We start from the raw sequence: 72,089 nt of genomic DNA on the forward strand, positions 1-72,089 counted from the left end.
GAAGTAATTAGTTCAAACGAACAAAGTGCCTCCTCCAATACAATATTGCTGGAGACGACGCTTTGTGTTGTAAGGGGAGAAATCATAAAGTACGTTGCAACCAAGAAACGTATTTGTTTGAACGAACTCAAAGAAATCGAAATGAAAATAAATGAAAAGCAAGGTGATAATGCGTTGAATGGCGAGTGTGACGAACTGCGAAGGAAGAGAGATGAAATTATTTCTGATCAAACAGAAAAAGGAATATTTTGGAATAAAGTGCGCTGGAGGGCATTCGCAGAGAAGGGTTCAAAATATTTCCACGGCATAACTAAGCGAAATTTCCCCAAAAACATTACGAGAGAAATGTATATAAATGAGGGCAACCAGAGTACCATTACTAACAAAACCGAGGAAATGTTGGAGGAAGGAAAAAGGTACTTCGAAACGCTATTTGAACGCCGTATTAGGAATGAGTCACGAATTGACTTTACAGAAGGGTTAAGTCAAGTAACACAACATGATAGACAAACATGCGATGCAGACATTACGATGGAAGAGCTGACCCGAACAGTTTTTTCATTAAAAAATAATACCTCTCCTGGGCCATCAGGATACACTGGAGAATTTTACAAAGTATTTTGGTCAGAGCTGAAAACATTAGTATTCGCTACATGTAAAGAAATTTTCAGTTCCGGAGTAATGCCGTCAAATCTTAAGAAGAGTGTCACAGTTTTGATACCCAAAAAGAACAAAGATCCAAGAAGAATCGAAAACTTAAGGCCTATTAGTCTCCTGAATACATTTTACAAAATCATAACAAAGTTGCTAGCCACAAGACTAGCGAATGCTGCACCGAACATAATAAATGTAGATCAGACTGGATTCCTTAAAGGGAGATACATAGGTGAAAACATTCGATTAATACTTGACGTCATGCAGGCATGTAAAAACAAAAATATTCCTGCAATCCTACTAGCATGTGACCAAGAAAAGGCTTACGATAGCGTTGATTGGTCTTACATGAAAAAGACATTGAAACGATTTGGGTTTGGAAGAGACTTTTGTAGATGGATTGATATTATTTACAATGGTGGGCAGGATACATCATGTCAGGCAAATGTGCAAATAAACGGTAAATTGTCAAGCCCGTATAAAATTGAGCGAGGCCTTAGACAGGGATGCCCTTTGAGTTGTCTCTTATTTATCATATGCTTTGAACCACTTCTAGAGAGAATTCGTAAAGAAAATGCAATTAAAGGACTGACAATTAACGGAGCAAATGTTAAAGTATCTAGCTACGCTGACGACTTAACGATTATCATGGATGGATCTGAGCTATCTCTAAATAAATGTATGGATACCTTTGAGGACTTCGAAACAGCATCTGGGCTGAAATTGAACCGGCATAAGTCACAAGCTCTATGGTTGGGTAGGAACGGGCATTTAAGAAAGCCGATTTGCACGCAATTTAATATCCAGTGGCCAACGACACCCATTAATGTATTGGGCGTGAAGGTATCTAACAACCCGAATATTAACATTTCAGAAATAAATTATAATGAGAAATTTGTCATAATGAAGGATAAACTAGCGCCATGGATAGGTCGCGGTCTTACTCCATACGGGCGCGTTCACCTTTTGAAAACCGAATTGATATCTCAGCTGGTGTATGTTATGACAGTGCTTCCAGCTCCTCCAAAACCATTTATAAAAGAAGTAGAAAAGCTCATGTTCAAATTCATATGGGGCGGAAAGAAAGATAAAGTCAAACGTATGACATTAAAAAGTAAATATAAAGGTGGCGGCCTAAAGGTGCCAGACTTAGCACTTCAGGCACAGAGTTTAAAGGTTACCTGGATAAAAAGACTCCTAGATAAAAGCCACGATGCTAAGTGGAAGGGCCTGGTGACCCCAATGCTTTTTCTAAATGACGACATAACGCTGTTTCACTGCAATACAAATGCAAAGTACATAAAAAACACGGTAAAGAATACTTTTTGGGAGGAAACGTGCATTGCATGGAATAACATTAACGGAGCTAATCTTAGTGCCACAGATCAATTGCAAAATAGCATATTATGGGCGAACAAAGATTTGAACATAGAAAGCAATGCCAATATCAACAGGAAACATCTAATAGAAAAAGGTATCATTAGACTAGCAGATATATGTAACTTACGAAAGAAAGAATTAATGACAGTCAATGAAATTTCACAAAAATTTGGTGTGCACCCAATGGTTTCAGCGGCAATAAAAAACGCAGTGCCAACCGCTTGGAGCAATAAAATACGAAACCTTCAGAGAAGTGTCAATGCAACATCTATAGAACAGTTGCAAAATTTATCTAAACCAGCAAGATGGGCATACTCCAAGTTATTAGAACAAGTATTAGATACTACTCGGGGTGAAAAATCGCACACAAAGTGGGAAGCAGAGCTTGAAGGTGGAAGGCGGCTGAATTGGCCTGCTATTTACGCACGATTGCATTACGCTGTTGAAGATGTTAATCTAAAATGGTTGAATTACAGATGCATAAAAAGAATTTTACCAACAAACAAACTTCTTTTTACTTGTAACATCAAAGATACGGATCGATGTACGTACTGTCACCAGGTGGAAACAATTGGACATTTATTCTGGCATTGCCACCGAGTAAGGGCTTTTTGGAGCAGTATTGGTGAGTTATTTAACGGGCGCAATATTACATACAAAGTCGTAGTCACCGGTTTTGAGCACAACGATTCCGCGGTCTGCAAGCGCATCAATACTATTCTTTCATTGGGAAAACAGTTTATATGGTATAAGAGGGAATGCAATAGTCACTTATCTGAGCCCATATTCGTCACTTACCTGTACAACTATCTTAAAGTAGAAAGGTATGCTTATAAAATAAATGATCGAGAAACGAAATTCAACGATACCTGGGGCTCGTTGTTTTGCGCTTTAGCGGAGCGTGTAGAAAGGTAACCGCCTTAGAATATGAAACAAGCACTTTGTGACTAATTATTGTTGTGTGTCACGATGTTTGCGTAGTGCAACATGATGTGTACAGTTTTTTTTCTACGATGGGAAGGGGGGATGGGGCAAATGTCAGGTGTCGATGATACACAATGTTAAAATGACTGTCCTTTGTATGTATGTATGCATATGGTGTTTGTTATATAAAGTGTTAGTGGAAAACGATGTGCGCGCTACAAGCCCCCGCCCCCATGACCCATCCGGGCCAACCCGGGACTGGCCCCTCCTGTGAGGGGCCGGTCGGCCGGCCGGGCGTGCGGAGCGCCGACCTAGACGGGTCGGCGCTTCGCTCGCCCGGTCGGTGGTTAGGGGGCACCGCCCGGGGCTGCTTGCCGGGCGGTGCGGGCGGGGGCTGGCGGCCCGCCTGGAGCGCCGGGGAGGTAGCCATCAGATCTCCCCGGCTGGGGAGGTATCCCACAGCTCTCCCCGGGGCCGGGACGGCATATGTCACGAATTGACACCGTCCCGGCCTGGCCAGGCGGGTCGCCGATGGGAGCACAAAAATGTTTTTATGCTTATTTTTGCTTGTGTTTTATGTGAATTGTGTTAATAAAATGTATGAAAAAAAAAGGATTATTTGTGCTTGTTTTAGGCTTAATTTACTTGATTCTTAAAAGTTTTGTATGTAGAATTGGAAATAATCATGGCACAAGCCATTATTTTACTGGTGTGCTGTAAAAGAAGTGTGATTAACTGTCAGAAAGCAAGTAACCAATTGAGGTCTTGGACAACATTGAAGAGCACATCTACTATTGAAAGTCTTTTTGGTTTCAGAAAAAGGCTAAGACAGCTCATAATAGTCATAGCTCACATGATGGACCTCCAGTAAGTTGACAAAATGAAAATGCATGGAAGGATGTGCAGGATGGTGCCACACTTCAGAAAACATTGGTATGAAAGTGGGTGATGCGGGATTGTGTATACATCTTTGGTTGAAACACTTGAAGCACTTGAATATTCCAGCATTTTATTTTCATTTGTGCTTTTAGCTGCTCAGTTCTTCAAAGGCAGGGGTCAGATCAGTTCTAGGTGAATTGTGTAGATGTGACCTGTGGGTGCATTGCCTGACTGTCGGGTGAAACACAGTAGGTATCCATCACTTCCATGTGTTTTAGTCATAACAGAAATTACATCTACTCACCACCAAACTTTAAGACACTATCAGTGCCATTTTTCAAAATGCATAGAATAATCCACTCTCAATCACACCCGGTAAGATGTGAAGGCTGAAGGCTGAAGGCTGAGTGGTGTGTGGTTTGGTAGGTTGGTTGACCTTGTAGATTGGTAGGAAGTAGTTTGGTATAATAGGTTGTAGGCATGTAGGTGTGTTTGTAGGATGGTAGGTTGAAAGTTAGGCTGGTAGGTAAGGTTAGGTCAGGTATTATTCTACAAATTCCACAAAACCTTGCCAGTTGCCTGCTTCCACCATCCGAGATTGAACCAAACATTCAGAGACCTTCACACCACCGAAGAATCTACTTCTTGGGAACAATAAGGTGAACATTTAAATATTGGTGGGGGGGGGGGGGGCAGATGGCAGTATCACTGAGTAAATTTGACTGTGTGTCTTGTGTATATTTTGGCATGCAGCCAAGTTACTGTCCCCAACCAGCCTGTGTGCCCTGCCGTCTGGTGGCTGTTCGCTGAAGCATAAGCTATCTGAATCACCGCTAGGAAGTTTGAAGCACCTGGGTAGAGAAAATTGTTTGGGAGGGGAGCATGTAAAAGCAAAATAAATCAAGCACCATATCCAGTGTACCAAGCACTAAATGGCACTAGCATGCTGTTCCAAGTGGCTATAGGGAGCGACTGGCTGGGAAGGCTATGTTGGTTGCCCTGGAATTGAACCCTGATTGTTGAATCTAAGAAATAAGGAAATTACCCCTAAACTAGAATGCTTCCCTTTTGAAGCATAGGACGTTCCTCTCAACACTTATGTAGGTACTTTATGAATCTGCCACAATGGCGCGAAATCAGGGGCAAAAAGTGGGTCTCATTGTCATTACACCTACCATTCAAGATAAATATGTATTTTGAAGTGTAAACTAAAAAATTTCATCGATAAAACATGCATATTCATGTCATTGTCTGCTAGATGCGCAAAAATGGGCCTGACGTCCTAAACGGATATTTCCCATTAATTCATCGGATATTTCCGTTGGCGTTATCGTCATTTTTACGCGCGCTAACCAGTTTACATGAGTCGAAATATACGCACTTTTCGCTAAACGGAAATATCCGTTCTAATCGTCATTTTCGCTGAATCATGTAAACGGGGTAAGTGTGGTTACAGGCGTCGGCTGCTGTCCTCGGTTCTGATCGATGGAACTGAAGAGGCTTCTCGCGGGTGACCCCGGACTGACGGCGGCCTCCAGATGGCGTCTCCGGCTCCGGCTGCAGACTGTGACTCCGGGGTGAATCGTGCACCTTTTATAGCTCGAGGGGCTGCCACGCCCTGAGCCGGCCTCCGAGTCATTGCACCCAGGGTTTCTTTGTTACTCCTGTGCGTTTGAACTTGGCCGTTCACCATCTTCATATGGGGGGGGGGGGGTTGTACCAGTTGGTTAATCAATGTGTAGGATATAAGAACATTGATAAAAGTGTGAATCAACTCTGTCGTGCCTTTTCTTTATCCTCCATTTTTATTCTTATATCGCCTGCGTATCTGACCGCAGCAGCCTGTCAGCCTTCTTTTCCTCTGGTTATCCCAATACCTCGGTAGCTAAACGTCTTATCATACTCCATATAGCTCGTCGTTGTTTGTTTGAATTGAGGCTGAATTCCATAACAGCTTTAGTTAGCATCAAGAGCGTTTCTTTGCTCCAGCCAATTACAATGTACTTAGTAGACGACACTGCGTATCTTCGCCTTCGAATTCGAGCCTGCATTTGCCACAAGCCTCAGGTTTGACAGTCAATTCTCCCGCGGCTACTATATGGGCTGATTACTTCAGAAGCTACTCCTCCGTCCGATCTTCCGTCATAATGGTTTTATCTCCAAGAATCATACATCCTTTGTTGTCATCCTTTCTCGCGTCTGTATAGTGCTGCCCCCTCCCCCTTCGGTTAGCGGTGGCTCTGGCAACTAGTGTAGTGTCTTGGGCGTGTCCGCATCGTCAGCTGGCTAACACACCCGCTTCGCTGCTGACCTCTGCCCGCTACGTCTTGTGGTTGTGGGGTGTGGCTGTAGAGTGCTGCCTCTTCTATTCAGTGGCGAAATCTGTAACTACAGGTGCTTGCGGCTGTTGTGCAGGTCACCTTCAAGTCGTTCTGCCGGGTCACTCACCCTGGGTTGCTGTGCACCGACAAAGGAGGCTGTGTGCTCCAGCCGGCATCCATCCTTTACACTGCTCCATGATCTGTTGACATATCTTGCTGATCCAGCGTTATTTGACTGAGGTTCGAATCGCTCATCCTGCGGTAGCTGTCTCCATAGGCGGGCTTCGTAATGAGATTTTAACGGCTGCCCATTGCGGAGACCTCTGGAACTACAGCGTTTTTGCTTGCCGTAGGATCTTCCTGGCTGTGTCATTCCCACCGTGTGACTCAGCGCGGCGCAGCTGTTGTGGTACCTGACAGAGTAGGTACGTGACAAACTACTTATCAGGTATGCGGCATGTAGGAAAAATCTTACTGACCTCAGCCGTACGAAATTATTTGGAAACTCGGTTTGCAAAATTTGACTCCGGCCCTCGTGCTTCGCACTCGGGCCTACGTCAATTTTGCAAACCTCGTTTCCAAATAATTTCGTCGGCCCGGTCAGTAATATATATTCTTGCCTCGTCTTTGTTATCGACTGCAAAATATTCCGCACGTTTTTTGGAACAACAAGAACGTGACGTTGTTCTGCAAGATCTACCAGTTGAACCAGATAGATTCTGCTCAGGCTTGTTGACTCCAGTCAATGAGTGGCGATGACGCCTATAATCAATGAGTTGTTATGCTATGTTATGAATAAGATTGACTTCCTACCTCAAGATGCGTTGGTTCGTTTAATTTCTGAAACGTTCAACGAGGAGGCTATCGAGGCTGCCAAGAGCCTGTTGAACTCGCACGTATCGGATTCTGTTAAGGCTGGAAATCGACGAGGACAAAACAAAAAACAATTAAACATCCAGGACATCTACAAGATGGCTCTTGAGTGTGACAGAGCGGAGCTGCCACATTTTGTCGCGCTGGATCTGAACAAGCTGCCACCAGTGTCAGTTGATTGTATTGACATTAGTGCGCTGCTGCGAAAGCAGCAGCTAATGGAGATGGAGATGTCTCAAATGAAGACGACGATGGATGGTCTAATGCAAGTAAGCGTTGAAATGACAAAGAAGGTCGAAACTGTGATGTCCCGTGCGCCGGTCAGCCCAGCTGCTTCTACAAGTGCTGCGACTGCTGCGGGACAGGGAGCCGACCCGGCTGCCGCTGCGCGCCGGCCGTTGCCGGCTGCTGTAGCTCCACCAGCAGACGGCCAGGTGGCAGGTGGGGTGGCAGGTGCAGGGGCGCGGCTGGACAGCCGTGTAGCAGCGGCCGCGACGCGGCTGGTCCGCAACAGCCCCGGCGTGATGATGACGGTGCCGGGGCTGCCTCATATGCGGCAGTGGCTGCGGAGCCTGCTGTTGCTGACGGTTGGAGTGTGGCTAACAGGGCCAAACGAGGTAAGCCTCCTGCTGTAAAATCGTCGGCCAAGGCTAGCCCAGTGCCGAAAAGCGTCGTTGGGCAACAAAAGTCCTCCTTGATCAAGTCTGTTAAGAGCGTTAAACGCCTGTCGCTCTTTGTATCTCGTCTTCCCCCTGGCACTGACGCTAAAGTGGTGGAAGAGTACGCTAAGGAGCAGGTTGGGGCAGAAGAGGTTGTAGTGTCTAAGCTGAAGACAAAGTTTGACTCGTATGAATCGTACAGGCTTGATGTAACTGACCCGTCAGTTGACAACGTTCTTGATCCTGATATTTGGGCACAAGGGCTCTTAGTTCGGCGATTCTTTACAAAGAAAGCCAATGCCGTGATCCCTGAGGGTTCAGCGATTTCTGCGGCATGATGAGGTGTGTAGGGTGCTCCGGGGCGGTCTTGTGTGTGATTTTGTCGTTACTGTCTCTTTTATCTACAAATTATATGAAGGTTAGCACGTACAATTGTCAGTCATCTAAGCGAAACATAGGCAGTATACAATTGCTTTGTGACAATTCCGATATTATCTTTCTGCAAGAGCACTGGCTTTTTCCAGCTGATCTTCCTAGTTTAAATAGCATACTTTCTGATTTCATGGCCTATGGCATTTCTTCAATGAACACTAAAGATAGCATTATAATTGGGAGGCCTTATGGAGGGGTGGCTGTTATGTGGAAGAGAAAATATGCACCTTTTATGAAGGTAGCCACTTTCAGTGACGACAGAATAATTGGTCTAGAATATTGTTCCGACAACACTAAAGGTGGCCGTCCACTGGTTAGGCGCGCATCTTTACGCGATGAATTTAACATTGGAGTATATGGGCTGCGCGCCGACTGCGGTTCAGCGCCGAACGCGCGATGAAGCGCAGTCAGCTGATTATTCGTCGGCTGGTCGGCGCCGAATCACGCGCTGACGAGTTGAAATAATTGAACTTTTCAGCGCGCGCTAGGCGCTGAACGATTGCGCGCTGAATACACGCCTAACCAGTGGACGGCCACCTTAAGGTGTTGTTCCTTGGAATTTACTTGCCTTATAATGCCAGCCATAATTTTGAGGAGTTTGTTTTCTGTTTAGGGAAGATAAGAGCAATCATTGAAGAGTTTGATTCTCCATTCGTCTACATCCTTGGCGATTTTAATGCTGATCTGGTTCGAGATACTAATTTTGGTAGAGAGCTAAAATATTTCTGTGAAGAATCCCACTTAGTGGTAGCAGATGATGTGCTTCTTGATCGAGAAAGTGTTACTCATGTAAATGATGGCCATGGTACAGAGTCGTGGCTTGACCATATTGTCAGTACCACAGGCGCTTATAATCTTATTCAGCGTATTGATATTTGTAATTCTATTATCGGGTCTGACCATTTACCGTATGGTGGAGTATGTCTTAAGTATTGGCACGGGCGTTCGGAAAACTCTGGTATATGCTTTCGGCCCGCTCAGACTCAGACTCAGACTGCTTTTAAGTATCTGGGAAACGTTTTCGGACCGTGGTCATTTTTCATATACCAGCATGAGATTGTTCTGGGGTCATCGACCCTTTGCTCTGCTCGGAAGATGATATTACTTTGGTGGGCCATGTGGCGATAGCTATCGGAACGAAACGCAAAAGAACGCAAATAATTGAACATTTTTTTTATTCATCTGCGAGTCATTTTGGAACAGTCGACAGCTTAGTCAGCCAGCTCCGGGGGTCCCCGTGCCGTGCTCATTACGACTTTGTGTTGATGTTGAATGTCCCGCAGTTGCTGATGTTGAACACCACAGTCGATCCTGACATCACGGACTGAGTTTCCGTCACTGTGCTGGTGCTTGCCGAACTGGAGCTGGTGGCATAGGTGCCAGATGCGATCCTAAACGGCTCGCCAAGCATTACACTTGTGCACATGGCCTTTTGTACAGGCACGTCGGCCTCAGCGTAGTTTTCTAGGCTGGTTACGCTTTTGTGATCTGTCAATTGCGCTACGTACTCCCTGGGACAACCAGCGTCCAGGGCACGCTTGACGCAGGTTCTTCGTGCCGAATGATTGGTCTTCCTGCCTAGGATTCCGGCTCTCTGACAAGCCTTCTTGAGAAACTGGGCGATCGTGTTCTTTCCCAGTGCAGCATTTTGGTACCAGATTTGGTCACCATCCTTCCTTTTATGGTTTACCGCTAGATAGAACGGAGCGTCACTTTTCTTCATGTTTTCCGGACGATGGCTGGAAAACGTCTTGTATGTTTCCACAGGGCAGCGCCTGGGATCATCCTTGTTTGAAAAGGCCTTCGGAGCCAGGGTATATAGAACAACGGGTACACCAACGACGCGGAAAGCGCCCATTTTACCTGGATGAGTTACATGGTAGGTGATATATTTTTTGAATATGGAAAAATAGAGTATTCTATTCTGACGAGTAAAGCCAAATTCATAAAGCAGTTATTTTTAAATTATATGTACCAGAAATAACATACTGACCATAGTTTAAAACTTAGTCTAAAGTTAGTTGAAAAGCGTATAGTTGATACTAAGATGGCAGGAATCACTGGAAGGCGGAAATGGCGCAGCTGTTTCATTCTTAAAATGTGTTCGCAAGCAGGATTTACGTGATGCTAGCGACATCTATTTATGTAATCGGGAACGCTGATTGGCTGACCGAGTCCGTGAGCAGTATCACTAATGTACGCCAGTACAGGGTTGAGGCGATGTGCGCATGCGCAGGAACTTGTGCTCTCATGGAGGGGCTTTTGGTACCTCGGGCAGCGCCTAATGCTTTTTGGACCTCTTATGGCCTCCGCATCGAAAAATGCTAGATAAAAAGGTTGTAGAGGAAGCTTGAGAGGAAGCTAGAGGAAAAGGTTGTAGACCAGCCACCTCGCGTCCAGGACGAGAGGTGGCTGGTCGGACCCCAGTTCTTGACACTGGGAGAAGACGACTGGCCAAAGACACCGCCAGCTATGGACAAGCTGACATTGTTACTCATAATAACAATCTGAATCCCAATGTCCGCTTCTATAGGTATGGAGTTTGTACCGTAACGATGTAGGCAGTAGGAATATCAACTACCCCCCCCCCCCCATGACTCACCACATCCGAGATGAAGACGCCTGGACTGTTTTTTCTGCCGACGATGCTCAGACCCAGCCCCTTGCCAGGCCTTTTCACCATCTGAACGTCCATCTTCTCGAACACGTCCTCCTCTTTGGCGGCGCCCTCTTCCCGGTACACCAGCATCCGCACCTGACCATGGCCCAGTCTGGTCAATGGTACAGCCGCAGGACGTATTTAACTGGGTCGGCACTTGCCGACGGAGAACGGGGGTCTACGCCAACTTAGAACCAACGGGGGGAGGAGGCAGTTGACCGCCCCCCCCCCCTGAGATCTCAAAAACGAAGCAAGATAGCGACAAGCGGTTAACAGCATGGGGGATCTGCGTAGGATGTCCCTACGCAGGGACAAGATCTACAATTTGTACTAAGGTCATTTTCAGGTCAGGTCAAAGATGACGTCACAGGGGTCAAAAAAGTCAAAATGGTAGCTAGAAATGAAGTTTTTTTTTCGAATAACTTTCGAAGTAGCAGGCTAGGAAAAACCTAATGACACCATCGTGATCCCCTCATCAATCCGCATCGAACCATATATGTGTTAACCTCGAAAGGTCTAGGTCGAAGGTTGACCTCAGGTCACGTGACCTCAAGGTTATCATGCATACCATTCGATGCGCCTTGACGAGCTGAACACAAAGAGACCACCCGCTCGGCTGTATCTTGTTCCTGTAAAGAGTTATTAGCAAAAAACCTTTGGTGACCCTTGATGACGTCACATGACCTTACAGCTGCCCAAGGGCAGAAAAAAGCCTCAAGGTACTCAAGGTTGGTCGTATATGAAGTCATTCATGGCATAATGGGCCATTTTGACGCGTTTTAGGGGGAAACATTTTTCCCCATATGATGGGAAATCTTATAGGATCCGCGTTGATTTTTCCCCCATTGACTTATAAAGGGAAGGTCAAGAAATTGACCTGACCTTAGGTCATCGATATCAAAATTCCGAGATAAACAAATTGCAGCCATCCATGACTTCATTACATCCTGCGACTTTCAAAGGCCTCCGCCATCTACTGCAGCTCTGACACGGTGACAGTGCAAAAAGTGATTTAAGGTTGGGTCATTCGAAGTGACCTGGTGACCTGACCTAGAGAGGTAAAAGGTTCAAATTGGCACACCATGTGTAAAATTGATAAGGGAAAGGTCATGTCAAATTTCGCTGCGCTACGCGCCGCGGTTTTCCCGCTATTCGCGAAAAGCTCAGGGCGGGGAGCGGTTAACCGCCCCCTCCCGTCAGTGCGCGGGGCTGGGGGGGTAAATTTTACCCACCCTCGCGAATTTTTGCAATAACTCAAAAACGGCGGCACGCAGCACCGCCAAACTTTCAGTACCTTTTCTTACATCAATTTGACACGTTCCCTGAAAATTTGGGCGAAATCCGTCGCAATATTTTTGAGAAATTGACGTTTTAGTGACGTCATGTTCGCCATTTTCGCCTCAAAAACGGCAAAATTTTAAACGCCGCTAACATCTTCATTTTTAAAGGAATCAAGACGTAACAAAAAAGGTTATACGTAATTCTACTTTGTCTATCAAATGGCTATCTCGGTTTTTTGAAAATTTTGGATTTTGGCCAATTTAAAAAAACTGACTTTTTTGGGAAAATAATTATAAAATCCAAAATTTTGAGTGTATCGAAAAAACCGGAATATATGTCAGAGATGTGGTCTATGTGCACCTACATACCAATTTTTAGAAGAATCGGTTCAAAAATGTGGGAGTTATTAAAAATTTCATGACGTCACGACACACAAAAATTTTGAAAAGTGAATTTTTTGGAAGTTCTAGACCTCGTACGGAAACAAAAATAGCACCATTCGATTCGCCGTGAAAAACTGCATCAGATAGACACCTTTTTAGGCCTTAACAGCCAACTTTAAAATTTGACCTCACTTGACCTGACCTGGACCTGACCTCGACCTGAAATTCATCCAGATGTGGTCCATATCACCTATTGAGTGTGCCTATTGAATTCTATGAATAAAATGACCCATAAAACATGTGTCGCACATGTCCTTTTCTATATTTTGTTTTTGGTGACCTGACTTGACCTGACCTGACCTTGACCTTGACCTCTGAATGATATTGTATGCAGCAAATATTGTCTTGGTAGCCTAAGAACATGTTTTGGGCAATCAGTCTCAGTCCATTCTTCGGCAACTACGGTGCAAGGCCGATACTGTAGAAACTTGCAATTTGTACCCTTGACCTGACCTTGACCTTGACATCAAGGCTCAAACTTTAAATTAAGTACATGTTTTTAGTTGTTCGTGATGAGGTCTTTCGATTGGTGTTTGAATTTTCCACATCGGACCATTAGTTCGGGAGATAACAGGGGGGGGGGGGTAAAATTTACCCACCCGCAGCCCCGCGCGTTCGGCTGGAGACCCCAGCCCCGCGCGGGTTAATGTGAAGCAGCCGTCCATTAATTAATCCCCGCCCCGTTGGGGGGCCAATATGCCCCTCCCCCTGTGGGTTTTCCTGAATAGCAAGAAAACGGCGCCGCGAAGCGCCGCCAAATTTCTAGTACCTTTCCAGGCATCAATTTGACAACACACAAAATTTCCAGTCTTAGGTCACCTTAGGTGAGGAGTTATTGAGGTCATGTTCGAGCGAAAATGAGCAAAAAACATGAAATCTTGAAACGCTCACAAAAGCTAGAGTTAACAAGCTATTCCAGAGTTCTTTATGTGGTGGTGTGGGAAAAAGACGGCGCTACAAAATTGCTATCTCAGGCTTTCAAAATGTCGTGATTTTGATCCCCCAAAATAAGAATAAATCGATCTTTTTCATAAAATAGCAAAAATAAAATAACCGAATTTCGAAAAAAAACAATATTTATGATAATATCTACGCTCGTCTATCTACATGCCTAATTTCATATCGATACCTCCTTTTTGGCCAAGTTAGAGCGAAAAAACTTTAAAATTGAGGCCGTCAAATTTTTGAACTCCATTTTTAGCAATTCTAGAACACGTAGAGCAAAACAAAGAACATCATTAGACTCCCCGTCACGAGCTGCATCGAATCGATGCCCATTTTATCCAAAAACATCAAGTTTCAAAGTTAACCTCATTTGACCTGACCTTGACCTGACCTTCACCAGAACATAACCTAAATTGGTCCCAAAGGCTGCCTGACCGACATAATCGCATTTGTCATGTAAAATGGACCATAGAATATGCATTACATATTTTCTTTTGACCCTCAGTGACCTGAACACTATGACCTGACCTGGTATCAGTGACCTCAAATAGAAAAATATGTGCTTAATCCGCGCCCTGCTGGGAAGGGGGTGTTTGAACACCCCCTTATGGTTTTTCGCGATCGCCGCTGTTTTTGGTACACCTTATCATACATCAATTCTACACATGTTGTGAAAATTTCAGACCAAGGTCATTCAAGGTCAGGTCACCAGGCCACTTGAAGTGACCTCACCTCAAAAAAAAAGTTTCAATGTCTGTCATAGCTACACCGAGTGACCGATTGCTTTGAAACTTTCAACGATTGCTAAGAGTAATAGCACGTACAAAATTTATATCTCAGAATTTTGATATCGATGACCTAAGGTCAGATCAATTTTGCGACCTCCCCATTATAAGTCAATGGGAGAAAATTGAAATGCGCCTCTTTTGGACGAAAGGCATTATAAACACTCCCAAACACTGAATTACAAGTGGTTTCGACATACTGAACATGAAAATGGTGTCCGTGACCCCTGTTTATGCCCTGAGGTCATCTTAGGTCACGAATGGTTTCTAACAGTTTTTCGCAAATAACTTTTGATTGAGGCATGCTAGAGCGATGAAAACGCATTAGATGTGTTCAGCTCGACGATACGGATCGACTGATATGCAACATGACCCTTTCAGGTCAGGTCATGACCTTGACCTGAGGTCAAATTTTCAAGTTGACCTTTCAAGGTCAAGTTATAGTTCATTTGATGCGTCTTGACGAGAGGAACACGATGCCGGCAAAAGTAAGCTCGTGCAAGGCTTGGGTCAAAAGTTATTGCAGAAAAACTTTCCGAAAAAATCGGCTATTTTTGCAGTTTTTGCCCCCTGCAGGCAAAACCGTTGACGTTAGGTCAAATCTGAGAGAATTAATCAGTAAGAACGTTAATAGGGCTATCGAATGCGCTTTTCCGCGGCGCTGTAGCTCTATTGGTTCCCGAGTAATGCGTTGGCATCTTGGAAATTGTCGACATTCGACCTGGAAATCGGCGAAATTTTGCCTTCAATGACCTCTGGTGACCTGACCTTTGACCTGACCAAAAAATTGACTGAAGTGATTTCGTCATTATTTTTGACGCTCTTTCGAACGCCGCCTTCGGCGTATCGCTACGTGGCCCAGGAGCCGAGTTAGAAGGGGGGCTGTTCAGACCCCCCCCCCAGCAGGGCGTGGAAATCCAGGACCCCCAGCCGGGCGCGGGTTAATGAACAAGTCTCCATCGATGATTTTCAATGAAATGAATTTTACAGTCTTGAATATGTTTCAACGCTAACTTGAGAGACATTGTAACAAATAGTAAGAAAATTAACCTCACTCTCATTCTATCTAAAAGTAAATTCCATCATCGAGAGCTGATGATGGCGCAATGCCGAAAGCTTCTCAAAAAGTTTGTTTTATTTCGAATCCGGAATTTACTTTTAGATAGAATGAGAGTGAGGTTAATTTTCTTACTATTTGATACGAAATGAATTTTACTCTATTTTACAACACATTTCTTGAAATGCCTGTAAACGGTGAAAAGTCGACGTTTAACCTGAACTGTGACATCATCAGTTTGACCGAACTCAATGAAATTGGCTAACAAGGTATTCCCCGTTGGGGATATCCAACACCGTTTGCTGCTTGTCCTTATGCTGCGTGGTTCTCGAGCTCTTAGGGTGCCAAAGTCCCCCCCCCCCCCCAACGGGGCGTGTCACTCGGCAGACCACAACGAGGCGCGGGTTAAAAGTGATGATACGGCAACTCAGTGTGATAGTGCCGCCGTTGACCCTCGCCCGCACATGGAGGGGGGGGGGGTGTCATCCCCCTAGGTAGTTTTTCTGCTCTGAGGCCAGTTTTACCAACAGAAAAATAGCAGCCCGGCGCAATTTTTCTGTCAAAAACCAGCCGACGAGTTTCACCAACCAGGCGAAAAAATATCCGCCGGCGTGAAAAAATATCAGCCAGAAAAATAGCCAATGAGTTTCACCAACGGCAAATGCGGCATTAATGGAGTGTTATTTTGCGCCATTATTTGTAGAAAAACAGCCCAAAAAATAGACGGGGGACCCCGTCTATTTTTTTGATGTCGTGTTGGAACAATTGGCCTCATTTGTTACTAATTATCGTGATTTGCGCTTCTCAGTTGATATAATAATTTAATATCATTCATAGCCAATTTGTAAAGCATCTGGGCTTCAAGATTAGAAGAGGAATACTGATGATATTGCGTAAAGAAAGAGCCTTTGTCACCAGGCAGGACCAAAAGAAACCAACAAGACGGGTGTTTGGTGTTGTGGTGTTAGTTTTTTCGTTTAAATTATCTTTTTGCTACAAGCACCCAACAACAAGATGATAGAGCATTAACTAGTAATCAGCTTACAAGTTCATTGCTCGGACGGAAGTGGAAAATAATGATGGAAGGTCATTTTCGAAAATTGAAGGTGCTTGAAGAAATGCTGGAAGGAGAGGCAGAGAGGGTAGGCTCATTGGACTCAAGATTTTAAATAAATATGTCACTGTTTTCACATATTCAGCTACATTTGACATGGCAAGGCGCCAGGTACTGATACCACTACTACTTTTGGCCTTTGGGTGGAACTTGCTTGAGCTGTGCGGAATAGGGAAGGTGCATTGACATTGCTAAGACCGAATTGGCAAGATTTTCAAGATAAATGACAATAAATTTTTAAAAAGAAAATGAATAGCATGAAAGAAATGTATAAAGGCTTGTTTTTGAAGCAAAACGTGCAAAGTTTGCATGGTTGCGAACCCGAACAAACTTGCTGTCATAAGATTGTGCCACTGAACTCAGCAAGTCATGCTGCCAATATTGAAGGGAAAGAAAATAATAGTAATGTTGTAAAATGTAAATGAATCCATAACTGTTGTGTGTGCACTGTGCTGATATTGAATGCATGTGTATCTTGCACGCTTGAGTCATGCAGGGATCATGTTAAAACTGGCTGTAAGTATTGTGAGTTAGTTTTGGAAAATTGTGGAGGCACCAGGCAAATTGGGGCCAAAATGTTATTTGTTCACCTCAGCGCTGAACTTTCTGCACACAGAGTTTTCAGATCATGCGCCGAAATGTTCATGCGGCCCGTCCGTTACACTGGTCATGTTGACAGTGACAAGGATTTAATCTCAGTCTCATGTTGAAATACAATAATAATTCACTTAGCTTGATTTAGCTTATGTTTTTCATGCCAGTTCCTAGAATAAAGCAACAAATATTTTATGTCATGTGAGAAATATAATGACATTATGCAATATGCACAATTGCAGGCTGTGGCATGTTGTGAGGTTTTTCCTTGTTTATTGCTGAGTTTTTTCCAGTCTCTGCTGCAAAAACGGTGGTGAATCCACCGTCGTCCGACGGTTTCGATGACGCTAATCATCGGCGAGTGTTGCTGTGATGGCCGACTGAGCGCACAGCGGCAGCCGCCGCCGCCAATAACGACAGTGAGGACACCTCCGAGTCGGACGGAGACGCCGCCGCTGACGATTTCACCGTGCTGGACGAGGTGGAGCGCTCGAGCTGACAGGCCGTGCACCGCGTGCGCTGCCCGACTGGCTGGCGCACCCGCAGCCGATTGGCGACCGGCGGCCGGCGCCGGCCAATCTGCCGGCGCTCTGCCCCGAGCTGCGCGCCCGGCTGGCCGCCGAGGGCATCGAACAGGTGTTCCTGGTGCAGGTGACCGTGCTGCCCGAGCTGCTGGCGGCCACAGAGTCGCCGCTGCCACCGGCCGACCTCTGCGTCTCGGCGCCGGCCGGCCGCGGTACGACGCTGGCGTTTGTGCTGCCGGTAGTGCAGGCGCGGCGCCGGCCGCCGGGTGCGCGCGCTAGCTGTGCTACCCACACAGGCGCTGCCCGCTCAGGTGCCCGCCGTGTTCCGCCAGTACGACGCCGACACGCCGCTCTGCGTCCGGCTGCTTGGTGGAGACACAGTGGCACGAGGGGGCGCCAACTGGTGGCGGTGGGGCCGCGCGACCCGGTCTCCCTGGCTGATCGTGGTGAGCACTCCCGGCTGGCTGATGGATCACATAACCAGCTCCGAGGGCTTCTCGCTAGCGCACCTGCGCTACCTGGTGATCGACGAAGCCGACCGGGTGATCGAGATGGCCGAGACGGGCTGGCTGAAAGCGGTGGAGCGGGTGGCGGCGGCCACGGCCCGCCGCCCTGCATCGCCGGCCGGCTGACGGCCGCCGCCGTCTGCGCGCCTCACCTGCCGCTGCAGAAGCTGCCGTTCTTGGCCACCCTGTCACAGAACCCGGAGGCCGGAGAAGCTGGAGCGAATGTCGCTGTTCCAGCCGCGACTGCTGGCGGCCGGCACGGCAGCCGCCGCCGTCGCACTGCCCGGTTAGTTCGTCGGCAGGTTCACCACGCCGGCCGAGCTGAGCGAGTCGTTCAACGTGGTGGCGCCGCAGCCGCTGAAGCCGCTGCTGATGCACCATTTGCTCCGACAGCCCGACTGGCGACGCTCGCTCGTGTTGGTCAACTGGAACGAGGTGGCGCACCAGCTGGAGCTACCGCTGTCTGTGCTGGGCGCGCGCGTGACTGAGTTCTGTGGGGTAGTGCCGGCGTGCCGGCGGCGGCGCGCGCTAGGTGAGATGGCCGCGCTGGTGTGCTCGAGGCTATAGCGCGCGGTATTGACGTGGACGCCGTGGACGCGGTCGTGTCGTACGACATCCCGGCGTTGTTGAAGACGTACACTGCGTGCGTCGGACGGCGCGCATCTGCCGGGCCGGCCAGGCGGTCAAGCTAATGTTGGAGCGGCAGCGCAGCCATTTCCAGCGGCTGATGGTGCAGGCGGGCAAGGCGGGCGGCCGGGTGCGGGAGACGCTGGCGCTGCTGGACGAGCTACGAGCTGCGCCAGTACGAGGCGACCTACGTCAGTGGATTTCCACACTAGCTTCTAGTGGATCGCTGTTGTTTTTTATGCCCATTGCTCATGATTTATTTACATTTTAGAAATATTGCAATGAATAGGTGTATGCCTTGTCATCAGCCTAGAAAAGTTAAAGTAAGTAAAGCGTTTTAGTTGCATAATGTATATTTGTTCATGAACACGGATTTAACATGTCCTAACTCCCAAATATTTCGATATTAGACCCGAGTTACAAACCAATTGAAAGGCTTAGACGATCATTTGGGGCGTAGCCAGACGGCTCGGCTGGGTGTGAAAGCCGGCGACCAAGGTGGTGACCACCCGATCATAATGCACAGCGGTCTCCGTCGGACGATTGTGTCCGCGCGCAACGAATGATCTCGGCACACGCGGAGGAGTTCGGCAGGACTCTCCACTGAGCGGTACTGGGCGCAGTCGAACGACGGTCGACGACGCTAGCGCAGGTATTGTTAATTTGTTACGACTTACGAGCTGGACCAGTGTAGCGGGCCCGGAGCGAATATTCTTTGCTGTGTGGCGTTCCTTTTTCTCGACCGGGCCCGCGGCAAACGGGGCCTGCATATCGGCTAAAACCACCTAGCCGGGCAGTCTGACATCCACCTCGCCGAAGCGGAAAGAGCGACCACCCTCAGCCCTGCAATGACCGCGGTGCAGCAGGTAATCTGGGTAGGTATTTTCCTAAGGTAAGACACTCGCCTTGGCACAATGCTTTATATAGGCCTTGGCGAGTTCGTTAGCCCTCTTACTCCCGCTAGAAGGTGCTAATGCAGTGCACGCGAAGCCGCCTCGTAGCACCGCAGTTCAATCGCTCGGCTGCGGAACTGTCCGTCGTCCGTCCAGCTTCAGGTGGCGTCTCTGGGAGCAATGTTGACCGCTTCTTTGCCGCTCTTTTGAAAGCTAGGAAAGAGGTGCGGCTCCCGGATCTGTCAGGAGCGGGACTCATAGGCGGCGGAACGGGTAGGGCACCGGGGCACCGTGCCCCCCTTTGATTTTGACATTTTAATATAAGCCCTATGGGCGTTGCATGGAAAGAATGGGACCAAAAGTCGGCAGTGCCCCCTTAATTGAAGGTGTTCCGCTGCCACTGGAGTGGTCCCATCTAGTCCCCACCTCATAGGTGGAGGTCCACACATTGCGTTCTCGATCTACACGATGATTTTCTACAAGGTGCGACTAAAAACAGACAAAAAGGTACATAGCAAGTTGAAGGTATTGTTAAAATTAATATAATAGGCTGACAGGAAAAAAGATCTATCTTAAATTTGCCTTAAATGCAAGCTTCCTTACGTCACCTTTATGAATGACGTACCTACGCTTACAATTTGGTAGTTTTGTATTGATTGGCTTTTGCTGGGCACCAGAATGTTAATATAGATATGAAAGTTTATAATGCTCTACTTTGCTGTTATTACTTTTGAAAATAATGTAATAATTTACGATAATAATATTTCGAAATGTATATAGCATATGCATTAGAAATCACGCTTCAATTTGATTGAAAACATGCTTTAAATGATTTATTAACCTCCTTGACATATCGTAATTTGATATCGTAACAGAATATCAGCTGACTACCGGCGACAAATAATTTCCGTCCGAAGTCGGCTGGAATTTTTTGTTGGTGAAACTCGTGGCTGTGTGGCGTCTATTTTTTCGGCTGGATATTTTATTTCGGCGGCCGGCTGGTATTTTTTGGTAAAACTGGCCTCTGCACTAAACATTTTTCAAACCAGAAGCCTGATTTTTCGTATAGCTGCTTCTCTATCCTTTCTCAACGTCCACTGAATATTTCAAGTTTCTGTGGTTTTTTTGTTTGGCGGAGATATGAACTTGTTCTTCAGGTCATGTCATGACCCAAATGACCAATACCCAATATCTTGCATTGGCAATGAGTCTTGTGAGCTTTTGACACCTTGATGTCGTTTTTTTTTTTTTGCTAGTCTTACCTCTCATCTACCATGGAACATGTTATTCGACGATGTACAGATGTCAGGGTAAGGTCAACCTAGGTCATCTAAAAACATTGCATTTTAGGCTAGCTGAATTTACTTTTCGTGAAGTTGTATTTACTGCATTTTTGGTAAAAGCTTCTCAGTTCATGATTTCATGTAATAGGGACACACAAACCAATCGGTGCACACATCAGTATACACACAGACACACACAGACATACAAACACAAATAATTTCAGCGTATTTTTGGCCTGTAACACCGTTGAAGGCGAATTGGGAAATAACTGTAGGCTTGTTGAGACCATCATTTCAGTAGGCAGAGCTATAGTCAAGCGTGCCGTTTTTTGGGTTTGGGAACGTATTTTCGTTCCCATGTTGGGACCGAAAAACATAAATGTGGGAGTGTTAAGGCTGAAACAGACTCTTTCCGCGTTCAGGAAATCGCATGCGAGAGCCTATTCAAATACATTGTAATTCTTCTCGCATCAATCGCTTGCGGGAGGTGCGTGCGATTGATGCGAGCGTGCTTCCATGTATTTGAATAGGCTCTCGCATGCGATTTCCTGACTGCGGAAAGAGTCTGTTTCAAGCTCTACGCGGCGTTTCCTATTGATATTAAGGGTTGGTGTCGATGCTGGTTTGTGTGTCGTGATACCGTGATTTTCTTCCTGTTTTCTTTGGTTCTGGTCGTGATGCTTTCAACTAGTCTTCATGTAGCTTCCGTTAAACTTCATCACCGCCGCGTACCGACTATCACGCTCGCCCGTCAGTTTGTCGGCATATCATTTAGCAGTTAAGATTCCCAAGGCCCAAAATGCATAAAAGCAACAAGCTGTCGTGACTGACTAATTTTGTTTTAAGTCTGAATTGTGCCAATTTGCACTCCCATATCTCGGTAAACGTTCAGTGCCTACGCATCATAGGTAAATTTAACCAAACAAAGCGCACCAATAATGCCAGGAAAACTCAATAGCTCCATTAACTGTTCCACTACAAGCACGTTACGGAACTGTGAAGACAGAGGGAAGGAGAGGGAGAGTGAAAGAGAGAATGAGAGAGAGAGAGAGAGAGAGAGAGAGAGAGAGAGAGAGAGAGAGAGAGAGAGAGAGAGAGAGAGAGAGAGAGAGAGAGAGAGAGAGAGAGAGAGAGAGAGAGAGAGAGACCATTTATTCAATAACAAACAGATGAATATAACAAATCAAGTAGGCAATTGGCGCAAAAGTGCTACGCACTTGGCGCCGCTTGCTAAACGAGAAGTAGGTACTCAATGTATTTAGCAACAATAATAATGATGTTTTTTTCGTTTTTCGGCAATATCTTCTAAACCATTTGACGGATCAACACGAAACTTGCAACACCCTCAGCGGGATCAATTTGAAACCTTGTATTAAAATTTCAACTTTCTAGCTACCAAAGTTTGGCCGGAAATGGCGTCAGAGTGACGTCATGTCGGCCGATTTTGATGCAAAATCTTGAATTACTTCAAACGCTCTCAGTAGCTTAGTTTTAAAGCTATATCCAATTTCTTTGCATCAGTGGACTACAAATACACGCATCTATCAAACCACTATCTCGATTTTTCGAAATTTTGAGCATTTTGACAAATATTTTTTTACAATTACAAAAAAAATTGATTTTTTTCGAAAAGTTCCTGATTTTTCGCAACAACCGGAATATATGTGATAGAACACACACTGATTAACCCGGCAGTTGCTGGGGTATTTCGCCACCCACCGTTTGCTGGGGGGGGGGGGGCGTTAAACGCCCCCAGCCGATAACTCGAGAACCAATAGGCGCAGCGAAACGAACGAGGCGGCAAACGAAAGAGCGCGACGAGGCGCTTCAGAAGAGTACTTTAAAGTTGAATTTTGAGGTCACAGGTCGGGTCAAGGTCAGGTCAAACACCTGAAATCGGGCTTTCAGTAGCATGGACTTCAGGACTTCGCAATGGGCGCCTCTCGCCATAAACTCTGTCAAAACGGTGCACAATCCATCTTATAAGGCCTACAAGAGTGTCAGCTCCATGTAGGGGTCAGTCAAGCATAGGTCAGGGTCAAGGTCAGGTCAACCGGGTAGGCACATATCCCCGAAAATCAAAACTGATATTCGCAGCCTGTGACACATGTTTTATAGGTAATTTGGGGCGTAGAACACGATGGTGACATTCATTTTATCATATGTGTACGTGTTTGGCTCAAAAAGTTCAATTTAAGAAATTCATGTATCATCGTCGTGAAGTAGTCACGAAAAATTGCCAAGATTCAGTTCAAGATTATGGAAAATGCGGAATGATAATCAATAATCGAAGATAGCCATCTGACTGACCATGGTATTGGCAGTCTAATGGCGTTTACGGCATGTCTGTATGTCTATTCTGTGATTTTATATGATTTTTTGAACATATGCCGTTTTTGGTCGAAAACTCAGAAATCATGACGTCACTAAAACCTCGATATCTCAAAAATTTTCCGACCGATTTTTTTGAAACTTTGTCACAATAAACTTCAATCAATTCCCTGCAGGTACCCAAAATTTGGCGCGCCTGCGGCGCGCCGTTTTTATGCTATGGCCCGGCGAAAAAAGTGGGGGCGTTTAACGCCCCCCCCAGCAACTCGCGGGTTAACTACTCTAGCAAGTTTTAGCCCAATGCCTTAAAAAATAGGCAAGTTATTTGCATTATTGTCAAAATTCTGACATTATCAATATTTCAAAACCATTTTTCAGTACGTTTCTGACATCGTACAGCAATATAAATGGCACTATCGTGTTCCTGAGCGCAAAACGCATGTGATAGGCACCTTTTTTTGTTGAAAAATTTCATTTTCGAAATTTGACCTTTTCTGACCTGAAGACCTGACCTCCGGTAAATTCAGCTTAAAATGACCTCAAATGACACAGACGACATTGTTTTCGAAATCTATGAGTAAAATGGACCATAAAACATGCGTCACGTGACCGATCCATGATATACAATTTTCGTGACCTAGGATGACCTGACTTTGACCTGAAAAATTCGAAGTAAAAGTTCGGTACTTTCAGGGTATCTAAGGTATATATCAAGGAGTGCGTAAACCAAAAATGAGCTTGATCGGACTTGTCAGCCGGCGGTAAGAGCCTAAATTGTGAACAAGCAAAAATGCCCATAATTTTTACTTTGACCTGACCTGTGACGTCATCGGTGACCTCGAGGTCAATGAAAATAGGTTCTCCCTATGCCCGGATACTGCATAGGCAGAAGGATGTGGGCAGGTGCGGTCGCAGACTTGGCGTTTGGGGGGGGGGGCAGCTTGGCACAGGGGCCCGTGCACTGACCGGGGGCCCGGTGCTAGCTTAAAGGGACTATCCCACCTCTAACATGGGGTTTGAGTTGAGATAGCCAAGTTTACGGCGAGGTTCAGAAACCACTATCTATCTAGGTTGCAACCCCAGCGGCCTCTTGGTGTTGAAGAAATTCGTTCCCTTCATTTGAAAATGGGCCTTGTGCAAGGCCCTATCTTCAACATGGAGCGACCGTTAGTGTGACGTCACCTCGTTAGTCATTCTGATTTAAATGGGTTTGTTCGTTGAAAAATCGCTTAAAACTTGGTCTGAACTTTGTTGTGGTGCCTACAGAGTAAAAAGAATCAGCTTTATGACAGTAATGTGGCCTGGGGAAGGAGGTAATTTTGGGCTGTGACGTCACATATTTGAAAGTTTGTGTTTGGAATATGGGAAGCCTAAGATGTTTAATGAAAAATAAATGCCAGAACCGTGTTCCTGGTCATCCAATCTATACAGTCGGGCACAATTTAACTGGTTTTAACGACATTTTAGAAGGTAGGATAGTACCTTTAACCCGCGCCCGGCTGGGGGTCCTGGATTTCCACGCCCTGCTGGGGGGTGTTTGAACAACACCCCCCCCCCCCCCCCTTGTAACTCGGCTCCTGGGCCACGTAGCGATACGCGGAAGGCGGCGTTCGAAAGAGCGTCAAAAATAATGACGAAATCACTTCAGTCAATTTTTTGGTCAGGTCAAAGGTCAGGTCACCAGAGGTCATTGAAGGCAAAATTTCGCCGATTTCCAGGTCGAATGTCGACAATTTCCAAGAAGCCAACGCATAACTCGGGAACCAATAGAGCTACAGCGCCGCGGAAAAGCGCATTCGATAGCCCTATTAACGCCCTTTCTGAGTAATCCTCTCAGATTTGACCTAACGTCAACGGTTTTGCCTGCAGGGGGCAAAAACTGCAAAAATAACCGATTTTTTTCGGACAGTTTTTCTGCAATAACTTTTTACCCAAGCCTTGTACGAGCTTACTTTCACAGGCATCGTGTTCCTCTCGTCAAGACGCATCGAATGAACTATAACTTGACCTTGAAATGTCAACTTGAAAATTTGACCTCAGGTCAAGGTCATGACCTGACCGGGAAGGGTCATGTTGCATATCAGTCGATCCGTATCGTCTAGCTGAACACAGCTAAGGCGTTTTCATTGCTCTAGCATGCCTCTATCAAAAGTTATTTGCGAAAAACTGTTAGATACCATTCGTGACCTAAGATGACCTCAGGGCATATACAAGGGTCACAGACACCATTTTCATGTTCAGTGTGTCTAAACCACTTGTAATTCGGTGTTTGGGAGTGTTTATAATGTCTTACGTCCAAAAGAGGCGCATTTCAATTTTCTCCCATTGCCTTATAATGGGGAGGTCGCAAAATTGACCTGACCTTAGGTCATCGACATCAAAATTCTGAGATATTCATTTTGTACATGCTATTGCTCTTAGCAATCGCTGAAAGTTTCAAAGCGATCAGTCACTCGGTGTAGCTATGACAGACATTGAAACCTTTTATGAGGTGAGGTCACTTCAAGTGACCTGGTGTCCTGACCTTGAATGACCTTGGTCTGAAATTTTTACAACATGTGTAGAATTGATGTATGATAAGGTGTACCAAAAACGGCGCCGCCGTTTTTGAGATATTCGCGAAAAACCACAAGGGGGGTGTGTTCAAACACCCCCCCAGCAGGGCGCGGGTTAACATTCCAGGCGGTGGGGGGCATTTTTTTTTGCCCCCCCCCCTTTAGTTTTTTCGATATATCTCAAGAACCGCTGCGCCGATCGTCACCAAACTTTCAGTTTCCTCCCGGGAGTAGCTAGCGCACATGGTGACCAAAAAATTTTCCAAAGGCTATGATAGGTTGGCCGCTAATGACGTCAGAGTGACGTCATTTCTGTCTTTTTCGACCCAAAAAAAGGTTTCGCGAGAAGAGCTGTCAGGCCTACAGCTTTAGAGATACAGAAAAATATTTTTTACATAAAAGGTGTGGAATCAAGAGGGCTACAAAACTGCTATTTCGGTTTTTCGAATTTTTTGGATTTTGACCCCCAAAAACTAAAATAAATTTTTTGAATATAATAGCCAAAAAACCCAAAAAGGTTTTTTGAATTTCGAAAAAACGGAATATTTGTGATAGTCCCTACCGCCTTCTATCTACATACCAAATTTGAGATCGATCCCTCTTTCTTTGGCCAAGTTATAGCGAAAAACTGTTCAAAATTGATGACGTCAAATTTTCAAACTCAATTTTTAGCAATTCTAGACCTCGTAGCGCAAAACAAAGACCACTATTAGACTCCCTGTGAGGAGCTGCATCAAATCAATACCCATTTATCCAAAAATATCAACTTTGAAATTTGACCTTTTTTGGCCTGACCTCCACCAGAAAATGACCTAAACAGTACCTGATGGTCTTATAGCCAACACCATTGAGTTGGAAATTAAAAACTGGCCATAAAACATGCATCGCACAACCTTAGTAAAGTTGGGTTCATGTGGTGACCCTTGGTGACCTTTGGTGACCTAACCAGTGACCTGACCTGGTATGACCAGTGACCTCTAATAGTAACATATGTACTAGACAACTGACGCCTCATCGCTGATTTTCGACAAAATGCGTTTTACTCGGTGTTGTAGCGCTTTCGCTAGAAGCCCCGTGAACGGTGAAACATTTTATCTTTGACCTGACCTGTGACGTCATCGGTGACCCCGAGGTCAATGAAATTTGGTTTCCTTCGACAACTTTGACAGGGCTATCGAACGCCGTTTGAATGTTCCGGATCCGTCCAGTAGTTTCGGAGATACGGGGGAGGCAAAAAAATGTCCCCCCCCCCCCACCGCGCGGAAGGTGGCCGGGAGGCCCACCGCCGCGCCTGCCGGGTTAAAGGGGTACCACGGGCGTAGAGCATGGGTGCAGAAATCGAGCCATGGCCGGTGAAGCGGGGGGGGGGGGTAGGGAACGGCACCCGAGCGGAGGCTCATTGCCAGCTTTGAGGGTGTACCAGGTAAGTTCATTTTGAAGCATTGGTAATGTCAATAATTCACGCAACTGTGAATTGACTACCGCAAAAAGTAAAACCGGCTAACTTAGCCATTTTCGAAGATATCGTGCTAAAACTCTTGACAGTGGGTCATCGGTATGTGTTCAATCATATGTGATCCGTTTCTTATTTTTACTTGAGAACAAATGTAAGTTTTGAAGACCATCACAGTAGCAAATGCATCGAAAGATGAATAGTAGTGGGCAAAATATCCTGAATTTGTCGTGCTGCATCGAAAGTAGTGTTGATGAGAAAAGGGGTTTTTATTCCAGATTATTGTGGGTGCAGAATACATTGTCTGCACCCACTGGAGAATCATTGTTGGTGCTACTGAACCTACTGCACCCAGGCCAGGCCATGGTTCCTACACTTATGGGCCCATCGATAACGCTTCGGCGATACCTATCGCATAGAGGCTGCAATGTGGTCCTTAGAGTACGAGGACCACATACAGTGTCAGACCCTCAGAGGCCGGCGTTGGACACAAGGGTCAGCGAAGTGCCTCAAAGGCCCAGATGGGGCCCTAGAGGCTGATGTGAGCCCTCAGAGGCAAGTGCGTGACGCCCAAAGGTAAGTCTTGGGCCCCATAGAACATAATAGGGCCATCAGTGGCCAGTGTAGAGACCTCATTGCCCAGTTGGGGGCATATAGAGGCCAGTTTGGGGCACCTCAGAGGCTAGTGTGGGGCCTCAGATGTCGGTATGAGGCCCTTAAAGACCGGTATGGGTCCTCAAAAGCCGGCATCGATCCTTCAGAAGCCAGTACGGGGCCCTCAGAGGCACATAGGGTCAGTTTGGGTCCCAGAGACAGACATGGGACCATCAGAGGCCGGTGTGGAACCTTTAGAGGCCGGTTTTTAATTGGGCCCTTAAAGGCCAGTTTAGGGATCTCAGAGACCAGTACAGGGCCTGCAAAGGGCAGTTTGAGACCATCAGAGACCGACTTGGGCACTCAGATGCTAATGTGGGTCCTTACAGGCCAGCATGGGGCCCTCAGAGGTTAGCGTGGGGCCCTAAAAGACCGGCATGGGTCGGCGTTGGACCCCAAAGGCCAGCCTCAAAGGCCAAACATGGGCCCTCAAAGGTGATGCGGGACCTAAGAGGCCGGCATCGGGCGTTCAGAATCCAGTGCGGGGCCCTCAGAGGCTAATGTGCGCCCTTACAGCCCAGCATGGGCCCTCAGAGGTCCGAATGGGGCCCTGAAAGACTGGCATGGGCCGGCGTTGAACCCCAGAGGCCAGCAGAGGGCCCTCAAAGGCCAAGATGGGCCCTCAGAGGCCGATGCGGGCCCTTAGAGGCCGGCATCGGGTCTTCAAAATCCAGTGCGGGGCCCATAGAGGCTAATAACTATGTGTCAAGCCAGCATAGGGCCCTCAGAGGTCAGTGTGGGGCCCTAAAAGACCGGCATGGGCTGGCGTTGGACCCCAAAGGCCAGCGGAGGGCCCTTAAAGGCCAAGATGGGCCCTCAGAGGCCGATGCGGGCCCTTGGAGGCTGACATTGGGTCTTCAGAATCCAGTGCGGGGGGCCTAAGATGCTAATGTGGGTCCTTACAGGCTAGCATGGGGCCCTTAGAGGTCAGTGTGTGGCCCTAAAAGACCGGCATAGGCCGGCGTTGGACCCCAGAGACCAGCTGAGGGCCCTCAAAGACCAAGAGGGGCCCTCATATGTCGATCCGGGCTCTTAGTGGCCGATATCGGGTCTTCAGAATCCAGTGCGGGGCCCTCAGATGCAATTAAAGGCTAATCTAGAGACAGAAATGAGGCCACCATAGCCTGTGTGAGGCCCTCAGCCGCCGGTTGGGCCCCTGAGACCGGTTTAAGGGCCCGCAAAGGCCAGTGGAGGGCCCTAAGAGGTCAACGTGGGTCCTCAGCGGTCAATGTGGGCGCTTGACCGCCACTGAAGGGCCCTCAGAGGTCAGTGTAGGACCCTCAAACACCGGTATGGGAGCTGTTAATAGCTGGCGTGGGTTTCTCGAGCCTCGTGACAATCGAATACGGGCCAGGGCCCCATACGCCCATGGGGGCCCATCGGTTGTTTGGGGGGGGGGGCAAATGATATGATGCCCCCCTGATTTGCCTTGGGGGGGGCATGGCCCTGATGCCCCCCCCCCTGCGACCGCCACTGGATGTGGGCACGCGTTTCATGATTGAAAAATATGCCTACTGCCGCGTAACTTCTTCGTTTTTTCCCAAACAAATAGTAATATAGATTCTCCCTCGTTTGTGAAACTTAAGTGGCCGAAATCCAACGAGGAACGCAGATTTTGGGGTAGTTGGGTATTAGCGACCAGACTCAAGCAAAGGTTTGTGGCGACGCCCTGGAAAAGTGTCCCTAGAAGTTCTGAAACCGTGGTGACGCCGCTGGTCGTGAGGGGCCTTGGAGCCAATAATGGGGCCAACAGAGGCCGTCGTAAGGGCTCTCAGAGTCAGATGCCGCCCAAAAAGACCGGCATGGGGGGGGAGCACCCGACCGTACTGGACTCTCAATAGTCCCAGATCGGCATTTTTTTCTCATCACAAGTATGTAATAAATGATTTGACGGGTTGCTTGAAGGACAGCCTACAGATTTAGGGAGGGGGCGTCTTTCCCCATCAGGGTAGGGGGCATCTTTCCCCAAGGTACCGAAGTATCATTATATCAGTATAATTTGTTAGCCATAAAGCTACACCCTGAAACAAACTGTTCGGGACACAGTACACGCATGTTAATGTATCACGACCATAGCAAGGGACCTAAAAATTATTTACCTGCTTTGATATTTACAATGTTTTGACACCAAAATATTGTTTGAAAGCAGCAAATAAAAAACATGCAATCACCAGCCAGCCATTGCCCAACTGAGCTTCGCAAATTTGTGTGCAGTTAACAAGACAGGCTTCCGCTTTACGCTAAGACCGTTAATTTCCAGGTTCGATTATTTGTTTCGCCGCTAGAGGTGATGGGGCGTCTTTCCCACCCTGGGCATCTTACCCCACTCTCCCCTACTAAATAGCTTCGAGAACTTTTCAGTTTGCTAATGGCAGCGCTGACACCTCATCGCGGCTCACAGCTGATGGCAGGGATATCATCTGATGCAGTTCTAGAAAGTGCTTTTGAGTCCTGAGTGCTTTTGATGCTGGAGGCCACTTCACTGACATAATAGCTATTCTCTGTTTCGTTCCAAGCTTGCGGCCGAAGTGCCTAGCTGAAAGCAGTGCGTGATTCAGGGCCTCCTCTAAGGAATTTTCACTGGGAGGGGGGGGGCAGAGGCTCAGAAGCCAAACCTAGAGTACCCCCAAATCCGGTTTTTTCATCGGACTTAGGCCACTTATTTTTCGTCACAGCCCTGATGCCATGATTTTTATTTTTATTTTGAAAAAAAAAAGATACAGTAGGCCACCTGGCACTTGACCCTACACCGGTAGATCCAGACCGGCACGGGCAGGGTGACATTTGGGGTAAATATCCCCCGCAGCGTCCGAAATCGACGAAAATTTCTGGCATTCCGAAAATGAAACAAAATGCCTTTATTAAAACGTATTAAACGGCACAGCAGTGCGTAAGGAATCTAAGCGACCGCAGAAAGTGTGAGGGCTTAGGTATTGATTTCCCAAACGCTGGAAACCAACAGCTGGGGCGTTCCACGACAGATCGACCAAGCCATAACACCCTACCTCTCAGATTTTGATGAAATTGCGTCTATGGGGTTATCCGTACCGTAGATTCATAATCTCTTATTTTTAGCGTTATACTACGAAGGGTTTACGAGTTATAGCCAGAGGCATTTTTCAAAATGCCCAGAGTAACCCTCTTTTAAACTCGTATTATCAAAAAATATAGCCAGTAACCTACATTAATATGCATATCATTGGAATCCTCATTGACAGTAGAAAATTATCTAACCAAAATATTTTGAAAATTTTCAAAATTGCAAGATTTTTTGAAATAATGAATTTTTGATTTTCGATTTTCAAAAGGTGGCCATTTAATTTTTGACAAAAATATTATGCCAAAAGATGCCTCTGGATATGGAAATTTAATGTCCAAAAAATTAGAGACATGTTTTGCCTTTAACTTTTTATATAATTTTTTGTTTACGACAATGTTTGTAATAAAAGGGAACATTTGGTGATGCCTTCCAGAGCCAATCATTCTCCTACCCACATATCCTCGAACTGTTTCATGAAAATTAGAAATAAAAGCCTGGCACTCACACTAACAGACCAGGCATGCGATTATTGAATGATGTTTGCTTCACTTTCGCTGTAGTTTCGAACATTGTTCAGGCAGGAAAAAAATTGAGCTGAACACTGCTAGGTATCGGCCGCCTCGCATGTAATTCTGATATGCTTCTAAGCAGCTTGCACTGATGAAACGTTACACTGGCGGATCCAGGGGGTAGGGCCATGCTCCCCCCAAAGCCCGTTTACCCCCCCCCCCCCGCAAAAACCCGAGTTTTAACATTGCGCGGGGCATGGAAAGGAAGGGGCCATTTCGGCCATTTGCCCCCCCCCCCCTCCGAAAAAAACGTCCGGCTCGATCCGCCAACGAAACGTTAGGAATTATCAAAATTGCTAATCGGACATTGTGGCCGGACATGCCTACACAACTTCCGTTCATAAGAGCAGAGGCTGTGTTAGAGTTAAATGAGGAGAAGGCTGAAGGCTCTAGCTAGTAATCGCATGAAGTTCGCTCTGTCCTTGTAATAACGGACTTTCAGTAATTTTGATGAATAAATTTGCCACAAAAAAAAATTGAGTACCAAAATGCGGCATTTGAAGGTAATTGATTGCAATTGCCAGGGGCGTGACCAGGTCAGAGTGGGCGGGGGTGAAAAAATTACAAGTACTTGAAAACTCGCCGATATTGAATTCTGTTTTCTTGAAACTGGAAGCATCTCTAACGTTTTGAAATTAATGCATTTCGAGGTAGCTAGTGGCTTGGGATGCTCCATGTTTCAGTAACATTCACTTTCATAGTAGGTTTTTATTCCCACCCGGCCGAAGGGGAGGGTTTGATGTGCACTGCAGCCCCAACGGTTTTCTCGATATTGTTTGCAGTGGTGTAAGGCTGGAGAGCTGAAAGTTGACATTCCGAATCTGTTGACACCAACAGAACAGGCTCAGGTCAGCTTACTGACATATGACGTCACAAATAAACCTCGGAATAATGCAAAAAGTTGCAGCTTTGCACTGTACTCTCAGTGTAAGGGAACCTTTTGCAGGGGATGACACTAGTAACGGCAGTAACGGCTCTTGAGATTTCACAACATCAATTCCCCTAACTTTCCTAAATTTTCACCCGAAGTCAAGCTTGTCACGTGACTTCACTAATATAAGTCAATGGGAAATATTGAAACATTTGAACTGTTATTTGGATGCCGAAAATGATCCAAGCCCATCTCAAACGCCTGTAATCGTGATTTCATATACACTTTTGCGATGAGCGATTCTTAGGTTTTGCATTGAGGACTTTGCAATGCGCCATATACATATGCCGTTACATTGTACGGTCGTGTGAGATCATCGGTTTTCTTTTTGTCAATGACTGAATGGAATTTATCTAACGAGTCGAATAAGCCACCAGTGAACTCAGGGAACCCTGCTGAACTGAATCATATACTTACAATAGCCGTTTTCACGACGGTTATCTGACACACATTAACTGATACCTATTTGATGGGATTTGGTCAAATTTGGTTCATAGTTGATTCTTAATTGTTTTTAGCTTAGGTTGCGCTAGTTGCTTATTGACCTTATTTATCAAATTATCAGTCGTTACTTTTTACTCAAGCATAAGAATAAAATTACGTTATGAAAATAGCTGTAGTAAAAGATTTGGCTAGATTCGTCTGATATCCGTCGTAAAAACGGCTGAAATGGCCTCATTTGAACAGCTTCTTGACCTCAGCGGTTTTGATGTGGCCTCGACCTGAGGAAAACATCTTAAGCTGACCTCTTCCAAACCAAGTTTTATCATTCCAGCAACCGGTGACCTCTGAGGTCAGGTCAAATGCCTTGAGGCAGGGATCCAATTTTCGGTCAATAAATCCCCTAAATGGTCGCAGAGCCGTCATTTCGTTATCTGGCAAAATATTTCAGGTCCCGAAACTCGTCAATTGAGATAATACCGACCTACGGCAAAAGTATCTGTCGATTCGACAGCTCATTCTCAGTACATTGATGTCCCTCCCCTCAATGTCGTCATTTTGTTAGGAATCTATTAACGAAAAACTCTCGACTCAATCAGCGTTAGTGACGTCATAAAGCGTCATTATGACGTCACGCAAGGCCCACCAGCAAAACTAAAGCATCGGACCTTGCAGAGAATGCGTGAATTAGATACGCTCTCTCCGTAAACTATTGTTTGGCGTTTCGCAATAGTAACATTTTTAAGCATTAGATAGGCTCACTTACGTGACGTCATAGTTCAGTAAAGTGACCTTATATGAAAGTTCATTTGATGTCACAAGATAAATCAACTAGATAACTTGTAATAACTTTCCGGTTTCAGCACTCTATCGCCAATGCGTCCCCAGCAGTGATGAGAAAACCGTCAAAGGTGATCAGCATTCGCTCCCTCGGCCACAGGGGGTTAAACCTCGCTCTCTTGAAAACAATACGCCATTATGACGTTTTTGGATCTTTGGGTCCTAACTTAGCTTTCGTAGGTGTCTTAAGCATCTTTAAAAAGAATTAACAGCGTCGCAATGAGCTCTTGATCACATTTCACCGTACTCCGTTTAGACCGGTTGACAGTTATTGTTATTTTTTTTCACTGTACGACGAAATTCAATGTTGTATAGCGACCTTTAGGGGAAAAACATGTTTTTAATATTTTCATCATTGAAAGTCAATGCGTTGACAAGACTTTTGCTGCAAAAATAAATTGTAAAAAAAGATGGCCACGTTCTCAAAATTTGATTTTTATAAATCAATTTTATGTTAAAAAATTAAAAGAGCAAAATTTTCAAAAATAATTGATATCACCAAAATCTTTGGTTAATTCTTATTGTGATGATATGCAGTTTTATATGAATCTAATCAGTATTTAGCTAAATATTTGCGGATGAAACTTAGAGTTTTTATGGTAGCCATTAAGTTGCCTGGGGCAATATCTCCCAAAGTATTCAACGAATGAGATTGAAAATGTCACAACACGAATCGCCGGACAAGATAACCCCATAGACGAAATTTCATCAAAATATGAGAGGTAGGGTGTTATTTCGCGATTTTTTTGGTCGATCTGTCGTGGAACGCCCCAGCTACCTGCATGAAAACAGCTCACCCTCCTAATGTCGGCGCTTGCCTAAAAAAGCTACTTGCCTGAAAATGACTCAAGAAACAGGCCACAGATCAATGAGAATGAGGGTCAGGGAACAGGGTAATTACATTTTCAGGAAATGTGTAGAATTGAAGAAATCACGAGAAAAACTACTAAAACTTTTGCCACGCTGGGAACTTTTTATGTGAGTTATTTGCAAAAAACCTAGGGGTGGGGTCTATCATACCCCTCAATAAGTGAGAGGGCTTATCGCTGCTAGTCCCAAACACTGGGAGAAAACTTTTACGTGCTAAAGCTCAGCCGCACTCTTATTTGACCGTAGAAAAATTTCCTCTTCAAGAATAAACCGTCTCCCCCCCCCAAAAAAAAACAACATAATACTTCTCCGTGTTGAACCGTAAGCGCTTCATTGATTGAGACTATACAGGGCTACCGTTCGGGCTGTTTCCTTCTCAAAGTGATGCCGCGTTCGGGCTTCAGTCAGCGTTCGATTATAAAATCTGCAATGTCTGACCTCATTCCGCGGCTCATCCTAGGCGGATCTGTAAAAAAAAACCTGTAGATAAGAAAGCAACGATATAAGAAAACTAAAATTAGTAACGTGGTGATCGTGGAGATATGTAGTCTGGATTGTTTGTTGAGTAAGCTTATAGTTAAATTTCCTCGTTTTTCTAAGTGATTTGCTTAACTGCGTACCCCCCCCCCCCAGTGACGCGATTTCAGCTCCACTGGGGCGGGGGGCAGCAGCCCCCCCCCCCAGTTAACATGTTAGAGGAGGCCCTGGCGTGATTTCTGTATATGCAGCTCTTACATTCAAAGACGCAAAATATTGAACGGAGGAGCAAAATGCCAAAGGAAATCCGACCGCAAGCTTGGCATGGAACATAGTATAAAAAATCATAGCATCGCAAAAACTGTGTGTGCAGGGGGTGACACCCCCGGTTTTCAAAAGTGGGGAGGTCGCGACCCCAACGACCCCGTTGGCAACGCCCGTACACTTTGGCCTAAGGCTAGTGACAGAAATAAGTTGCAAACCTTGCCGACCCGACCCGCTCGCCCTTACCTTGGCCGGCGTCTGTCGCAGCAATGCCAGAGCCTTGTTGTGTGAGACGTCTTGGAAGTTTTCGCTATTTACTTCGAGCAGCTGGTCACCGGGCTTCAAGCGACCATCCTTGGAGGCGGCGCTGTCGGGGTACACCTCATGGATGATAATGGCTCCCTGCAGCGGGGATGGGGGAGGAGAGTCGCGTCATTCGGCCGTCTTATTGAACACCGCTCATACTCATACTCATACTTGTATTGAGATAATCCATGGCTAATGATGGCTATTACCATCTCTTGTCAAGTCTTAAAAACATGTAAAACATAAAAACACATATCCAAGCACACTCGAGTGAGCATACACACTCACAAACGCACACACCCACATGTATGCCCGGACACTCTGTTCGTCAGTCTGGAGGTAAATGGCTAAGATGACGCTTGAGGTGGAGACCGAACGGCGGCACCGGCAGCTGGACAAGGTCGCGCGGCAGATCGTTATATAACGCTGACCCTCGGCAGGTAAAGCGGCGGCGGCCCATCTCAGTCCTAGACCGGGGCACTGACAGTAGATTGTCCTGCCGCGTAGTACGGCCACGCGCGGCAGGTGTTGCCGCGCGCGCCTCAGTTACAGTGGCCAGTCCAGCTGCCAGCTGCTCGGGCTCGCCAGAGCGCCGCGCACTTTATGATGTGTGCATAAGGTGTGGTAGGAGGCCATGCTCTCCGCGCTGAGCCAGCACAGTCTTTTGAGGAAATCTGAAACATGGTCGTATTTTCTACGGCCATAAAGCATTTTAGCGGGATAGTTAATAACTTTTGGAATCCGAGAATTGTTACTCTTTGTGCAATTTCCATAAACCGAGATGCAGTGCCGTAACTGAGAGATGACCAGGGCATAGATCAGCGCGGAGAGCACAGCCATGGGCAGGTGCCCCCACAGATGCGACAGACCAGTCAAAGCTCCAAAGCAGCGGCTAGTAATGATGGAGACATGGCGATCCCAGCTCAATGAAGGATCGAAATACAAACCCTAAGTTTTTTGCCTCGGGTTGGGGTCTCAGAACGTGTTCGCGATAGGTAACTGTGACGTTGTTTAAAATACGCAGATTTTGTGGGCTTCCCAACAGCATCAATTGTGTTTTGGCGGCATTCACTTTGAGCCCATGGCTCTAAACCAGGTGTCAAGAGAAGAAAGAGCATTTTCCATGCGGAGAAAGACTTGATTGATTTCAGATTTTTTTGCCGCTGACAAGAATTTGGGTGTCGTCCGCATATTGGATAACTGTAGCATCTCCAGCAAGATTCCAGGCTGAGATCGTTCGCAAAAATGCAGTAGAGCAAAGGACCGAGAGATGATCCCTGAAACACGCCTATGCTGTTGGGCAGCGGGGTGGGGGTCTGAACTCTGCCCCGGGCGTCAGTGAAGCTGACGCTCTGGGTGTGGTTTGATAAATAAGCCGAGAACCAAGAAGTATCAATGCCATGAAGATATAATTTTGAGGGGAGTTTTGAGTGGTCTATCACATCAAAGCACTTGGTCAAATCCAGCAGGCAGCAGGCTGCACACGGCCCCGGCCGGCAGATCGCCAGGGACTAGGGGAAGCCGGGGGAAGCCCGGGCGCGGGGGAAGCCCGGCCACCCCGTTTCCGGCTAAATTATTCACAATAAAATGCTCAACTGTTTGTCCCTTCAGCGTGGCAGCTAAGGTAACGCCAGCAAAAAAAGTTAAGGCTAACAAAAAATGCATATTGTTAAAGTTATAGAGCAAAAATGATATTTTTATTTTAAGGGTTTTTAGCTAAAAAGTAAGATATGTTGCACTGTTAGTGTTATACCATACAGTCCTAATATTTATACGAATGTTATATAAGGACCGTTTAAGTGTTTGTAGTGAGAGGTGACGAGGCAGGCTTTCTTAAGTGTGACATTTTTTTCGAACATCGCTGTTCTAAAATAAAAATGGGTGGCTATCAAAGCATACAAAAGCGCAGCGTACAATCCTCAAATCATACAAAATCGCAACATACAGCGCGCAAAACCTACAAAACAGGCCAGGTAGGGGACAGCCCAAACGTACAAAAGCGCAGCGTACAAAATCCTAACGTACAAAAGTTTACCGTCCAATGGGTAAAGCGTACAATGGCAAATCAAACAATGATCAGAACGTACAAAATTGGAACGTACAATGGCAGATCAAACAAACGCGTATCATACAAAATTGCAGCCTACAAAACGAGATGATCGTATCATACAAAATCGCATCGTCTAAAATCGGAAGGTACATAATGCCTCTGGTTGACGCCGGGTGAATTGATATTTAACAAGTCAGCCACTAGATGGGGTAATGGTGCTGTGGCAGTGGTTTTTTGGAAGCCACCAGGAAATAGAGTGGAATGCCACTAAGTCCCTTAGAAACACGATACCTCTGGACGCTGCACCGGCCGGCTATCGACGCTGCGGGCGGTCGGAGGGTGCCGAGGGGAATGGTTCCGAGCAGGCGGGAACACGATACCTCTGAACGCTGCACCGGCCGACTATCGACGCTGCGGGTGCCGCGTGGACCGGTGCCGAGCAGGCGACGAGGAGAAGCGGGCATCAAGACCGTGAGAAATCTATTATATTGGTGGGTGTGCATATGTAGGTAAATGAGGCAAACGTGCATAGATATGTAACACCTTCATCCTTGATCATACCCCTACCCACGCACTGCGGGGGGGGACTGTTTAAACAACCCCTCCGGTTTCTCGCGAATATCTAAAAAACGGCGGCTCAGAGTGCCGCCGTGTTTTGCACATCTTATCATACATCTTTTCTACACCTTCTGTAAAAACTTCAGACCAAAGTCATCCAAGGTCAGGTCACCATATCACGTCAAGTGACCTTACTACATGAAAAGTTTCAATGCCTGTCACAGCTACACCGAGTGACTGATCACTTTGAAACTTTGAGCAACTGATAAAACAACAGTATACACAATACACATAATGTATACAATAATTATAATAATGATACACAAAATGTATCTCTCGGAACTTCGATATCGGTGACCTAAGGTCAATTCAATTTTGCGACCTCTCCATTATAAGTCAATGGGAGAAAATTGAAAGGCGCCTCTTTTGGCCGAACGTCATTCTAATCACTTTCAAACATCGAATTACAAGTAGACATGACAAACTGAACCGGAAAATGGTACCCGTGACCCATCTTTATGTCCCTGAGGTCATCTCAGGTCACGAATGGTATCCTACAGTTTTTCGCAAATAACTTTTAACAGAGACATGCTAGAGCGATGAAAAAACCTTATATGTATGTGTTTGGCTCGACAATACGGATCGACTGATGCAGAATGACCTTTTCTGGTCAGGTCATGACATTGACCTGAGGTCATGACCTTGTCATGAGGTCATGACCTTGACCTAGGGTAATTTTTTCAAGTTGAACTTTTGAGGTCAACTTATAGTTCTTTTGATGCGTCGCCTTGACGAGAGGAACACGATGCTGCTGAAAGTAATCTCGTGCATGTTTTGAGTCAAAAGGTATTGCAGAAAAACAGTTCCCGCAAAAACCATCTACCTATTCTGGCAGTTTTTGGCCCCTGCACGTTAAACCGTTCCTAATCTATGCGCTGGTTTGTCGAAATTATCGAAGTTTGACCTGGAAAGTGGCGAAATTTTACCTTTGGTGACCTCTGTTGACCTGACCTTTGAGCTGACCTAAAATGTGGCCGATATAATTTCTTCATTACTTCTGCCGCTCTTTCGAACGCCGCCTACGGCGTGTAGCTACGTGGCCCAGGAGCCGAGTGAGAAGGGGGGTGTTCAACCCCCCCCCCCCCCCCCCAGTGCAGGTGGCGCCGAGCACCGGCCCGGCGCCGGTTAGTCAATCGCATGGCGTTTAACATAACGGTACATCATCGGTGTTTAACCCGCGCCCTGCTGGGGAGGGAGGTGTTTGAACACCCCCCCTGTGTTTTTCACAAATATCTCAAAACGGCAGCGCGGAGCGCCGCCGTTTTTGGCACACCTTATAATACATTTTGTACATACTATTGCTCTTAGCAATCGTTGAAACTTTCGAAGCGATCGGTCACTTGGTGTAGCTATGGCGGACATTGAAACTTTGCATGAGGTGAGGTCACTTCAAGTGACCTGGTGACCTGACCTTAAATGACCTTGGTCTGAATTGTTTAAAAACATGTGTAGAATTGATGTATTATAAGGTGTGCCAAAAACGGCGGCGCTCCGCGCTGTAAACTATACTGAGATAAACTCTGCATATCTCAGAGTTTTGATATCGATGACCAATGGTCAGGTCAATTTTGCGACCTCCCCATTATAAGTCAATGGGAGAAAATTGAAAAGCGCCTCTTTTGGACCAAAGCCATTATAAACACTCCCAAACACTGAATTACAAGAAAATACTGGCGCTCGATGGATGAAGAGCACGAGTCTGATGGATGGATGTCGTCCGGCGGCCGCGACGCGTCGCCGCGGTGGCGGTCTGGTGGTGATCGCCCCTGGCGTGGCCGCGGGCGCTCCCCGTCCGGCCGATCGCCGTCCGGGCGCGGCGCGCGGAGACCGAGCCGCGTCCCCGCTGGCAGGAGCCCGTCGCCTGGTGGGAGCCGCGGAGCCGACCGCGGGGAGGAGCGCCCCGGGCTGCGCGGCGGCGGAGCGGATCGGAGCAGCGACTTCGCGGGGGAGCGGCGCGGCGGCCGGGAGGGTCCTGCCCGGGAAGGTGAGCCGTATCGTTCCAGCTCGCCCGCTGGCGAAGCTCGCGTGCCTCGATGTTGGTCCTGTCGCGGCTGGGGACATCTCAAACGGCACTGCCCAAACGGGCGGGTGGCGGACGGGTGGTAAAATCGCTCCCTGTTGTCAGCACCGTCATAAATGGCTTCCAGGTACACGATTGTCTCATTGACTCGGGAAGCCAGATGACTCTTATTGACGCTAGGGTGCTGAACACGATCTCGCCTAACATTGAGCTGAATAAGCCTGTCCGCCTCGTGTCTGTTTCCGGACACAATCTTGATGTGATCGGTACCTGTTCCTTGAACATTCAGATGAGTGGTACTCCGACCTGTGTGTGGAGCTGTTGTGTTGTTAATGATTTGTCTCACGATTTAATTTTGGGTTTTGATTTTTTGCAGGCGCATCACGTTATTGTAGACTGTTCTCCCTCTGACGCGCCTCGTAGGATTAAGCTTAGAATTAGCAAGCCTGTGTCAGTGCCGGCGCAAACTGCCATGTGTATGAACATCAAAATCGACCAAAAGCTTTTGAACGACCGCGAGTATTTGATGATTGGGCAATGCTCGGACAATCTGGAGATACACGACTCACTTATTCAGCCATTTAGTGACCGAGAGATTCCAGTTTACGTTAGAAATAGAACAGATAAGCTAGTTACGCTACACAGGCGAAGTGTCATTGGTTTTGTTGAGTTGCTCGAAGGAGGGATTGATTTTTGTGATGAGTCTGACATCGCCGAGTCAGGTCCGGCGATGGAAAGTAACGCTGTCTCGGGTGACGACGGCCAGTTTTTGGGTGAAAGTACCGATGAAGTGCTGTCACGCTTCGAGATCGGGGACCAGGTCACGGGGAGGGAACGCGACGAGCTGGCGGCGCTCCTCAAGTCGCATTCAGGTGTCTTCTCAAGGAATTATGCAGACATTGGTAGTTATCGTGGTGAGGAAGTGGATTTAGAATTGCAGCCTGGTGCCCAACCACAGTTTGTGAGGCCGTATCCCATTCCGTGGGCGCGAGAGAGCCAGCTGCGATCTCAGTTGGACGATTTGCAACGTTGTGGGGTAATTGAGCAGGGACCGCCGTCTGATTGGAACTCCCCAATCTTGCTCATTCCCAAGGCTGGGAACCCCTTAGAGTACCGTATTGTGCAGGACATGAGGCGTATTAACAAATGCTTGTTGCCGAAAAAGTTTGTTTTTCCGAACATAGACGATTTTCTTTTTTCGTTGCACGGATGGAAAGTGGCTAGTGCACTTGACATCAAACACGCGTTTTGGAATTTGCGCCTTACCGAAGCATCCAGTCGTATTTGTGCCTTCCATACGCTTGGCAAAACTTTCTATCCCCAGAGAATGCCCATGGGTTGCATGCAATCCTCCTATTTTCTGCACATGGCGATGCACAAGATTCTGGGGGATATACCTGGCGTACATGTATATGCTGATGACGTGCTCCTGACGAGCGCCAGCATGGACGAGCACTATACATTGCTGAGTACAGTTCTGGGTAGACTACAATCGGCCGGTTTGAAGTTATCTCCAGGTAAATGCAGCATTGGAGTCACGCGGTTGAATTATCTAGGACATGAAATCACACCTGATGGGATCACGATCGCTCCCGACCGTATTCAGTGCATTCGAGATCTGAAAACGCCGAGGACCGTAAAGGAAGTGAAGAGGCTGTACGGATTTTTTTCCTGGTTCCGTAAATTCATTCCGTCGTTTTCGACTCTAGCTGCGCCCCTGGTTGACCTTTCGAATTCGCCCAAGTTCTACTGGAGCACTGAACTGGACGAGACATTCCAGGCGCTCCGTGAGGCGTTGATGACGGGACCAGTTTTGGCATATCCCAGACAGGGGGATCGATTTGTTTTGTACACTGACAGCAGCCTCTCTGGGTCAGGCCAGGTATTGTGTCAGATCCAGGATGGCGTGGAAACGGTGATCGCCTACGGTGGCAGCAAATATAACCGAGCTCAGAGAAAATGGACGATTTTTGAGCTTGAAGTCTATAGTTTTATTCAGGGCCTCAGACGATTTTACAAGTATCTCGCGGGAGATGAGTTCACATGGTGCTGCGACTGCAAGAGCGCCCTTCAGATCCTGTCCAACCGTGACGAGTTAAATCCTCGTATCGCGCGCTGGAGGTCCTTCGCAGGTCAGTTTCAGTTTGTAGTGGAGCACCGCCGGGCTGTAGAAATGCAGCATGTTGACTTTTTGTCGCGGGTACACGAGGGCACGGTTGATGACGGTGCGGTTCGAGCGGCGGTTGAGCTCACCGCGGGTGGGCGGCTGTCCGGTGACGGTACCGTAACCGTCGCCGAGCCGGCTGCTGCTGCCCCACGTGACGGTCAGGTGACGGGGCTGCAGCGATCGGAGGGTGTCGGCGTGCCGCCGGTGGCACGTGACCATGACACGCGCGGCAGTGTCGCGATGCCGGCACGAGCTCGCGGTGTGGCGGCACGCGCGCCGCTTGAGCATGTGATTGGCGAACGTGTTCCGGATGCGTCAACTTCCGGTTCCCATGACGTAACCGCGGGCGCCTCGGTCGCAGAGGCCGACCGTGGCAGTCACGGAATCGAGCAAGCCTCGGATGGGACGGTTCCCGGTTCCCATGACGTAACCGCGGGCGCCTCGGTCGCAGAGGCCGACCGTGGCAGTCACGGAATCGAGCAAGCCTCGGATGGGACGGTTCCCGGTTCCCATGACGTAACCGCGGGCGCCTCGGTCGCAGAGGCCGACCGTGGCAGTCACGGAATCGAGCAAGCCTCGGATGGGACGGTTCCCGGTTCCCATGACGTAACCGCGGGCGACTCGGTGGCAGAGGCCGACCATGGCAGTCACAGAGCCGATCAGAGCGTTACGGTGAATGCAGTAACTGCAGATTGTCTTATCGACTGCAACATTGAGCCGGCTGCTCTGATATGGCATCAGAAGCATGACAAACACTGCCGGGCTTTGGTTTTTCGGTTAAGAACAGGGAAATGGCCACAGTACTGTCCTCCTGCTCTGAAGCGGGAAAAGATAGGCAATTTTGCATTGTTGCATGGCATTTTATACCGCAAGGCCTCTGAGGGCTCTTTTCAGATTGTTTGGCCGACTTCTAAACGCTTCGAAATACTGTATCGGCATCATGATACTTCTACCGGGGCGCACTGCGGAGCCGATAAGTTATATGAAATTTTGACGAGAAACATCTGGTACCTCGGCCTGAGAAGGGATTGTCAAAATTATGTAGCGAGCTGCGCGCTTTGCGGTGCGAAAAAGGACGACAGGGGACCACCGCGCCCTCCTCTGTTACCGCAGGATCCGACCAGTCCGGGTGAAGTGCTGGTGATAGACGTGGTCCATATGCCTCAGAGTCGCCTGTCAGGCAAGACACTAGTTTTGACGTGCATCGATAAGTTTACTGGCTTTCTTACGTATTACCCATTAGGATCCGGAACTGCCGATGACATTACGGATGCTCTGTCCACTCATTTTTTGACATTCGGTCCTCCCCAGCGTATCGAAACGGATGCTGGTGCGAATATGAAAAGCGAGAAGGTGGCAGAATTGTGCAGGTTTTGGGGTGTAGGTAGGAGACACGCTACTGGGTCGCACCACGAGGCTATCGGGAAATTGGAAAGGCGTCACAGAGATATAAAGCGTAGGGTTCGAACTTTATCGGCAACTTATGGTTCTGACTGGGAAGCACATTTACCAGCTGTGGTTTTTTCTTTGAATAATGAAGTGTCGTCGTCTCATGGATTTTCCCCATATTTCTTGTATTTTATGCGACATGTGAATTCTCCTGTTTCTCAGCTTATCTCTGCGCATGTTCCCAAATATTCGGAGGATTACATTCACGAGAAAATGCGTATGGTGGCTGGCACGCTCAGAGCGGCCCATGAAACCTTACGTGACAGCCAACGTGCCCAGAAGCGGGCGTATGATTTGAGGCATAGGGTAAGGGAGCCCACGTATCAACCAGGTGACCAAGTCCGGATACGGAACTTTGATGAGCGTAAGGGCATTCCCCGTAAAATGTGCAACCCATGGTCACCTGTGCACGTTGTGGTGGACTTGATAGGAAGGCGTCATGTTGACTGTTTAGATCCGCGAACGGGAAGGACGCGGCGAACACATGTGATGTACTTGAAACCTGTCGTTAGCCGTGATGTGTATTAGTCATAAGTGTCTGTGGCGCATTTGCGGTCGCGAGGGTGCACGGGAGGGGGAAATGTCAGGAATGGCTATTCCTGCTCAGTGTTGTGTCCCCCCGTTTTGTGGCGCTGGGCGCGCCTCTGCCCTTCTGTGGTGTCTGTGGTGCTGAGCGCGCCTCTGCGTGTCTGACTGACCGGTCGGCCGGTCGCCGCCGGTCCGGCGCGAGGCGGAATACAGTTGGATAGCCGCGTCCGAGGCGTGTGGTACGAGCCGGGCGAAGCCGAACCCACGGCTGGGATAGTGAGAGACACTGACAATTTCATATGCCGACGACATGCTCAAAGTGGAGCTTCTGGAGCTGGTTCATAAGCACGCTCCCCCAAAAACGTACTACAGGGTGACACAAAAAAAAAAAAACGGTCATCACCAAATTTCGAATAACTTCGGAAGTTTTATTCAAATCATCACCAAACTTCGGCCACTTAAGGTCACACCTATGTAGCATACATCCACCAAGTTTCAAGTCTTCACTACGAATACTTTTAGTACAGTGTGTGTTTTACGGACGCTCCACAATGTGCTCCAGGTGAGCGCCACGGCGCTGCAGGGCGTAGGCACACTTGCATCCGGCGGGCAAAGTTGTCGATAACCCGATGGCTGTGCACTTTACAGAGTGCAATGGCCTCTGGAGACAGTGCTCAGGGGGTGTGGTACCCCTGAAACGTTATTCTTATCGGGTTATCGGCAACTTTGCCCGCCGGATGCAGGTGTGCCTACGCCCTGCAGCGCCGGGGCGCTCACCTGGAGCACATTGTGGAGCGTCCGTAAAACACACACTGTACTAACCCGCGCACCGACGGGGGGGCGGATATCCGCCCCCCCCTGAGGTTTTTCGCGAATAGCGGGAAAACCGCGGCGCGTAGCGCCGCGAAATTTGGTATGACTATAACCTCATCAATTTTACACATGGTGTGCAAGTTTGAACTTCCTACCTTTTAAGGTCAGGTCACCAGGTCACTTTGAATGACCCAACCTCAAGTCACTTTTTTGCAACTTTGTCACTGTGCCACAACTACAGTAGATGTCGGAGGCCTTTGAAAGTCGCAGGATATTATTAGGTCATTAGTAGCTACAATTTGTATATCTCGGAATTTTGACATCGGTGACCTAAGGTCAGGTCAATTTCGCGACCTCCCCATTATAAGTCAATGGGGGAAAAATCAACTCCCTGTTTTTACCACTAAAACGGGTCGGAATGGCCCCATATACTTTACATGACTTCATATACGATCAACCTTCACTACCTTGAGGTCTGTTTTGCTGTTGGGCAGCTGTGAGGTCATGTGACGTCATCAAAGGTCACCAAAGGTTTTTGGCCAATAACTCCGTACAGGAACAAGATACAGACGCGTGGATGGTCTCATTGTGTTCAGCTCGTCAAGACGCATCGAATGATATACATGATGACCTCGAGGTCACGTGACCTGAGGTCAACCTTTGACCTTGACCTTTCGAGGTCAACATATATATCATTCGATGCGGATTAACGAGAGGATCACGATGATGCCCTTAGTTTGTTCCTATCTTGACTAATTCGAAAGTAATTCGAGAAAAACTCTCTCCATATCTAGCGCCGCCATTTTGACTTTTTCGACCCCTGTGACGTCATCTTTGACCTGACCTGAAAATGACCTCAGTAAAAATTGTAGATCTTGGCCGTGCGTATCCGATGCCGTTTACCGCTTGTCGCTATCTTGCTTCGTTCTCGAGATCTCAGGGGGGCGGTCATCCGCCCCCCCCCCCGTCGGTGCGAAGTTGGCGCAGACCCCCGTCGGTGCGCGGGTTCTAAAAGTATTCGTAGTGAAGACTTGAAACTTGGTGGATGTCTGCTACATAGGTGTGACCTAAAGTGGCCGAAGTTTGGTGATGATCTGAATAAAACTTCCGAAGTTATTGGAATTTTGGTGATGACCGCTTTTTTTTGTGTCACCCTGTATGTGGATGAACTGGCACAAGAAAAAGGACACACAGTGGTCAGGCTGGCACCCTACAGTTGCGACCTGAACCCGATCGAAATGATATGGGCTCAACTGAAAACGTATGTGAGACAACGCAACAGAAGCGGAAGCATGGGAGCCATCAAGCTGCTTGTGGAAGAGGCGGTGGCCCACATCCCACCCTCGGCATGGGCACGTGGAAGTGCTCGAAGAGCGCTACTGGCAGCACGAGAACGTGGCCGAAGAGCTGGAGCGCGTCGTCGTTACCCTGGGAAGCAGTGATAGTGAAGACGAAGACACAGAAGACGAATAGAAGACAAGAGGAGCCGTGCTGGGCTGACTCGCTATACGGTGATGATCGCATGATTATGATTTGCGATTATGCACGAGGCAGGCGTGAACAGCTGGATGCAGACTGCACTGAGATGACCTTCAGAATATATGGTTTACTTTTTGCTCTTTCGTTTGACCTTTGATGTGACAAAATTTGACCTTTGATGACCTCTGGCGACCTGACCTTTGACCTTACCTAAAAATGACTGATGTGTTTTCTTCATTATTTCTTATGCTGTTTCGAATGACGCTTACTATGAGTCGCTACTCGGCCCAGGAACTGATTTAGGCGGGGGTGGGTTCAGACACCCCCGGCCTGGCGCGGAAGTCGCGGAGTACCGGCCCGGCGCTGATTAAAATACAAATGACGGCTGGATATCTGAGCAATTTTGCATTTCATATAGGTATAATGCTACCTACATATAAAGAACAGTGAGTACGAGACCTTGAAAACCGAGTGCGAAAAGTCGCATTTTAACACGCAACACCAAGGCCCTATATACCAGGTAGGGTCGTCCGGCGATTCTACCTGATCGTGACGTCAGCTCGTGACGTCATCTGGGGGCAAGTCTTGAAGTCCCGTTTAAGTCCTATGCAAATGGGCGATTTTTGAAGCGCTGTAGAACAAACTCTGCTAGAGCTAGCACAGAACTAAGTGCATCATCGGAAAGTCGAGACAATTTTCTTCGAATTATCTAAGAAGCGTTTTTCACTAAACCCATTAGTTTTTCCAAAAATGCGTAAAAAAGTCCCCATGCCTCCGCAGCCTCCCTTCCGCCGGCTGCCACGCCGCCGCGGTAGTGTAGTGGTTAGGATGCTTGCGCCGTAATCCAAAGATCGTGCGTTCGAATCTAGGCGCGGGTCTTACTTAAATCGAAATTGCAAGCAGAATATGCTTTTTTTCTTGATAAATCACTGATATTACAGCTAACCGTTCATAAAACTATCGATAACAATTGACTGAAACCCAAAATATAGAATACATTCTAATAAAACAAATTCAAATATGGCGGCCGTTGCGCCAGGCTCCGCCCCTGACTCCGCACCTTCATGTGACGTCATCTGTGCACTTGGACACACAGGGAGATAGGGGACGACATGGGCCTGCGCAACACTATGGGCTAGTAGGAAAAGTCATGCCCATGCTGCAATATGACTTTGGAGGGGGGCTGAAATGTCCACCTACCAGCAGTGTGTCCGAGCCACCGACGACACTCAGTCCCAGACCCATCTGCTCCCTGTTGATCTCAATGGTGGTCTGGCGGCCGGCCACGATGGAGCAGGTGGCCGGATCGGCGGCCGACTCCTCTGTGCACGGTGGGCTCACGTCAGTGGCGGCGTCCGGCTCCTCCCCCGGGCAAACGCTGCTGACCTGAGGCGGGGGCGGCGCAGTGGCCGCCGCACTGCTGTTCGACCACTGGACTGCGTTCAATACCGGCTTCCGAGGAATTCCTGGAATCAAACAGGGCATGACCTGAGGAGTAGCCTACATCGCCACGCCATGTTGTGGATCGCTCATGATCGTGAATACATATGTTGCAGGCAAAGTGAAAAGTAGGGCATTTGGCAAAACACCTGGGCAATTTGGAAAATGCCTGACCGACCAGGCATCTTGCAAAATGCCTAGGCACTGACCCACCAGACATTTTGCAAACTGCCTTAAATTATTTCCCCAGACATTTTGCAAAATGACATCAAACACCAGCGGAGATAGGACGCAACGCCAGCGCCGCCTATCGGCAACGCCATAGAACTAACTCAACTAAGGTCAGTGCCAGAGCACGGATTTTGGTGGGTTATAGCGCAGTATGAAAAAATAGGCAATTTACGTGAAAATGTCGCTGTACGACGGTATAGTTCACCATCTGAGCAACATACTTATGTATTTTTATCCATGGCGGATAAAAATTGGACTTGACATCTGGCCATGGAAGAAAAAAATGTTGATCAGTGTAAGCACGGATTTTCGTGGAAATGGGCACCGTGTGAGAAAATACGGAAGTTACATAAAAATGTCGCTATACTATGCTGTAGTTCACTATCTGAGCAATATATCTATGTATTTTTATCCAAAACGGATAAAAATTGGACCTGGGATCTGGCCATGGAAGAAAAAAATGTTAGTCAGCATAAGCACATATTTTCGTGGAAATGAGCACGGTATGAAAAAATAGGGAAGTTACATAAAAATGTCGCTAAACTACGCTGCAGATCACCATCTGAGCAACATCGTTGTGCATTTTTTATCCACGGCGGATAAAATTCGGACCTAGGATCTGGCAATGGAAGAAGAAAAAATATTGGTCAGTGTTAGCACGGATTTTCGTGGAAACTTGCACGGTATGAAAAAATACGCAGTTTACATAAAAATGTCGGTATACGAGGGGCGTTCAAAAAGTTCTCGGCCCAACCATGAAGGAGTTGGAATTTCGGCCTGCAACGCGGTGTGTTCAATGATATGTTATTTGGATGTCCACTTACGTAGCCATTAACCAATCTGCCCTGTGATTGGTTCAGGCTGCTAATTAATCGTAACATAGTTTGCTATTCCCGGTCAGAATGGGCGATGCCCAGAAGAGAACAGTGATTTGGTTCATGTATTGCAGAAAAATGCGCCAAACGTTATTCACGAAAAGCTAGTGCCAACACATGTTGAGGTTTGTCTTTCTTACAGTAGCGTCAAAAAGTGGGCATCTCTGTTCAATTTTGGTCAACAGATCATTAATGGTCACCCCCGCAGTGGCCAGCCATCAACAGCATTGACTCAAGAAAATATGAAAAATAAGCACTTCTTTGTGAAAAATAACAAATGTTCTGATCTGAAACAACGCAGCAGAAGCGGAGTTGTCTATCAGGTTCCTCAAAGCCATTCTTCGACAGCATATTATATGTTTAAGATCTCTGCAAGATGCATCCCCCGTTTGCTGACTCCAGAGGAAAGGCAAACTCGAAAGGAGGCGTAACGCGAAAATTTTGGCCCCTATATCGAAGATCCAAAAGAGTTCATTGAACTACTTGTTACCGTGGAGGGATTGTGGGTGTCACACATTGACCCTCAGGGCGTGACCGAGTTGCACAAGTGGAAGCACACTGAGTAAAGGCCACCAAATGTGTGCGACGTGTTTAAGTCAGACGGCAAGGTGACAGTGGTTGCATTTTTAGATGATGGCGGGGCTCTGCTCGTCAACTTTCTAAAACAGGAGCGCACAATTAATGATGAATGCTACAACTCCCTTTGATAACAGCAGCGAGCAGCAGATATCAATGAGAGACTAGGGAAGCTGTTTAAAAGTGTGCGCCTGATCCAGGACCAAGCACCAGCACACATGAGCAGGGTGACGATCAGCGAAGCAGTGAACTGTGGCTTCGAGTTGTCGTCACAGCCACTTTTTTCTCCGTACCTTGCACCCTCAGGTTGCCACCTCTTCCCCAACATAAGGAAATTGCTTAGCAGTGGCAACTTCGCTGACAGCAAGGAGACAAAAGCAGCCGTCTTGGACGTGCCAGATGCGTCCAAAACCCACTTGGCTATGGAGACCCAGGGGCCTCTCGCGAAGCGCTGCGCGAAATATTTTTGTCTTAACGCTAGTTATTTTACTAAATGAACATTTTTGGTCTAATAAGTCGACGTCGTATCTCTGCTCCTTCATGGTCGGGCCGATAACTTTTTGAACGCCCCTCGTACTACGTTGTAGCTCACTAACTGGGCAACATATCTCTGGACTTTTTATACATAGGAGAGAACAAATTTAACCCGTGATGGGACGTGAAAGAAAAAAAAATATTTGCACCACCAAATGAAATTAAGAACATTTTTATGTGTCTCTTAAAGGGACTATCCCACCTTCTAAAATGTTGTTAAAACCAGTTAAATTGTGCCCGACTTTATAGATTGGATGACCAGGAACACGGCTCTGGCATTTATTTTTCATTAAACATCTCAGGCTTCCCATATTCCAAACACAAACTTTCAAATATGTGACGTCACAGCCCAAAATTACCTCCTTCCCCAGGCCACAATACTGTCATAAAGCTGATTCTTTTTACTCTGTAGGCACCACAACAAAGTTCAGACCAAGTTTTAAGCAATTTTTCAACGAACAAACCCATTTAACCCGCGCCCCACTGGGGGGGGGCTATTTATAGCCCCCCCTCCCGTTTTTCTGCAATAACTTCCAAACCGCTTGACGTATCGACGCCAAACTTTCAGTACCTTCGGCTGCATCAATTTGACACCTTGTGTCAAAATTTGAACTTCGTACCTACCATAGGTCGGCTTGAAATGACGTCAGAGTGACGTCATGTTCGGCCGATTTCGACGCAAAACATTGAACCACGGCAATCGCTCCCAAGAGCTCAGTTTTTAAGCTAGATCCAATTTCTTTGCATGAGAGGACTCAGAATAGACTGCGCTATCAAACTGCTATCTCGGATTTTCGAAGTTTTGAAAATTTCGAAAATTTTATATAATAAAATTCAAAATTTATATTTTTACATTTTTTTCAAAAACTTTTTGACTTTTCGAAAAAACCGGAATATATGTGATAGAAGGCACTATTATGACTAACTCTAGCAAGTTTTAGCTAAATATCTTCAAAAATGGCCAAGTTATACGCATTATTGCAAAAAATTAACAATTATTAATTTTTCAAATCAATTTTTCAGCACGAATTTGACATCGTACGCCAATATAAATAGCACCATCGTGTTCCTGAGCTCAAACTGCATCCAATAGACACTTTTTTTGTTGAAAAATTTTAACTTCAAAATTTGACCTTTTTTGACCTGAAAGTGACCTGACCTGAGCTAAATTTGACTCAAAATGACCTCGAATGACACAGACGACATCAAATTCGAAATGTTTGGCCTAAATGGACCATAAAACATGTGTCACGTGACCGACGGATGATATAATATTTTCGTGACCTGTGATGACCTGACCTTGACCTGAAAATCAAAGTACAAGTTTGGTACCCTCAGAGTATCTAGAGCATCTGTTCACGAGTGTGTGAACCAAAAATGAGCCTGATCTGACTTGTAGGACGGCGGCCAGAGCCCAAAACGTGAAGAAGCCAAAATGCTAATAATTTTTACTTTGACCTGACCTGTGACGTCATCGGTGACCTCGAGGTCAATGAAATTAGGTTTCGCTCGACAGTTTTTCCGGGGCTATCAGACACCGTTTGAATTTTGACGATCGGCCCAGTAGTTTCGGAGTTAGGAGGGGGGCTATGAATAGCCCCCCCCCCAGTAGGGCGTGTTATACGCAGACCCCAGTGGGGCGCGGGTTAAATCAGAATGACTAAACGAGGTGACGTCACACTAACGGTCGCTCCATGTTGAAGATAGGGCCTTGTACAAGGCCCATTTTCAAATGAAGGGAACGAATTTCTTCAACACCAAGAGGCCGCAGGGGTTGCAACCTAGATAGATAGTGGTTTCTGAACCTCGCCGCAAACTTGGCTATCTCAACTCAAACCCCATGTTAAAGGTGGGATAGTCCCTTTAAGCTGTAGGCCAGACAGCTCTTCCCGTGAAACCTTTTTTTGGGGTCGAAAATGGTAGAAATGGCGTCACTCCAACGTCATTAGCGGCCAACCTATCATAGCCTTTGGATATTTTTTGGTCAAAATGTGCAAAAGCTATTCACGGGAGGGAACTGAAAGTCTGGTGACAATCGGCGCAGCGGTTCTGGAGATATATCGAAAAAACTAAAGGGGGGGGGGGGGGCAAAAAATGTCCCCCCCGCCTGGAAGGTTAAAGATGTGGTTTATTTACTTTGAGTTTGATCAGTTTTGACAAGCTAGAGCCAAGGTTAACCCGCGCCCCGTAGGGGTCTGTCGAGCAACGCGCCCTGTTGGGGGGGGCAATTTGCCCCCCCCCCCCTAAGATCTCGAGAACCACGCAACATAGCGACAAGCGGTAAAGGGCATTGGATAGCCCCAACAGGGAACTACCTTGTGACCCAATTTCATTGACCTAGATCAAACCGATGACGTCACAGGTCGGGTCAAATGTCGAAATTTCACCGTTTACAGGCATTTCAAGATATGCGTTGTAAAATCGAGTAAAATGCATTCCATTAAAAATCATCGATGGGGTATTGTTCGTCAAACACATATTTTGCTATTTGAGGTCACTGATACCAGGTCAGGTCACAGAGGTCAGGTCACTGAGGGTCACTATATGAAAATATCATGTGATATATGTTTTCTGGTCCATTTTATATGTCAAATGCGATTATGTGGGTCATGCAGCCTTTGGGGTCAGTTAAGATTATGTTCTGGTGAAGGTCAGGTCAAGGTCAGGTCAAATTGTCAAATTTCAAAGTTGATATTTTTGCATAAAATGGGTATCGATTCGATGCATCTCGTCACGGGGAGTTCATTGGTGTCCTTTGTTTTGCGCTACGTGCTCCAAAATTGCCAAAAATTGAGTTCAAAAATTTGACGTCATCAATTTTGAAGTTTTTTCGCTATAACTTGGCCAAAAAAGGAGTATCGATCTAAATATTGGTATGTGGATAGAAGAGCACAGGATCTATCACATATATTCCGTTTTTTTTTTTTGAAATTCAAAAAATGGGATTTTTTTGCGTTTTTCTAAAAAAAAATTCAATATTTTGAATTTTTGGGGGTAAAAATCCAAAAATTTGGAAAATCCGAGATAGCAATTTTGTAGCGCCGTCTTTTCTCTACGTGACCGTATAAAGCCTGAAACCAGCCCTCGTTCACGAGCCTCAGAATTCCTTTACCGTGACGTCACGTGGGCGGCAAAAATCCCTTCACCCCATAACGATCCATACAAATGAGGCCGAGTTTTGAGCTGGGCTGACGCCTAAGTTGAGGGCTAAAATACAGGGTGGGCCAAAAAAAGTGTGTCACTTTTCAGCAGTAATTTCTCGAAAGTGGTAAGAGATACGAAAAATAAACTTTCACAACTTAAAGAAAATCGTTTGACAAATTATATGATATCCATTTTATGGAAAAGTTTTAATCAAACTGACGTTGCCATCATCATTTCAAAAATGGGATCTGTGCATCTGTTTATTTGCGCATGTGCTCGAAGTGGGCACCGCCAAGCTGAATGCCATCTGAACGCGCTCCAGAAAGCTGACGCTCACCCTCTCCGCGGTGGCTGCTGGCACTTCACGCACGTGCCATGATCGACGCTGACACGCAGTTCCTCCAGGCTACCGGGCTTGTTGCGATAGACGCTGTCCTTGCAGGCTCCCTAAAACCACTAGTCCAGCGGGTTGAGGTCAGGACTGTGAGGAGCCCACTGCTTTTCGCTTCCCTTGGAGATAACGCGGCAACCGAAGAGCTCTTGGAGCAGTTGCAGTGTCTCTCGGGCCGTGTGCGGTGGCGCTACATCTTGCATGAACAAAGCTTGTAGTGTGATCACCAAGGGAAGCGAAAAGCATCCTCACAGTCCTGACCCCAACCCGCTGGACTACTGGTTTTGGGGAGCCTGCAAGGACAGCGTCTATCGCAACAAGCCCGGTAGCCTGGAGGAGCTGCGTGTCAGCGTCGATCAGTACGTACGTGTTGTGCCAGCAGACACCGCGCCCGCGGAGAGGGTGGGCACCAGCTTCCTGGAGCGCGTTCAGACGTGCCTTGAGCGTTGAGGTGCCCACTTCGAGCACATGTGCAAATATAAAAGACGCACATATCCCATTTTTGAAATGGTGATGGCAACATCAATTCGACTGAAACTTTTTTTTCATAAAATGGGTATCATATAGTTTGTCAAACGATTTTCTTTAAGTTGTGAAAGTTTCTTTTTTATATCTCTTACCCCTTTCGAGAAATACATAGCTGCTGAAAAGTGACACACTTTTTCGGCCCACCCTGTATTATAAAAAGCATACCATTTGACTCAGTAAGGCTTGATTTTTTTCCAAAACCGGCCTCAATAGGTCGAATTCGAATGAATCAAGCATTAATTTTGCCTTTTAGATCAGGCCTGCAAATTTCGATTAAGTTTTTTCTCGTGAAGGAAAAAAATAGTGCTACCAAATAAGTCTTGCGCCGCTTTTGCAAAAGTTAGATACTAACGCCATTTTCTATCAATAATATGCAAATTTATTATGATTTTAGCCAAATCAAATGGCAAACATTCACTTAACAATAGCAAGACTTCTATGAGGTGCGTTGTTTTGGCGAGTGATCTAAAGTATGCTTCAAAAATACCACTGGAACTTGGTATGCCTCATACTGCACTACCAAAGGAACTGAAGACTAGTATCTGAGCCACTTTGAATACAAGATAATGGGCTGAAGTGTGAAAAAGGCTGTGTTATGCCTTTCAAGAGAAGAAAACATGCCAGTATTGGTCTTTTTAGCACAAATATTTATTTCTAGTGAAAATTAATAATGTGTAAAATCATAAAATGTTGAAGTTCACTTGATACAAGAACAATCAACAGATCACCAAAGCACTGGCTTTGGTGATCTGTTGATCTACTGGTCTGATTGATGATAGTTAACACACAAGTTATACAACATATTATTGGTTTTTGAAGTTCCAAGTCAAATACATAATCTGAAGTAAAAATGAGCAAAGCGTCGAAAATTCAAAATGCCCGGGCGAAAACAGTCTGCAGTAAAACAGGCAAAAAAAGCACCGGGATCGTCTCATATGTCTCAAAAGCTGAGCGGGAGCCGGAGTGCGGTGGACAGTGACGATGGTTTCTCGCACAATGGTTCTGGTGCAAGTAGTGTGCTGGTGAGGAGATAGAGGGGTGGTGGAAAGACGGAAAGAAAGGAAGGAAATCAAAGAGGGAAAGTTATATATGTAGAGGAGGAAATGATCAATGTGACAAAGCCATTGGACCCAAGGAGTCCTCTATCCAATGCGAAGCATGTGGAGACTGGTACCACCCAAACTGTCAGGGACTGTGTAAGAATGCCTTTGAGGCAGTAGCAGAATATGAGTTATTCATATTCACTTATATTCACTTCAGCAGACACTCCACAACAGAGTGGCTATTACGTGTCCATTGTCAATCAATAAAACGGTTGGGAGAGTCAAAATGGTACAAGGTAGAACAGTAGAACATAACAATCGTCTGGCTCAGCAACTCACTCACACCCACACATACACACACCAGTAACACCAAACCCACGCACACTCACTCCGAATAAAATATACGTTTTGCAGCCTGCTTAAAAGCTGATGGCTCGAGCCGTGTCACATCATTAGGTAGAGAGTTTAAAAGCGATGCAGCTCGGTAGGCAAAACCTCGCCGCCCGGCCGCTGTTCTGGTGGCTGGCGGACGCAGGTCCCCGTCCTGTCTGGTAGAACGATCACACTGTCGTGCATCAGCGAATGAAACGAACAGTGAGGCGAGCTCCTCGGGCTCCCCCAGGGCACGCAATCTGTGCGCCACAATCGCAGTCTGCGCGTCACACATCTGGCGCGGTGTGTGCAAGCCCAGGTCGCCCCGCGCGCGAGACACATGGTCGTATCTGCGGAGACCGGCTACTACTCTGGTGGCAAAATTCACAACCTTTAACAGTCTTAACCCTCGCCGGACCTATTGGTTTTCTACAGGGTCTTTCATTTCATTGGTTGGTTTCAGGGTCTTTCATAATGAATGTTACTTTTGAACATTTAGTTAGGAGCTCTTAATTTATCACTTCTGCGTGAATTTTATATGCGTATTGTTGCAAATTGATTAGGGTTTTGTCCCAAAAAATAAAAATTCACAACGCCAATTTTCCTTCACGGAAAAGCAGAGTATGTCGACACCACTAAAACGCATTACGGATTACGGTCGACGGACAAGTCTTCATCCATTGGCTCTCCCCTGGGTCAACACTGAACGGGGTGGCTTACCTCAGGCTGCTCAAGGAATGCTTCTGCCTCAGCTCAGGGACAAGGTTCAAAGAGACGGCCTGTGGTTCCAGCAGGATGGTGCCACAGTGCACACCATGGCAGCTGTTGCGCCAGTGGCTGATCGAGAATTTCGAAGAGCGCGTTATCAGCCGCCTCACCGAGCGACCATGGCCACCACTGAGTCCTGACTCCTGACCTCTCCCCGCTGGACTACTGGCTTTGGGGAGTCGCATTGGCAGATCTGAGACAAAACCCTCCTGCAGCCATCCACTGCGAACCACAGTGGAGAGGTTTACTGGAAGCCTGGACCCAGACGTTGTGAGGCGCGGGGTGCGACACCTTCGTCAGAGGGCCGAAACATGTGCCTTAATTAAGGGCGATACAGTGGAAAATTTCTGAGGAGCATTAAAATGAAAGTTGTGTGTGCAAAAACGCTAATGTGTTTCTGTTTCATGTGATGGTACATATTACATGAGGAACATATATGTCCTGAGAAATAGCTCGTTCAAAAGTAACATTCATTATGAAAGACCCTGTACATACGCGCCGGCCGAGGGGGGGGGGGCGGGTACGACCCCCCCCCCTCGCCGTTTCGCCCCTGGTGGAGCTAGCGCGTCGCGGAAAAAACGAGCGTGTGCGCCGTTACGAGACGCAGATATTGGTACCCGATTTTAAGGTCCTAGGTCAACCGGTGACCTCTGAGGTCAGGTCAAGTGCCCCAAGGTACGGTTCAGCTTCGCAAAAAACGGCCGCAGAGCGCCGATTTTGGCATCATCGTGTTCGTCTCGCTCAGGCGCGTCGAATGATATACTTTTTGTCCGGGTCAGGTCAACTTGGGGTGTTGACCTCAGGTCAAGGTCAGGTCAGCACCCCCAGGTCACGAAGTTGGTCGAAAGAGATCATGTCGCATATCATTCGATTCGGCAGGTCTTCCTGAGTCCATTGGTGGCTTTCCCGACTCGCTAGCTCAATTTGATCAAGAGTTATTGACGAAAAACTAATATGACCTTGATGACGTCATAAATTACGTCACGCAAGGTCAACATTGCAAAAGTGACGCATCTAACCTTGCAAGGAGTGCATCAAATCACGATTCTGTGTGCTTGAGATAGTTGGAGATCGTTCCCGGCGCCAGAATAGCAGTTTTCATTTTTCCCCATTGACTTATAATGGTGAGGTCACGAAAATGACCTGACCTCATATGACCTTTAGGAAAAATCCGAGATATACAAGTTGTGGGACTCATAATGGATACTAGATCCTGCAAGTTTCATTTCCCTGTGACATCTCCTCTGGCAGTGAGGGCGTTGCGAAGTTGCGACATCTGAAGACCGTGCAGAGGTTCACTTATGACGTCATAGGTCAGTGACCTGACCTGACCCAAAAATGCGGTTGCGGCCAAAAGATCCGGCTTGGATCAAAGGTCAGGTATGCCAAGTTTCAGCTCTCTATCGCCAGCGTGTTCGGAGCTATCGCGAAAAAAACCCTATGGGGGGGGGGGGGGCTGCACCCGCCCCCCCCCCTCGGCCGGCGAGGGTTAAGTCGTTAGCCGCGGAGCCGTTCCCGTACACAGACAGACAATATCTCACGCGCGAGACGACCAGGCCCTGCACGATTGTAAGAAGCGCCCGCCGCGGGAGGAGGCGCCTCAGGTGGCGGAGACCGATCAGGAGGCCGACACATCTGCGCACCACGTCATTGACATGGGCATCCCACGTAAGGTGGCGGTCAAAAATGACCCCCAGGTTTTTAACATGTGGGCTCTCCTGAACGGTCCCGCCACCGACCCGTACGCTGACAGGAGGGAGATCTCTGGTATTCTGTCGGGTGCCAAGGAGGAGGATTTCCGTTTTGGATGTGTTGAGTTTAAGTCCGTGGGCATGGAACCACGATGCCAAGGAGGTGAGAGTAGACTCCATGCGTTGGATAAGGTTAGGAAGGTTTTGTTTGGTATCGGAGATAAGGATTTGGGTATCGTCAGCGTACTGGGTCACATGAGCGCCCGGCGCGTGCAGACTGAGGTCGTTGGCGAAAATGGTGAATAACAGAGGACCGAGGGCTGATCCTTGGAAGACACCACTGGTGTTAGGAAGGGGCTTCGAAACCACTCTGCCACCGGAAGGAGAAGAGATGCAGACAGACTGAGTATGACCGGTAAGGTAGGAGGAAAACCAGGTCGGGTGGATGCCATAGAGCTGGAGCTTGGAAATTAGCAGTGAGTGCGGAATGACGTCAAAGCATTTACTGAGGTCCAGAAGGCAGAGGAGGGAGATGAGACCACGGTCCATGTTGGAAAAAGTGCGGTTGGTTACAGAGAGCAGAGCGGTTTCGGTGGAATGGAGAGAACGGAAACCATGTTGGGATGAGGAAAGGAGGTGATTGTCACACATGTAGGCGGAAAGTTGTCGGTGCACTAGGCGCTCGACAACTTTGGCTATGGTGGGGACGATCGAAATAGGACGGTAGTTGGAGATCAGATCAGGATCACCGGACTTGAAAATGGGATGGACAAGGGAGTGCTTCCAAGAATCGGGATAGTCACAGGTGGAAAGACAGGCATTGACAACATGGAGCAGGATGGGACCAATGGCTTCGAAAGAAAGGAGCAGGATGCGAATACAGACACCGTCAGGTTCACACGCACCGGAACGCTTCATCGAGAACACCACCCCCCGCAGCTCCGCCAATGTCACCTCGGCGACCCGAAAACCACACGCACCAACACGCGGCAGGCGGCACGGAACGTCGGGCGGCACCCCGGAGCCAGCCAGGCTAGCCGCGACACGTGGGCCGACGTCGACAAAATATGAGTTCATTTCATCAGGTGTGGCGGTGGGGAGGGTTGCGGTGTCACTTCGCTTACCGGCGACCAGCGGGCGGACAATGCGGTAAAGAGAACTGCTACCTTTATCACGCAGTCTCGCCTCCATGTCCGCCCGGCAGTCGCGCCGGATCGCCGCCCTCACCCTCCTGTCAAGTGCGCGGAAGGCCGGCGATCTCCCCTCACGGCGCAGCACACCCCTCCTCTCCGCCATCAGACACAGGGTCGCCGAGGTGACAGCCGGCGCACACGGGTTCCTGATACAGGTAGTTCTGAGCGGGGCATGCTGGTCAATAACATGGATCAAACGGCTACTAAGGTAAGACCATTTATCAGTGACAGACGGACAGATAAAAACACCGGACCAATCAACAAGATACAAGTCGTGGAGCAAACTAAGGTGATCGATGTTTCTAAAGAGACGAGTGCTGACACGGCGAGGTTTCCTACGGCACCTGGGAATACTAAGAATAGCGCGGATGAAACGATGAGGGCTAAAGGCACATCTAAAAGCTCCCACGCGCTGAATCACGTCACCCGAGTTACAAATAACTACATCTAAAAGAGATCCTGAGGTGTAGGTCGGTTGAGTTACGAACTGTTCTAAATTCAAAGAACGCAGCATCTCAAGAAGACGGACCTTGCCAACGCAGGTGGTGGTGTCAGACAAGTTACAGTTCAAGTCACCCATGATGAAAACTGGTCCAGAGTGCCCCAGTATGACTCTCTGGAACTGCACCTCTAGTTCGTCCAAGTCCGCCTGAACGGCCGCCACTGTACGGCGCGGGGGACGGTACGGCGATGGAGAACTGTCGGCCGGTCGCCGGCTTCACCCGCAGCCACAGCGACTCCAGTCGACAGGCCGCGCAGTCCAGGGGGGGGGGGGGGTTCATCGCCATAGGGACACACGTACAAGGAAATTGCTACCAAATGCTGCCAATGTGACGTCACTGGGATGCTCGAAAGCTGATTGGTCGCTGAGATTCGAGTTATGTAGTCAATTCTGGCGCACCGGCGCAGTGTTTTCCGACCGTTGCGTGTTATTACTTCGGTTGCTATGCAAAGTTTTAATATGTTTGTTTAATAGTATAAACACGTTTTTATGTGTTTGAAGGTCGCAAAAGCTTAAAGGTAGTGTGCCACCTTTGAAAAATTTCCCATTTTATTTTTCCTAGGATAAGAAGCTTCTGTTTTTACTTAATATCGCAAAAAAAAAATAAAAAATGGGCCTGGAATAGTGCCTTTTTCGCCTAAAAGTTTATCCGTTTTTCGATATGTATAACAACTGTAGTGGGCTGACCTGCAAACAGGCGTCGGCAACAATCGCAAATGCGGCGCACATGTGACAATAAGCAAAGGTCATTATAGAGTTACGACGTACGGGAATGAGTTATCAGCTGTCTAATCGTAGACAACACAATGTCGAGCCTTAAACTGTAAGCCTGTATTGGTATCGTTTCTTTTATTTGGCTGTCGAACATTATTTATGGTTTGAACCGTTTGAAATATGATTTTATGTAAAATAATTGATATGAAAAAGCCGTCTCTTAAGTTATGATAAGTTATGATCCCATTTCACCACACGCAAGTGGCAGAAATGACAATGATCAGCTGACGCATTTTTCTTGGCCGAAGTCAGAGCGCGCGGTCCGACGCACCACCAAGGCACCACAAAGTATGAGCAGAAGCCGCGCCCAAAGCCAGGGCCCCGGTAACGTGAGGTAGCCGAGTCGGGGCAGCGTGCGCTGACCCAAGCCGGGGCCGCAGCTTTGGGCGCGGTCTACCGCATCCCCGCGGGCAGCCCCGGGCTATCACATGACACCGGGAGGACGCGCGGCCCCGGCTTGGGTCAGCGCACGCTGCCCCGACTCGGCTACCTCACGTTACCGGGGCCCTGGCTTTGGGCGCGGTCTATCGCACCACCTAACAGGCGTGTTCGAAACCGCAGGAGATGATGATGAACGGGTTTATCGAAACTTGATTGGATGAGCATATCGGTAACAGCGATTTCAGTGTGTGCATTTATTGTTCATAGTGGTGTGAAATGTGGTTGGGGTACGACCGACAACCCGTCGGGGCGAATTTCGCACTGGGGTACTCAAAATTTGAAGAATTTAAGACGTTTCCATGAGTTTTGAAGGTATGGATAAGTTCTAAAAATCCGGTTCTCCTTATCTGGGCCATTAACTCCATACGGTCCAGGAAAGCTGGCACACTACCTTTAACATAAGTGGCAACCACACTTTGTATTACGTTTCGTCTCATATATCATGAAGAACAACCAAGTATTTCAAGCTGGGATCATGCTGAGGAACCTCAACCAAGGTATTCATTTTGCAATGGATCTAAACATAATCTGGCGTTTTTTTAAAGTTTCCATTTTTGCAATTAAGCTGGTACCTAATAATTTTTCAGTGCTCGCAGTGCGCATAAGTGAAGTACCTTGACCTTACATGATACAGTACACTCAACAAATAAAATGGTTAGAGAGCAAACACGCAATGTAAACAAACTAGTGCTACAGTGGCAAATTGAAATATAAATGAGCTCTTTACTTTTTAGCATTAAAATTTAAATTGTATATAGTATGGTCACATACTGCGGGCTGTGTTCATCTCAATCTCGTTGCAATGTTATCAGAGCTGTAAAAATGAAAACAAATGTTTTTGCATGGTATTTTTGTTTATTTTCAAATTGGTCACTAAATTTATTTCATGGGTAGGTGCGTAATCTTATTCAATATTTATTTATTAGTTGCTTGTACTGTCAGCATGATGTTAGCCAAATTTGCTTGTGCTGAGAGTTTTCTGTTTACAGGAAAGCTGAGGCGAGGGCGAGTAGGTCCCTGAGGAGGACCACTGCAAAGGAGGTCAAGGAGATTCTGGGAGCAACCTGCGAGCAACCTCTAGTATGTATTGTATTGTATTGACGGAGGCAGACAACTCCACAGTACACCGTGGCTATTCCGTGTCTTAAGTCATGGCAAGTAAAAACGCGTACGTCGGGGTTAAATGGGAATAAAAAATGTCAGAAATCACACACCTACACACGACACGCACACAGACACACACACGCCACGCCATACGCAACCAAACCATCGTCAATCACAGCCACTCGTTACTCCATCAGAAAAACGCCTTCACCGCTCTCTTAAAACTGCCCGGGCCGAGATCTAAAAAGGCAGTAGGCAGCTGGTTTAAAAGCGCGGTCGCTTGGTACGAAAAGGCACGCTGCCCAGCCGCAGTGCGCGTTGCCGGTGGCCGGAGGCGACGATCATTCTTGGTTGTGCGGTCACCACCGGCCCGCGACCCCGCGTTCGTGGTGAACAGCGAGGCGAGGACGGTCGGCTCACCGCGCGCAATGGCACCGCGCGCGACAGTCACCGCTGCGACCCGGTACATATCAGAGGCCGATGTGAGGTGCAGGTCATCCCGCGCGCGAGACACGTGGTCGTACTTTTTGAGGCCGGTAATAACTCTTGTAGCGAAGTTAATAATTTTGAGAAGTTTGATGCCATTGTCGGCAGAACCGTTTCCGTAAACGGATATGCAGTATCTCACGCGCGAGATGACCAGCCCCTCAACAATAGTTTTTAGTGCGTGCTGCGGGAGGAAATGTCTCAAGTGGCGGAGACCGATCAGGAGGCCGGTACAGTGGCGAACCACGTCACTGACGTGTGCGTCCCAACTCAAGTGACGGTCAAACAGCACGCCTAGGTTTTTAACTGTCCGGCTCTCCTGGACGGTCCCGCCACCGACCCGTACGCTGGCAGGGGGGAGGTTACGGGTGTTCTGACGGGTGCCGAGGAGGAGGATTTCAGTTTTGGATGCGTTGAGTTTTAAACTATGGGCATGGAACCAAGCAGACAAAGCGGAAAGGGTAGATTCCATGCGTTGGATGAGGTCAGGAAGATTGGCTTTGACATCGGACATCAGGATTTGGGTGTCGTCAGCGTACTGGGTCACATGGGCGTCCGGCGCGTGTAGGCTGAGGTCGTTGGAGAAGATGGTGAATAGGAGAGGACCAAGGACGGATCCCTGGAACACTCCCGTGGTGATAGGAAGAGGGTTCGAGACCACTCTGGCGCCGGAAGAAGAGGAGATAGAGACTGACTGGGTGTGACCATGGAGATACGAAGAAAACCAGGATGTGTCAATGTTATATTGCTGGAGTTTGCTAAGGAGCAGAGTGTGCGGGATAGCGTCAAAACATTTGCTAAGATCTAAGAGGCATAGGAGGGATAGGTGACTACGGTCCATGTTGGAAAAAATTATGTTAGTAACAGATAGCAGAGCGGTCTCGGTTGAATGGTGGGGGCGGAAGCCGTGTTGGGATGAGGATAGGAGGTGATTGTCGGACATGTAGGCATACAGCTGTCGCTGCACCACACGTTCGACAATCTTCGCTATGACAGGAACTATGGATATAGGGAGGTAATTGGAGGGTAATGACGGGTCACCGGACTTGAAAATAGGATGCACCAGGGAGTGTTTCCATGAATCAGGGATGTCACATCTGGTAAGACATGAGTTAATGGTGTGGAGAAGGACGGGGCCAATGGCGTCAAAACATAGGATTAGGATCCGGATACAAATTCCGTCAGGCCCACACACACCGGAACGCTTCATGGAGAACATTACCTCCCGCAGGCCGGCCAGCGTGGTGCCGTGCACGCGGAAACCACAGGCGCCCACACGTGGTAGGCGACACGGGACCGCGGGCGGGGGCCCCAGGCTGGCCAGCTGATCAGCGATTCGAGAACCGACACCAACAAAGTACGCGTTAATCTCGTCAGGTGTAGCAGCCGGAATACAGGGGGCGCTGCTACGCTTACCGGCGATAATTGGGCGGATTACACGGTACAGTGAGCTGCTGCCATGCTCACGGAGTTTAGCCTCAATGTCCGCCCTACAGTCACGCCGGATCGCCGACCTGACCCTCCTATCTAGTTCGCGAAAGGTCGGCGATCTCCCCTCGCGGCGCAGCACACCCCTCCGCTGTGACATGAGATTAACCCTCACCCTGGCAGGGGGGGGGTCGATGCGACCCCCCCCCTAAGGTTTTTCGAAGATAGCGTAAAAACGGCGGCGCGCAGCGCCGCCAAATTTGGCACAGCCTATGGGGCAACCGTTTTACATATGACCTGAAAATTTCAGGTCCGGGTGACCTTGGGTCAGGTCACCAGGTCAGAAAAACCGGTACAAGGTCATGGTCAAATTTCAATTTTCTTTTTGCACCTGTCCAACTCACAGTTTTGCACTGATTTCCTTCAAACTTTCAGGATGTGCTAAGTTCACCGAGTTGTATAACATATAGTTCGGGTTTTTTGAGGTCACTGACCTGAGGTCAGTTAGAGGTCATGATGTCGTAATGTTAAGCCTATGGGAAAATACTAAATTCGGAAAATACTGGAGATATCCGCTTCGTTTTATCACTTTTGTGCTTTGAAACCACAGTACTTAACAGCAGGTCACTTGGTGCTTCTTTGTTTGGTGTACTTATCCATGGGTCAGGTCAAATGAGGTCAACTGAGGTCAAATGACGTTTTTGCCAATAACTTGGCATATAATGACGCTAGAGCTTCAAAAATGGTATCATTGTGTTCCTGGTGATCAGCCGAATCGAATGATATGCGATATGATGCCATTTGGTCAACTTTAACTTAAGTTATTAATTTAAGTTTACTTAAAATTCAAGAAAAACTTTAAGTACACTTAAGCAAGCTAAAAAGTATATCATTCGACGCGCCTTGACGTGCTGAGTTCACTGGCGCTTTTCTTTTTGCTCTATCTTAATTAGATCAAAAGTTATAAGCGAAAAACTTTTGACCTGTTTTTAGCGAAATTTTTACATTTATACCCCCAAAACCCCCCTAAATATTGACCTAGAGCAACCAAATTTGCACAGGGGCGAGAACTCCAGGGGGCCCACCTACCTACCAAATTTGGTGTTTCTAGGTGCCATAGGAGCCAATCGCGAGGGGGGGGGGGTCGCATCGACCCCCCCCCCCCTGCCAGGCCGTGTTATGAAAAATGCCCTGCCAGGGCGAGGGTTAAGAGTCGCCGCGGTGACAGCCGGCGCAGTGGGGTTCCGGATGGTAGCGACTCTAGTCGGGGCATGCCTATCTAAAACAGATAACAAACGATCCGTAAAGTAAGACCACATAAAAGAAACCGGATGACTGCTAAAAACGCATGACCAGTCTACGTTGTACAAATCACTAAACAATGCATCACGTGAAATACGTTTGAGCGGCCTCAAACGCAAACGAGACGGTTTTCTTACACGTTTAGGCAAAGATAAAAGCAAGCGGACGACATGATGAGGGCTAAAAGAGCACCTTGATACGGCTAAACGTCCAACGAGGTGTTCACAGTTGCAAATCACTACGTCTAAAAGTGAACCGGTGTAAAAGGTGGGCTGCGTCACACTCTGGTGTAGGTCAAAAGTCTGTAGCATTTCATGGAGGCGGTCCCGGCCAGGGTTTGTACCCGTGTCCAACAGGTTGCAGTTCAGATCACCCATGATCAGGACAGGTCCGGAGTGTTAAAGCACTACACGCTGGTACTGCAGCTCCAGCTCGCCGATGTCCGCCTGGAGTGCCGCGGCCGTTCTCCGCGGCGGCCGGTAGACGGCGGCGAGCGTGAAGGGCGGGCCGGCCGACGGCTTCACTCGCAGCCACAGGGACTCTAGCAGACAGCCGGCGCAGTCGGCTGGCGGCTGGGGCCTGGGGGATGACAGCGGCCTGGTAGCTGTCTCGGGCCAGGATGGCCACCCCACCGTAGCCGGCGTCCCCGGGCCGGTCGGCGCCGTGCAGCGTGTATCCCGGGAAGGTGACGAGTCGGGTCGCAGTGGCGGATCTAAGCCAAGTCTCGGTGAGTAAAAAGAAGTCATGGTCGAAGCGATTCAGCTGGTCATGTTGGAGTGATGCGATCTTCGGTAAAAGGGACTGGATGTTGAGCATCCCAATCATCAAAGTCCGTTTGCGGCCATCGGCTGAGGAGCGTCGCCACGCCTGTCCTCCCCTGCACCCCCGGCGCCGGGCGCTGACACCGCGCCTGCCGCGGTGTGCAGGGCGCGCGGACGGCGGCCGCGCAGGGTCAGGGTCAAGCCTTCCATGGCCCCTCGGGGCCGCCGGAGAAGGGGTGTGGTCGGACCGATCGGTGTGTCGACAGCATCGACGGCCAGCGAAACGGCGGCTCTCATCAGGCGACGGAGGTGCGTGGCTTCCGTCGTTCCCGGCGGGTGTCGCGGCGGTCACCAGGAGAAAGGTTAGTGCTAGGAACACTAAACACCTTGCAAGGTCACGGTGCATCTTGCCAGATCACGATCGTAGTGATCACACTGATATTCAGTTCGCACAGCGTCACTCGTTCACGACTCGCAATCACATTCACGCTCAATCACTCGGTCCAGTCACTCAGGAGAGGCGCGTGGTGGTCAGGGAGGCGGAGCGAGACGGAGCTCCCGGCGCCGCAGCCGACCGCGGGCGCGGCGCGCAGTGAACTCTAGACCAGCCAGCAGGTACCTCTGACAAGTAAGTCTAATGGTTTATGTTTTCACTCACATTGAGTGTTCACAAATAGCCATCAGTGTTAAAAATCCTGGCCCGTCTTGAGCGACACCATCATTTTTATTCCCATTGTTAACCCTATTAGTGGCAGGGGGGGGGGGTTGTTTTTAATAATAATAATAATAATGTTTATTGCATACCGAAGTCGGTACATATAATACACAAACAGCACACATACATTACACATCATTCATCAATATACACAAAAAATAACTAATGCAAAACAGCAAGATCCCTAGAACAACTGGTACACAAACCGATCTGCGGCACCATCATTCCCCCTCTGCCGTACAACATTTTCGATGCGCGCAACGAATACATTATTTAGCTCAGAAGGGGAGATGGCGGACAAATCCAAATCATTCAGTTCATACTGCTGACGCAGTCGCAAGTGCGTTTGGGCCGTCAGCCCCGTTTGGCCAGCTGGACTTGCCAACACGGCAGCAACCAGAGTGTTGGGCGAAAGCGAAAGGCGGCGCCAAAATAACATCTGTCTATATGCTATTTGCATTGGACAAGTCAACATTCCAAGGTCATGGCAGAGTTCGTGATTACTTGCCCACTTCGGAACCTTGAGAAGCCTTTTCAAGCAGTTGTGGTACGCAACGCACAGCTCGCGAGCTGCTTTCTGAACACGGTACGCTACCCAAAGCTCGCATCCATACAGGCTGGCACAATGTGTTTTAAAGAGATTCGTTAGAACATCTCGCTTTGCGAAGCCAACAGTTGCTATTAACATGTTCACATTGCTGTACAGAGTGCGTTTGGCCCTACACATATCGTCAGTATCACGCAAGTCTTCTCTGATCACATGACCAAGGTACTTAAAGCACGGCACCCATTTCAGTTGCAGCCCTGTGAGTAGTATTTGGGGTGGCCTAGAATCAGTGAGATGTGATGCTGAGTACGGTCTTTTGGGCAGAAATTGCATGCACACTGATTTATCTGGATTAAATTCCATATCCAGCAGTTGCGCTTGCCTTTCACATTCATTGACAAGTGTTTGTAGCCCCGCTCTGGTAGGCGATAACAATACAATGTCATCTGCATAGGCTAAAACATTAGTTGCACACATGCCTAAGCGACAGCCAACACTCATTTTACGTAAATCACACAATAAAGACGTGTTCCGGTTACGGCGGGATCAGCCGAGGCGGAAAGTTTCAGCCGCAATTTTGTGCATAGGTAAACCCTCGTAAACCCTTAGGTAAACCCTTTTAAGACGTGTTCCGGTTACGGCGGGATCAGCCGAGGCGGAAAGTTTCAGCCGCAATTTTGTGCATAGGTAAACCCTTTTTATCCACCCCTCAGGGTTTTCGGGAATATCTCCAAAACCGCTGAAGCTACGATGCTGAAATTTTCTGACTTTTCCTAAAACTAAATTGGGCACATTCCCTGAAAATTTCAAGTTCATAACCTTACCAGGGGCGGCTCCAGAGCACTGGGAATTGGGGGTCCTATTCGTGAAGCGAGTCATTTGGGCGAAGATCACGATGCTGCACCAGTTTTACGAACAGTGAATGAAAGGTATCATGTGATAACATATACAAAGTTATTGTGCATCCTCTTTTGATACGTTTTTGCTATAATTGGCGGATCCAGGCGTCCAAAAAGGGGGGTTATTTTTTACCTCCCAACATAGGTGCCCTGACACCGCCTATGCATGACCAATACAATTTTAGTCGTTCTCTCATAAGAAAATTGTAACATAACAAGACCATTGCCACCCTTTTTAGAAACAGTACCAACAAAAACCTTATTTACTATACTTTTTGTGTACCCCCAATCTCAATCAGAATCAGAATCAGAATGTTTATTAACCCGGCGGCCGCTGGGCCTCCGCGCCACCCGCCGGCCGCTGGGGGGGGGGGGCATTAAGTTGCCCCCCCTTTACTTCTGCGACGATATCGTCGCAACGCGAAGAGATAGAGAAGCGAAACTTTGCACACATCTTCCTGAATACCTAGCCGAGGTTGTGTCCAAATTTGGTGTCGATCCCATTTGAAATGACGTCACAGTGACGTCATAAGTGAAATTATAGATTTGCGACTCTCATATTCCTCACGATACATCACATATATGGGACCGAATATAAAGGGCCGATTATTGGTCAGAAACTAGATGGAAGTGTAGTAAGATGTAGTTCTTCTGAATGCTTGAGACGAGGTGTTAGTATCACTGATGTTAGTTGTCGGACTTTCGTCCCCGTCTTGAGTTGAGATGTTAGTTTCACGATGTTAGTTTAGTGAAACTAACATCTCAACTCAAGACGGGGACGAAAGTCCGACAACTAACATCAGTGTAGTAAGATGTTTTAGGATGACAGCAGGTGCTGTCTAGTTCATTTACAGTCGAGTTTCATGCTCAGCGTCATCAGAAACGGTCCATGTCGGAAAATGACAAAACTTTATGACGTCACTGTGACGTCATCTTAGGTGCTACAACCACCAAACTTTCCTCAAACATTGCCTAGGTATTCATTTGAAGCTATGCCAAGTTTCAGGTTCGTAGCTCATCAGGTTTCGGAGATATTTCACAAAACGTAAAGGGGGGGCAACTTTATGCCCCCCCCCCAGCGGCTCGTGGGTTAACGAATGATCCACTTCACGCTGTGGCTTTTCACATCCGCACGTCAAACACAAGCTAAAATAAATGACAGATGGGCTACCATTTCTACACAGTTCACACACTCACACGCGCTCACGTGCGAGGCTCAAACACTCGTGTGGACGGCTGTCGCTCAAGTTTGGGCGTTACCGCTTACAAATTTCTTCACATTCGCTTTCGTTACGATGCCATTCGAATGTTGCAGTGCGCTATCGTAATCTATTACTCCACTGTAGTTCCGTCGACTGCGACCAGCCTCGGTTCGAATCTGAGGCAGCAGCCGCCGCTCAGCGCCTCGCGTGTGGTGCTGGTGCCGCTGATTGGCGGTAGGACCGATAGTGCGGGCCAGGGATACGGGCAGTTGGTACGCAATCAGACGGTGCACAGCCATCACTCTATGATACTGAATGAGATGATCTGCTCTCAGCCACCCAGCACGACATATCACGTCAGCAATATGCTCGTGTCTACGACGGCCGCTCAGCACACGTGCGGCAAAATTGATCAGCTTTTGAATGCGGTGTTTTTGAGTTTGTCCACAAATGCCATAAACCGACAAACAGTATCGTATCGTTGAGAAAACAAGAGCAGTGATGAGATATTTGAGAGTGGCGAGGGGAATGACATGCTTTGCGTGATTGAGGGCAATGAGCATACCGGTACATTTTGGCACAAGCTTGTTGACATGGCACTGAAAGGTCAGGTTTTTGTCTAGCGTCACTCCTAAATTACGCACTTGATCAGCACAGCTGATCGTAGCATCGGCAAACTTGACTTGCACGCTGGGAATGTCACGGAGCATTTGCTTCGTGCCAAACAGCATAAGCTCGGTTTTCGCAGCGTTCACTACCATTCCGTGGTCACAGAACCAATTTAATAGGCACTGGAGTGCGGTCTCGATTGTGCTGATTAAGTTAGGTAGTTCACACTTTTTGCCGGTCGTCCAGATCTGCGTGTCGTCAGCGAATTGGACAATGATCTGTATCCGCCTATGATTTTTGAAAATGCATATTTTTAGGATCCATGTGAATTCCTGGTTCATTCTCTATCGATCGGCAAAAGTTGCGTTAAGATTGGTTCAGAAACCTGGCCGTGATAAACAGCCTAAAATGTATCTGCAATTTGCCCGTTTTTACCCCCATCTACCCCCCTATTGACATTTTTTTTAGAAATGTAGATCTCGTTGAGCGAAATCGAATGCCGTTTGAATTTTGAAAATCGGCCCGTTAGATCTCGAGATATCAAGGGGGGGTCGTAAACAGCCCCCCCTGCCACTAATAGGGGTAGCCAGGAGCCTGCCACTAATAGGGTTAAAATGCATCAAAACATTCTTTTTGCCATGAGTAATGGTAACTTTTTGTCGGGATAAGGCCACTCAATCCAATTAGGTGATGTCTCAAGTCACATCCACTAAATGTTCTGATAATATTAATGACCTATGCTGGTCCTAACTAGTGTTTAGAAAAAAAACTGAGTTGTGTTTCAGTCTTGGTTGGTGTTTGAACATTTTTATACGCAGTGCTTTTTTTTTTCTTCTGAAAAAGTGCCATGCTAATCACGAGCGAATTCGAGGGGCAGTCGCCAAACGAGGCTTCAATAGTAATGGGAAAATGGATTAATGCAAAGCCAAAGGGCATGAATATTTCGTTGTCCGCGAAATCTGTCACTTTCAATGCGTAGACTAGGCTCATTTAAGTGTTATCTTTTTTTTTGTTGCACAATATTAAATTGCCAATGTCTTTCAAGTGATGTAGCGTAATACAGGGTGTCTCAAAAGTTCGTTTACAGGTACCAGCCATGCTTTTTTGTCAATAATTCTGAATCAACAAGAAATTAACAGTCGAAATTTTGCATGGGCATTGGTAACAACCTTCCTCAAGCAGCTTCATTGTTTTCAAGCGCATTCGACCCTTCATGAGCTCACAAAAAGGGTTCACCTCTGACCATGGATCAGGCATGAAAATGGAGGTCGCATACTCGGGTCGGCTGAGAAACTCTCTGCTTCACGAGTAATGGGAATGGTTAGGTCGAAAATGACACATGGCAAAGTGTCGGCGAGGATGAGTACAACATGATGGTCATCTAATAAAAACGGTGGCTAAAATTTTTGAAGGACAAAACCATGCGAGACTAACAGCGCTTTGAACGACCCTTGTACCGCAGCAGACTCGTGCTCCGGAAAGCAGATGAAAATGCAGTCCTAACTATTGAAAACTGACTAGAAGCTCACAGACAGAGGTTACCCAATTTAAAAAATTGCAGATCATCATAAAATAAAGACAAAATATCATTTAAAATTGTTTATAATATCTATAACGCTAAATTTTGAGGGAAAATAATGCGAAAATCGTCAATGCCGAGGACAAGTGACCCTCCAAAAGTGTCAATTAATGTAAAGTTTTATCTTGAATGGTTTTTAGCACAGTTTTGAGAGACATTATGAATATAATAAGAGATGTTAACCTTACTCTCATATTAGCCAAAAGATAAAATTTCAAAAAGACAAAATACAGTTTCGGGAGCTTTCGGCTTTGCGCCTTTATCAA

At 47.4% G+C, this 72,089-nt stretch overlaps 1 protein-coding gene across 1 annotated transcript; it reads right to left on the reverse strand.

Annotated features, from left to right (window-relative positions):
- Positions 1–7,367: 7,367 nt before the first annotated feature.
- Positions 7,368–48,348, reverse strand: LOC122389603 (multiple PDZ domain protein-like). The gene is made up of 6 exons (XM_043381777.1): positions 48,342–48,348; positions 47,889–48,154; positions 35,505–35,660; positions 10,721–10,877; positions 10,512–10,592; positions 7,368–7,531 (listed from the first exon to the last, which is right to left on the reverse strand). The coding sequence occupies exons 1-6, from the start codon at positions 48,346–48,348 to the stop codon at positions 7,368–7,370; spliced, it is 831 nt and encodes a 276-aa protein (XP_043237712.1).
- Between the last annotated feature and the right edge of the window lie 23,741 nt (positions 48,349–72,089).

This window comes from Amphibalanus amphitrite, unplaced genomic scaffold, assembly GCF_019059575.1.
Source record: "Amphibalanus amphitrite isolate SeventyFive unplaced genomic scaffold, NRLGWU_Aamphi_draft 000364F_arrow, whole genome shotgun sequence".
NCBI classification, from domain to species: Eukaryota; Metazoa; Arthropoda; class Thecostraca; order Balanomorpha; family Balanidae; genus Amphibalanus; species Amphibalanus amphitrite.

Bases quoted from the DNA above. Each gene is read 5' to 3' on its own strand.
- LOC122389603 (XM_043381777.1), bottom strand. The intron at 10,593-10,720 runs GTCATGGGGGGG...GCTTGTCCATAG, and splicing joins CTTCATCTCGGATGTGGTGA to CTGGCGGTGTCTTTGGCCAG. The intron at 7,532-10,511 runs GTGGCTGGTCTA...GTTGCGGACCAG, and splicing joins CCTCTCGTCCTGGACGCGAG to CCGCGTCGCGGCCGCTGCTA.